Genomic DNA, 67,175 nt, shown 5'->3' on the forward strand with positions numbered 1-67,175 from the left:
CAAGTTAGTCCATGAACACTGCACTTTTTTTGGTGCAAGGTCTCGCAGGATTGCAGTGTCAGAGAGCACATTTGACCCTGCACATTTCAGCTGTGTTTCACAAGCTCCGTAATATTTCCTATGGCGAGATCAGCAAGCTCATCTCTCAACAGACGTCCTTTGCTTTTTTTGCTCCAAATTTAACTTGGAAGGCTGACTACAGACTGTTTATTTAACTTGCTGTATAGTGTCACCATCATACCAGTGACAATAAACAAATATTTTCTCTAGAATTTCTTTAGATTTGATTTATCTAATCCTGTGACATTACAACAAATAATGTGTCTTCTTTTATGAAACAGGAAGTGAGCCTGCTGCAGGCTGCGTTCATCAGATGAGCACTTTATAGCTCCCTGATTCTCTCTAATGCAAATGTGCAGCAAGATTATCCTGCCGGTTTGTGTTGGGCTGTGTTTTATGGCTGGAAACTGCTGCATTCATCTGAATGCGACACGATGAGTCACAGTCAAATCTGAGTTTGGCATCTGTTTGGTAACAGACAGGAAGGCTTTAAACCCAATTAGTGTGCTAAAAAAAATAAATAAAATAAACTCCCCACACAAAATACCACTTGGCTAAATGTTCCAGCAAGTATTAATGAGACAGAGTCTACTGGGTACGTTTATGAAGACACCAGCAGTGAGTCACTAGGACCACTAGATGCCTCCATTTGTTACCACAAGAATGTTGCTCCACAATCTGTTTTAATATGGAAAAAAACCCACTTTAATAATTTTCTTACTGTTCTTTATAAGTTCTACATTGCACTTCATTAAGCTTTCCGGGAAGTAAGCATTTTAACACCTCTGTGAGATTACATCACATTTCAGTAAAATTGCTGTGTGGTATCAATTGTGTGAGAGAGAATGAGGAAGTGATGTCAGAGTTTGATGTTTCTGCGTGGCAGCTAGTGAACCGGACAGTTCAAGGACACTGGATAAATCTTTCTTTGTATCATTAATTAGATTAGATCATAGCTTAATGGTGAAAAAAGGAAAAGGGGAATGTGAAGATGAAAGACAGAGAAGTTCATTTAGCTGACTGCAGTAGGAGAAAGGTGAGGATGTGTGGGAGAGATATATTGATGGAAAGGGGAGGACTGGGTCTGAAGTGGGTCATAAATAAGAAAGGGCAGAAAGAGAGAAAGTGTTTAAGGACACAAGGTTTAGTTTAGCAAGTCACTTGAATTTTATTGAGGAAACTGGAGAGACTGGTGTGAACCCGTTGTGACACCAGCTATAAGAGATCCTCTCTAAAGGCAACCTAGTTTGCTTTCCCCTGCAGATATGAGCCAACATCTCAGGCTTTAGTTTTTATTTCTTTGTTTTTCATCACTATTTTTTTTTTTTAACTCCTGGGTTTGTGTTACACAAATGAGTACAGGTATCCCTAATATACACAACTCTGGCTGTGAGCACAACAACCCCTTCTACTTGCTGTTCAAACCTTCTATTTGTGCCGAGCAGCCAATCAGAAGAAATTTAACTTAAATAGAGGGGGAACAGGGTGAATACTTGAATTCATCAGTACAGACATATTAGTTCAGCTGAATGTTGAGATTATACTGGTAGGAAAGGTAGCAAAGGTGATAACCTGTATGTTGTTTTCACAGCTTGTTTCTGCTGCCTCCAAGTGGCCAAAGGGAAATCAGACAAGCTTTGGTGCCTTTAAATTTTCTCTTTGCAACAATTTGTCTTGTGTACAGGAGCACATTTTAGCAGAGCGCTCTGGTGTAACATGTTAATTACTCTTTCATGTGTGACAATCTTTATCTTTTTTCCAAATAATATAATATAAACATTGTATGCAGTCTATGTTTGTTTTCCCCGTGATTTGTGTTGGTCATATAGAGGCTGTTTGTGCTGCTGGTGAGTTCAGAGAGCTCATGACAGGGAAAGGCTACCATATGGCAAGACAGGAAGGAGGGTGTGTGTGTGTGTGTGTGTGTGTGTGTGTGTGTGTGTGTGTGTGTGTGTGTGTGTGTGTGGTGTGTGTGTGTGTGAGAGAGAGGAGAGAGAGCACATCACATTGAAGAAGGAGGGATGGGAAATGACAAGAGGTTTAAGAAGACAGAGAATGATAGAGACCGGAAAAGGAGAATAGACCTGGGCGATGGTGATGATGATGATGGGGTGGGGGGTGGTTGGGGGGTGGTGACTGAGATGAGTGAGAGATGGTGGGTGGCAGAGCGTACAGCTTGGAAGCAGAGGAGGTGACAGTGGGGGGTGTTCGCTGCTCAGTGATGTGTTATGAGCCGACTTCCCCCACTACACACACAGAGACACACGTCTTTTGTCACTTAAGAAGATGTTGATTTCTTCTTTTATTGTTTCCTGGAGAGTTTTTTTCATTATTGTCGTTATTATAAACAGATTCAGCAAAGCATTTATCTCCTCGAGCTTCATGATGTCCTCCAGCCTGTCTGTTGCAATAAACCCCAATCACCCTTCAGTAGCAAAGATGATGCAAATCTTCAGAGACAAATTGGTCGCAAATGTATTTTCTCAAAGAAACAGCTCGTGTTTGTTGGTATGTTTCTGGTGTTAGATAAATTTGATGTATTTTCAGCTGCAGATTATCAACTGTTTTTTTTTAAGTAAGGTGGCTAAATGACAGATCCAGTGACCCTTTTTATTGTAACACTGAAGAAGCAATGTGGCTCAACAATGCCTGTATTTTATTTATTTATTTATTTATTACCTTTTTTGAGCTATAATCAAAGCCTAGAGTCTGTTGGCAGCATGCATTTGCTTCAGGTTTTGGCATTTTTAGTGGGGTTTGCCAACTATCATTAAAATATATATAATATATCCAGGCTTATCCTTCACCACTAAAACTTAATGGTTTACCTTGTTGAAACCTTCCTTTAGAGGTGAGCCCCCCTGATATAACTGTATTAACAGATTTATGTCCCCACAATAAGATTAATAAACACTCTCTCTCTCTCTCTCTCTCTCTTTTGCTCTAGCTCTCTCCTTAGCTCCCTCCCTCGCTCGCTCTCCCTTATTCTGGCTCTGTTGCCAAGGCTACCGTACAGCCTCTTGCTGCATATACCTAGACGAAGCTGCCGCCTGTGGATCTCTCTCTCTCTCTCCTTCAGGATACAAACAAAAGAAAACCCATCAGACTTTCATACCTCTGTCTCTCTTTCTCTCACGGACACACAAACACACACACCCCTTACATTTGCAATTTCTTGTTTTCCTAGGCTCACACGCGTCCTCTTACTCTCTGTGTCTCTCACTGTCGGTCTGTCTCCTTCTTACATGCAAACACACTCCTCCATCTCCCAGACAGAGAAGCAGTAAAGGGATTGGCGTGGTTCTTGGTGTTTGGCTCCTGGTGGTTTGGCTCACAGGGAGCAGAGCAGCAGATGGCGATGTGAAGACGGGCTCAGCCAGGTAAGAGGACTTATCCTAACCAGACTTAAGGCTGTGGTTGAGTGACTGTGACCGTTCCAGCCCTCCTCGCCTCTCCGCTGTCTCTCGCTCTTTCCCCCTGCGTGGCTGTATGACATGAGGTGAATACCAATTCCTCAGCAAAGCCCCTACGGTTTACATGGCCGCTGCGCTTTCCTGTGCTGTAAAAAGGTAGGAGATGTGTGATGTAGGAGGTGTATATGTGCGTGTTTATTCTTAGATCATTGAAACTGATCATTTGCCAACAGGTTGGTCCGTCGATGGCGCTTTTAACTGTGTATTTTCCTTCTCGTTTATCACTCAAAGCTTGATTTCCTCTGTGTTGTATCATGTCTATGTGACAATGTGGGAGTTACCAGAGAGAGATGCAACAGTCCACCTCCCCGAGTGATTCATTACTAATCCATCCAGCTCTGCACTGTGTGGTCGCTCTAGCTCACCGTAGCCATGTACGTGATATGAATGGTGTTTTGTCTTAGTATGAATGACTGCCAGAGAATGCCATTCCTGCACTGGTGTTTTGATGCAGTGCAATCATGTAACACAATCTTTTGTCACCAAGAATCCAGATTTATCTCCAGCAGCCTGTAAATCAATTTGCTATGCAGCACATTTTAATTATTCATACAGTACAGCTTTGGCTGAATTGTAAGTTTATATGTGCCTTAATGAGATTTCTCTCCAAAAATACCCATGGAGCAGCTGCGAGCGATCCTGGGAGTGTATGTAAACAATAGAGCTGATTGATTATCTGTCTTTGTGATATACAAGAAAAGGCTGCAGGTTTGCTGGGCATTTCATTTTAAGGTCATTGCTGGCTTATGTGTGTATTAATATCAAGATTTTCTGTGTGTGTATGGGAGATAAAGGTTGATGAGGCTGGTCTTGGCCCTCGTGACTTTATCTCATGTTTCCATCTCATCATCACTTTCAGTAAGAGCTTCCTCTTACCTCGTCTCTCTGCCATATGAGCACTTCAGCAACACACTTGATACTCGCCCTTTATTCACTTTGATTCTCCTGGAAACAGGTTGTTTTTTAAATAACAGACTAAAGAAGCAGATTTGGACTTATTGTTTTTCCACACAGAGACGCTGGGAGCATCAGGAATATCCATTAAAGCGCACGCCAGCTGTCACCACTTTAATTCCCCCTGTTCCCGAGAGTAGGAAAAAGCTATACACAGCTGGCAGCCCCCTTCTCATTTCTGGTCCTCGAGCCCTTCTGGGACAGAGGCAATAGTCATTTTGTACGGCCCACTTTTAGACTCCATTGGATGGTGGGTTCTTGAATGGATGCAGATCAATGGAAACAGTATGCGCATACTCTATTTGAAGACTGAGGGGGTGGTGTTTGTAAGACCCAAGGACAGTACACCTTCAACGAGGAATGAGGCTCAATCCGTCATCAGGTTTGACCTATTTGCTTTAAATTCACTCGGCCTGAGCTCAATCCTCAGCTAAATGATTCTGATCTTTTTGGATTTGTAATAAAATCTTTAATTTTCATTGTAAGCTCCTGAACTATCTGTGTTAATATATTCTATAGAAGCATCATACATCAGTTGAAACAAAGCTTTCTTTTTGAGAAATTTGCAAACATACCAGATATGACTGTGAAATGCAGATAAAATCATGCACAAAACAGCTGGAATGGGAACAGTAAATTGCTCTGGGTTGATGTTTTTGTTTGTGTTAAATGATTATAGTGTAAATGAAAAGCTTATCATAAACTTTCAGATTTTTTTTATTCTATTATGAATAAATTCTATCTTCAGAACTGTAATTAAATATACCTTTACATGTACATGCAACATGTTTGGAAACAGAATGCAATATAATATAGCTGACCAGATATATATTTTTTATTCATCAGTTTAACTGAATCCGGAGTTGCAGCGAGTATTTTAATTCTCATCTGCAGACTACGCAAACATCAATATTTAAATTCATGTCTTTTTCTGCAACGTTAGAAACATTAAAAAGGGAAGGAACAGAAATTGTACAATAATCTGGAAGTAATGAGAAACTTCTGATGTATTTAGCGTGTACAATTCACCAATGTTGGAGTAATGAGTAATGAATGAGTAGGAGAAGAGGACTCGTGACCTCAGGATTTCTGAGATCCCAGCGACTGCTTGGGTTAAATATATCAGACAGTTTGCCAAACAAGCGCTGAGACAAAGCAAGTAGCAGAAAAACAGAAATATTTACCTCAAAGAATAAAAGCAAAGAGAGGCCGATTTTTTTTTCTTAGGGCAAACGTGAATGTTGTCACTGCTCTCCCAGTGCAGATGTGTGTTTGTGTTTTTCATTTTTCATGCGGGGTATCTGACAAAAGTCTGTGTATATGTGCGCGCACACACACACACACACGCTACAGTATGCTGGTTGCCACAGTTACCAAAACGCCAACCTCACTGCGTCATTGCTTCAGACAACCTTCACACAAAAAAAGAGTTGCTCTTCCTTCCATTCATCCCTTCATCCACTCTTCTACCTGTCCACCTATTGTTGAAAAATGGAACACATTGAAGCGCTCTTATACAACACAATCCATGCCTGTGTGTGTGTGTGTGTGTGTGTGTACTTAACATACGTGTGTACGTTGCATGTATGCACATTGCCATGGCTACAAGCCGGTCTAACTGGCGTCATCACTTCAAAACCACCTTCACAGCAAGCAAAGAGAGAAAGAAACGGACTCAAAGTGAACACACACACACACTAAGCTCCTGCTACTGGTGTGGTCTCATATTCCGCTGAGCACACCCCATTCGTTCAACAGGGTCCAGTGGCACATAAGGAGAGAGGGGGAGATGGTAGAGAGGAGAGGAGGGCAGAGAAGGCTCGACTTCATCATGCATACTGATTCGACTGGAGCAATCTGAATGTATTTCTGAGGGTGTCTGCTTAGTCTGGCTTGAATCATCCCTGCCTCTTCGGGATGCAGAGAGAGGCAGGGAAAGAAAGAGTGGGGAAGAAATATTGACAGTTTACTGTGTCACCTTACATCACTATCCTCCCCTCATGAGCGCACAGCTGGGAGTCTACAAGGGTGCTACTCTGATCCATCATTAGAGAAAGCTGAATTATTAACCCTCTCTCAGTGTCTATCAATGTTACCAGTTGGATTTGTCACTCTACTGTCTATCATAGACTTTAAACTAATGGATGTATCCACCGTGTCATCGCTCATTGGTTCGTAAACTGATATTTTGATGCCCAGACTTGCATCTAGGAGGTATAGGGCTCACACCACACAGACTCGGATAAATGGCACAAACTTCTGCGATTTAATTGTATTAACAATAGTCCGAAAGGTTCACTGCTTAAGTGGTAGTGTTAACATATCATATTATCAAGTGATCGTTTAAAATGGTCACACCGTGAACCACGTATAACCATGCAGGTGACTCATAAAACTGTATTTTTTGCACCAGTTTTGTATTATTTTCTACCATCCCTGGCTATTTGAGGAAGAGACACTTTCTTACTTGTTTGTTTGTTGTTTTTTTCTGCTCCAGAGGTTGGAGAGATTTGCATGTTTAGTACATCTGCAACAGCTTTATCATTTTGCTAACCTTAACTTTGAATGTAAGCCCTGAGCTACTGTCTTGTGTCTTTTAGAATTGACTCTGCCTCACAATGGCTGACTGTGACCGGATGCCCCAGGATACAGGTTTTACCTTGATCATGTGATGTGACTCCCCTGCCAGTTCGTTGCCATCTCTCATAGGTCAGTCATTTGACTTTATTGACCTTTGATGTTAGAAAACACACAACGCATTGTCTTTGTGTTCAGATCGTGGCACGATGTGTTGCTTTTTGAGATCTTTTATCTTGCTGAAGCAGGCTCTTTAAGGGATTTCTTGATTCATCAGATCTGCCAGTAATCGGGCCTGAGTATGTTTAGTGAAACTGAACTCAGCTTTCAAAACAATGTGGTTAATTACAGTTAATTCATGATTAAACAGGAGGGGCAATCACTGTGTTACACAGGACCAGGTAGGCTTGGATAACTTTTCTCCCTTAATCAATGAAATCATCATTTAAAAACTGCATTTTGTATTTACCCTGCTTATATTTGACTCTGATAATAACATTGTTTTGATTATCTGAAACATGTGACAATATCTATATATCTATATCTATATCTATATCTATATCTATATATCTATATCTATATCTATATCTATATATATATATATATATATATATATATAAAGTGCGAGCATACAAAGAGCTTTGAATACACTGCTGACTGTCTGTGTGAGACAGTGTTGTATGTAGATATATGCTCAGGACGGATGAGAGGGATGAGAGCACTCTGTTGACAAGGTGACGGACAGGGCTGTAAACACGCTACCCCTGACTCATTTCTCCACAATGGACCCTCTCTCTCTCTCTCTCTCTGTCACACACACACACACACACAACACACACACACACACACACACACACACACACACACACACACACACACACACACACACACACACACACACACACACGATGGAGTCCAATCTAAGGGAGAGAAGAGGATCCGGAGATGAGAGCCACTCTGTGCTGCTTAGCTGTACATTTGAATAGACCTGCAGAATAAACGCAACCTTTTTGTCATATACACGCTCATTTAGAACCACACATTAGACACACGCAATGTGACAAACACAGATAGCACATACTTGAAATGAAAATCAGCATGTAGCCCCAGTGTGGCTGAAAATTATGGCCTCGACATTTTATTGTACACAAAAGCAGAAAAATCGCAAATAAGTTGCAAGTACAGAAGAACACCTGCATGTTAACATCTGTATGTTTCAAACACCAGGTACTGTAGGTGTTTCAGAGTCTAGGATCCTATCAAAGATCTCCAAAGTATAAGTAAATGTGTTGCCATTTGTCTACATTTTTAAAGGGTTAAAAACTGGAGTTTGTATTTGATGGGATGATTTTCAGATAATGGCACACATAAAACCGAACACCTAATGATAAACACGTGTAAACTAAATGCATTTAAAATCTGATTTATAACATATGAAAGGCCTTTTAACACAAAGGAACCTCGTTCAACAGGGGCATCATGACCCGTCGGCTGAGTAGCTCCACTCGTTCCCACACCGAGGACTCCATCTTCCTGAGGCCTGATGAGGATCCCGTTTGGCTAGACGAGCCCACAAAGACTGAAAAAATTGGCGACGGAGCCCTTAAAAAAGACGGGCTCCTAGAATGTAAAGATGGAACCGCTGAGGGCCAAAACCCCCAAGAGGAACTGTTTTTACGCAAGGTGTACACACTGGTGATTGAACTCCACTGCTGGGCAGCACTGTTTATCACTTCCCAAATCTTGGTATGTGTTCCAGGCTCTCTATTATCTGCTTTTAATCAGAGTAAGTTTTTAGGTCGTCTTTGGGTTTCAGCTGCAATATCCGCCTTGCAAATGACAAGTCAACACTTAAGCTTGAGGTTTTCTTTCAGCTTGACCTTTAATTTTCCACAGTGGTTTATCTTTTCATATGTATGATTGCATTTTCATATTTGCTTCAAGTGCTTCAGGCTTGGAAAATACTTTTTCTGGGGGTGGCTAGATGAGGCTAAAATTTGACACCTCTTCACCATTAATTCCCTCTTCCTGTTTCCGTCTATTGTTGACTTCATGTTTGATTCATTTAAACAGAAAAAAGGACAGGTGCAACATTACCATAAGTAAATAAAAGAGCCTCGTAAATGCAGCCACGATTACGACACTAGACTCTATGTGGACAATTTACATATTTTTTATGCCTGTGTAATGGTCCATCTTCTTTCCTTTTCTGCTCGCTTTTCACCTGAGAATGGCTGCAGTCCGATTTCCAGTGCATGAATGACTGGAGCGGTGACAATCTGCCTTCCTTCTTCTCTCCCCCCAGGGGTACTGGATATTTTTTGTGGTGGATGGAAATGGGCCACTCTCTTCCATCTACAAAGCCCTGCAGGTCATTGACTTCTACCTGGGGTTCATCTTACCCTGCCACCCTATTTTTGGAACGGATGTAAGTATCAATCCTAGATGTGGCTGACAGCTTTTAAGTCTGGGTGGAGAATAAACAGCTGTTTAACAGGATGTGAAGCACTCAACTATGTCTGACTAACTCATTCTCTCTCTGTGTTTCCCTTTATTGGCCAGTCAGTGGTGATGAGGGATGTGGTAAACACCACAGAGCACAATTGGATTGTTCATGGCACTGCAGGCATCGGCGTGGCCATCTGTGTAGTCATGGTAAAACACTGGCTGGATCCTTTATTTTAAGCTCTATTTTTAGGCAAACATTTCACAATTTTGGTCATTTCAGCATGAATTTAATGCATGATGCATGCTGAATTGGTGTTATTTGCTATAAAGATGGAAATAATAATCTTAAAAGGAAACAAGATCGATTGAATCGGTTGTTTCTTAACGTAGCGACCTGTTGTTGTGTGTTTGATTGATTTACTTATTGACTGCTTCTTTTTTGTCTTCTTTTCTATCCTTAGATCATCCACCTGGTGTGCAAGTGGAATTATGGCTCTGGCTTGTGGTCATCAGGAACTGTGTCGAGGGACATTGGTGATCGACGTCAGTCTGTGAGCCGTCAGCCCTCTTTCACCTTGTCAGAGTGGACAGATGCCCAGGAGGATCTGATAGACCTGGACCCGGTGCCCCAGACTCCAGTATTTGATATAGGTGCAGATACCAGGACGGAGGGAGATGCTGCCACCCTTACTGTCACACCAGTGGGGCTTCAGGAGAGGTTAGAAAAGAGCATCCAGCAGGTGGAAATGTTTGCATTTATGTTTGTTTTTCTTCCAGCAGGGAGACTCACACTTTATTCATTCATTTGTAATGCAGATATATGCATTTGTCTGACTGTCTGAATAAAACAGGAGAGGCTCCAATGTTTCCCTGACCTTGGACATGTGCACACCAGGCTGCACAGAGCCCTATGGCTACGGAGCCCAACTCTCTCCAAGAGACCAGTCGGCCCAGGAGTATCTCCGACAGGGAACGCACGTCCTGACCCCTGCCATGCTACACACAAGGGCCATGGACGACCAGAGCCTGCAGGCTGAGTTTTATGTGAGCGCAGCAACAGTAGCTCAGCCACCTACGTTCTCGAGATTAATATGAAATGAACAGAGACTCGCCGGAAAAGACGTACACGCACACACAGATGCAGCCACACACACCGATCGGTGCTCTGCACACGCCCGTAAGCTTTTCTACTTTCTGTTAGTGGGCGGAAGATGGAGGGATGCAAGCATTTTTTTTTCTTTTTGCATACAAAAACCCACAGAAAATTCTTGTGTCTGTTAGGAAGAAGGATGCGCGTTCAGGATCACACACACATACTAATACAGCAATGGTTGAGTGTGAGAGGCTGTGAATGACTTCGCGTGTTTAATATTATTTCCTCACCGTTTGGTTGTTATGTAGAAGGTAACTTTTGGACTTCCCCATTTCTTCACTTTCATTTGCCTTCATTGTTCTGTGTCCATTGGCAGGAAACTCCCATGAACTTTGTGGACCCTAAGGAGTACAATTACCCAGGGCTGGTGAGAAAGAATCGCTACAAAACAATTTTACCCAGTAAGTAGAGCTGCAACACAAGCTAGTGACATCAGTTACTTTAAACATAATATTGAGGTAGCAATTTTTAAAACTATTTTTATGCTGATTATCTTAAATAATTTTGCATCCTCTTTCACTTTAATGCTAAAATGTGTTTGCAAGACATCAAATTTCCAGTATTTATGTTCACAATGACACACATAAGGGAGCAACCATTATGTATCACTGAGCTGTAGGATGAGATACAGAATGAATGAATGTGTAATCAGCTCCCTTTCTCATGATAATGTCACATTGTCCACCTGCAGACACGCACAGCAGAGTGATCTTGAAGTCACAGGATGAAGATGATTTTCTTTCTACCTATATCAACGCTAATTATCTCAAAGTAAGTTCAAATGCACTCTAATGCAGCGATTTGTTATGGCTTTGATATGTAATGGTAGCAAAACAACGAGTGTGTGCATGTGCAGGGTTATGGGGGCGAGGAGCGTGCATACATTGCTACCCAGGGTCCCACTGTGAACACAGTGGGGGATTTATGGAGGATGGTGTGGCAAGAGAGGACCCCAATCATAGTGATGATCACCAACCTGGAGGAGAAGAATGAGGTAACTGTTCAAAGGATTCTTTGATAAATGTTCCTAAATATTAACCAGCTATATTATCTGCTGTGTCTATTGTTTCTTGTAGAAATGTGCTGAGTACTGGCCCGAGGACACTGTGACACACGAAGGCATCGAAATCACTGTGGTCAAGGTGACCCAGGAGGATGACTACAGTCTGAGGGTGTTTACTCTGAAGGTAACCGACAGAGAATGCATTAATATGTGAAATACAAAGGGTGAACCACAACAACACCACTTTAATGTTTTAGCTTCAAGTAATGCCAAAAAGCTGTTTGCCTCTAATGATATGCGTACATGAAAATGGAAACAACCTTATACAGAGGTGGATGGGTGGCGGGATGGGGATACAGTGGTGGATGCTCATGTTAAGCGTGGCCAAAGGTTCATTTAGGTCAACATATGTAAAACTAATCCCGGTGAGCCAAAAGCTCAGGTCTGCTCCAAATAGTCTGCTCGAGACAGATGTCAAATGGAGTGGATATCCCTAATACGGTCTCAGGCACAGGTCTGGCTGTGAGCACATAAGCCCCACCCATCTGCTGTTCACATTTCTGTTTGTAAGAGGCAGCAAATCAGAAGCAAGTTGACCTAAAGGGATGACAGAATACATACTGAGAGGGGTGCACAAAGAAATAAGTGAACGAAACAAAAATATAGAACTAGTTACAAGTTATTTTAATTTTTCTTCTGGTGCTCATACTGTCAAATATACAGTTTCAATTAAAACAAACTAAGGGTTTACAGCCAGGTTCTTAACATGTAATTAGGAACAGAAGTGTGCAAGTTAAACCCTGTCATCTGTATGCTAATGTGCTTAAAGCAGTAAAAGCTTTCATGAGCAGGTAACATCAGAAAGCCTCTGTATCATTGTCCTGAATGATGCCCTGATAAACTTTAGAATTCATTTTCCTCTCTCTTGGCCCAAAGGCGATAAGCCGTGGCAAAGTTGACAATCCTGCACGTGGCTAATTCCAAAAGATTACCCACCTTTACTTTATATGTCGTCTGTGTTAGCAGACGTCTTTCCACGTAACACCCTAAAAATGTTTAAAAGTGTGCTTTATGTTATATTCAAAGTGGAAATTTCTCTAAAGATATGTTACATTTTTGTTTTTATTCTTTCAGTCTAAGGCACTTAAATTAAATTTCATCCCTTAGGTGCCAATTTAAATTCAGATGTTAGATGTGGATCAGAACTATCTGCATGGCTACAATATCAGCCATAAATCCGTGCGTTTTAATTAGCTACTTTTACCTGCATCTGCTGATACGTATGTGCACGATTAAATGCACTGTTTACATGATGATCCCTTGATTAATGTCACAAAAACACTGCAGAAGATTATTATTTTGTGTTCCCGACTCAACAAAAACATGTTTCTAAAATTATGTGTATCAAACAGTCATATTTTATCCAGTAATTTATCACAACAGATATGGGTGTTGGAAGGTGGTTCGCTCAACGCTCCATTCATGTGTTCATGATGGGTGCTTTATTTTTAATTTGAGGTCATGGTGGCATCGGCACTTAGCAAACAAAACAAGATAATTCAGTAAATGCAGCCTGCATCCGATTGCTAAGCACCAGGGGATCATTATGTAACTGCAATGAGTTAAAAGCTTGTTGATTATTCATCTCCTCATGTTATGTTGTTTATCTATAGGATTCATAATTATTGGTAGACTGACATTCAGAAATTTGTTTATGCTCAGTACAGACCAGGACAAATAGTCTGTTTTTGTACAATCTCTTTTTTTAATGTTTGTTCTGCGTTCACTACTAAACCAAGGCAACTGTTTGGTCAAGCATGAAGAGCAACAGGTGTTCTCTGTGTGCTTGGTATAATGACATCTGTGTCACTGTCTGTGTGCATGCACCAGTGCGGGGAAGAGGAGCGCACTCTGCGGCAGTACTGGTACACTTCCTGGCCTGATCAGAAGACCCCAGACAAGGCTCCACCCCTGCTGGAGCTGGTGCAGGAAGTGGAAAGGGCCCGTGAGGAAGCCCTGCCCTCCAGTGGCCCTATAATTGTCCACTGCAGGTACAGGGCTAAAGCAACTTGTTTGTAATATTGGGCGCATGAAAGATTTCATATTTAGAAGATAAAGCCATCTTTAGTTTTATATTACAGTATCTTGTTTTGCTGTTTTTTGTTACTGCACAAATCAGTTCAGTTCCTCGATTTATGGTGCCTTCACTGAAATTGAAATTTCAGTGAATACAAAAATCCAACACATTACTTCTCCAACTTTTTCTTTACAGTGCTGGAATTGGTCGAACTGGCTGCTTCATTGCCACCTCCATCCTGTGCAAGCAGCTGAGGACTGAGGGTGTAGTTGACATCCTGAGAACCACCTGCCAGCTCCGTCTGGACAGGTGAGATATGCTTAGAGCTCTTATCTGTGCTCGTGCCTATCTTTAGTTCTGGCATAAAAGCTCAGCTGACATAGTTTGATTTAGTTCCAAAAAGAAGGTCACCAAACCTTCTTCTAAATTATCTGTCCCTCCATCCGTCTTGTGCTTATCCAATTCAGGACCGGGTCAGGGATCTTAAAATTATAGTCCATTAATTACACACTTCAAAAAACCATGCATGGTTCTGTGAGTGTTAAAGGAAATGATTACCTTTACTCACTTTTGAGTCAGAAAACAACAAGCATGGGTGCTACTAGTAATATTATTTATGTGAGGTACAATCCCAGCCGGCCATCAAGCACATTAGAACACCCACAATGAAAGCAGTCATTATTAGTGTTATTGGATACATCTGAGTTTAATAAGTCAAGATGTCATGGCTAATGTATTTCATTCATTGTTTGAAAAAATATGATAAACATTTAATTTTTTGCTGGAGCTGATAAACAAATGTTGACTTTAAACGAAATTTTTCCATTTAATTTTGTTATATAATTACTATGTGAAGTGTTAGATTTAATGGTATCTCTTTGTGTGTGTGTTTTTCAGGGGTGGCATGATACAGACGTGTGAGCAGTACCAGTTTGTGCATCACGTCCTGAGCTTGTATGAGAAGCAGCTTTCTCAAACTGCTGAGGAGTAGATGGAGCCCAACAGCCACACCTAGACCGAGACACACCACTGTACACGTAACCGCCTCAGGTGGTATGCACCACTGTACCTAACATCATCTCAATCTCACCCTTTAACAAGTTCAAACCATGTTATTCTCTTCACTCAAGGCAGGGTCACTCAAACAGCACTGAATCTGTGCTAATTGTGCGTGGTTGAGTAGAACAAATATAGAGGAGGTGTGATTTGAGATAACTCACCTGAAAATAGTAGTAACGCAGTCCCATCGATCCACATGTTCTTGATAAGTTGAAGCAGTCACACCTAAAATAATCCAAGCCAGCACTCTCGCCTTCATTTCATTTGCACTGCTAAGGTTTCCATCACACCACTGCACATTAGTCTCCGTCATCGAGGCCTTGTTTTGCACTTGGTCTAAAACAGCTTCCTCGTGTAATGATTGTACAGTTATCGAAAGGTTAGACTGGAAGTGAAGTATAATCAGATCGCCTGCAGTGGTGTGACTTACCTGTAAGGAAATGAAAGAAAGTATGTGTTGACAATAAGGGCCCTTTACAGTATAAGTGCCAGCATCGTTTAAATCTACAGAGATAATCAAATGCCAGCCTAATATTTAACTATACTGATATAAAAGTTCATATGAAATGTAAAAGTAAATGACGTCTAGCCTTTTCTCTCAATTTCAATGTAAAAAAAAAAAAAAAAATCATTACAGAAGGCCTGTCTCAACTTTTGCTGCATTCAAGAGTCACCTCATCTTCAGGTTGCATGGTGCTAAGTGTTCATTAAAGGCATGTGCAATGTTATGGAACATAGGAATGTATAACGATTAGGTTATTAACTAACTAATTAGGATTTCTGTGCAATCTACAGTATTACAGTTTTACCATGCTGCCTGTGCAGTCCTCATGGCCCATGATGTTTACAGTAAACAACTTCTGCATTAAGGCCACATAGACGTTAACTCAGAGGCGTCACAGAGCCAGGGATACTGAGGGGACAGAGGCCAGAAATAGAATCACACCATTAGAAAAATCAATGCAGGAGCTCCGGAGAATCCATTGTGCACAATCGACGTTTCCAGTGACACACACGGGAGGATGTAATGAAGAGGAAAGCAAAAAAAAAAAAAAAAAGTTGCATAAACAATACACCATAAACATAAGGATATTCTTGTAAATGTCCAATTTTCTATCATGAAGCTTGTTGCCCTCAGAGTTTCAAGTTCTGCAATGCCTCTGCTTTAAACAGTAGCTTGAACACATCTGTGAAGTAAGAAGCCCATGATTGTTGTATAGACAGGCCAGGCCTAATCTGTATGAAGCACAATAGACCAACAAAGGTTGTCTCTCCGATGTTCAGCTGTAAAAGTTCTTTTTTCTGTATTGTGTTTTGATTGTGTTGAGTTTAATGGATTGCATGTGCTGTATGGGACTCCATAGGTCCACAATCAAAGCGACGTGATTGGTTGTCCTGCTTTTTGTTGTGTAAAAGGGTTTAAGCCTATTATTATTGCTTGCTCTCGGCCAATGCTTTTGATACAGTTTGCTTTTGTGAAACCAACCAGAGATATTTTTAGAACATTTTGATACAATCCTTTCGAGTAGATGCCTTGTGTATATTTCCGTTTACACCATGATGGAATGTAGCTCATACTGTGGATCAAACCATCGGTTTATATTGCAAGATTTAACGGAACAAAATGTGACAACTACCTAAGTTACCTTACAGTACAGAAGATAAATAGATTATGTTCAGTCTTCAGTATTATTACTTTAGGTCTTTAGGCTTTGCTTTAATATGCTTTGCTTTCTGTGTACGTTTTTATCGTTTTCTTGGAGAATTTTACCTCAGACTGAGTTTTCACACAGTCCCCACTCTATTCTATCTGTGACTCGAGGCCACTCTCAGTTGACAACACGAGAAATAATCGCTATGTGTAAGGCAGCTAAAACAGTGAAGACAGTTTTCTACAAAAAGTCAAACAACTTCTATCTTGACTATCATGACGCTTCAGATCAGTGGCCCCGGACGTTATCAGAGGATGAACTTACCAGAGTGGGCTTGGACCGCTTTATAAATAAGACATCAGCCGGGAGAATATAACTGCCAAAATGACCTTTTACAGCAGCATCTGGTTGAGACAGACAAGAAAGGCTACAGCGTATTGTCAGGCATGTGACATAATCCTCTGATAATCTCCAGTCTACTTGATTGAAAAGCTTCTATTTTGAGTGTTTGTTGTCCGTGCTTACTTGGACTTCTTCTGAAGATCAAAATGGGGATGACTTAATAGCCAAACAGTCAGACGTACAACCAACCAGCAATCAGTATTCCTCTCCTCTGCTACAGTATCGCTTTAAGTTGTGACTTTTTGCATCCAAATAAAGATAGATTTTCATGAATTTGTGTTGTTGTTGTTTTAGAGTTACTCTGTCCTGATCATCTGATCAGTCTTTTTTCCACCCCCTTTGGTTTCATGCTGACAGGCTGCAATCGCACACGTTCACCGCTAGGGGTCAGTATATGCGATCTAATGACACACATTGCCAAACCTCCCTGCAGGCAACTGTTTGCTCGCTGACAGATTGTTCAAAGCAACAAAACAAAGGCTTTAATCTAACAATAGAGAGCTGATGAATTCAATGAATTCAGTGAATTTACTTGGCGGTGAATTCAAACACCAATCATCCATTCATTGCAGAATCCGGGCTAAGTGAGAATGCGATACTGTAGATCGATCAGTTTTCGTTTCTTGCACATTATTTTTAAAACACTATCTTGAAAAACATAATCAAAATTAAATCAGTGGCATCCAAATGACACTTCAGCGTCGCCTGTATCTTTCACAAAGAGAAACGGGCCCCTCAGTAGTTTGCAAGTGCAATTCAGCTTAAATCGTTTGGTCCATGACGAAGAGCAAATACGAAATAGATTTTGAAATATTAATAATAGTAATAGTCAACCATCCAGGGCTGCCAACACTGGGTGAGCCTGTTTTAGAAAATCTACTTTTACAAAATTTGGCTTTTACTTGTTATGAAGTAACACAGACACGAGTCTGAGCTGCATGCTCATATCGTTTTTCTCGGATTTAGTTTCAATTTTTTGTATTTTTTTTTGTTAAAAAGCTCTACATTTTTACCGTAGGCCTAACCACAGGAAACGAACCGAAAGAAAGAAATTCAGAAAAGTAAAATAGAATAAAAACTTACAAATAAAAAAGGTATAGTGGTTCCCTGCAAAACTGTATTAATGCTTAAGAAAATGACTTGCAATTTTTTTGCATTTAAATTCTGAGATCAGACTGCAGTGTAGTCTAAGTGAATACACGTTATTGATCCCAAAACGGGGGAAATGATTATTTCGCAGAAGCCAAAACATTAAGGATAACCTGCAGCAACATAGCGTAAATGAGGCAGAATAGCTGAACCACACCTACAACATAACGAGACAATATTGCTCAATAAGGCATAAAAGAGAAACAGAAACAGAAAGGAGCACATAAAAATAAAACGAAATTAGACATTTAAAAGGTGTTATGTGATTTGTATTTCATAATAATTATTTGAATATAATAAAATAAGGAAATAAATAAAGATTCATATTATCCCTGTTTTTTCTGTGTGTAAGGCAGTTTTAAAAAAACACACACACTCAACGTGAGTGCGTCTCCTTTAAAAAAAGAAAAAAAAAGCCGGACTGTCCCTTTAATCCGCAGATCAGATCACTGACGTCACCCTAGTCCTAAACCGTCGCCGCTGATTGGTTGGAAGTGACGTCAACCTCACAGTTTCCTTTTTTCCCGTCTCCCTCCTGAACCATGACCTCATCGCTTTAGTTCATGAAAGTGCTAAAGTGCACCTTCCGTACCTAACCACCCCCTCCTCCTCCTCACACACACACACACAATAACAGCTAACAGTTTTAGCCTTCACCTAGCCTAGTAAAGCTAATCTTGCTCTCCACGAGCCAGCTGAACGGCTGAGGAGGCCGTTTGTAGCCTATCACCGCGCGCTTTCATGCCTGGTTTGCTCCTGGCGCTGTCATCCTCTGTCAGCTGAGGTCTTTACTGTACACCCCGCAACACCGCCAAGTAAACACCGGCCAGCCCCCATGAAGACTCCGCCACTGTCCCCTCACACATGGAGGCCAGTTGAATAACACCCCGCAGACGCATGGAGCCCGAGGTGAGTGCTTGAGTGTGTTTGTCAATTAGCAAGAAAGGACATTTGTTTGTTTGAATCGGCTGCTCGCTGTCTGTGCTCGTGCCCAGCTCGCTGCTGCTGCGGCGAGCCCGTCAGCTCGCACTCCTCCCCCCCTCTTTAAGTGCGCGCCCGTCTCATAATGGGAATAAACCTCGTCCATGCTCAAGTTATCGATCGTTTTATTGGGATGCAAAAAAATCGCTGTGCCGTTTTCCTATTGTAAGGTAGGTGTATTAGGTTTCTTCCCGAATTTTCTGTTTAATGTTCGCGCTGGTTAAAGTCATCACAGCCTTCCCGATCAATGGAGAGGGCTCATTTTCGCATGCGGACATATCCACGCGTCATAACAAACCCAGGCCAGGTTTCCCACTCAAAACAACCTCTCTGTAAGTGTGGGGTATAACAATAGTTGATGCTGACTATATCCGGCGTTTTTTAAAAGCAGTGCCTGCTGTCCGCACTGGAGTCTATTCTTATTTCTAATGTAGGTCGGTTTATTGTAGTGCGCTGCGACCGCTCAGCCTCCATCATTTTTGAACGCTGGTAAACGATACACAACGTCTTGTCTGTTTTTTGTTTTTGTCTTGTGTGTGTATGTGTATGTGCGCCCCCATCTCTGATGATTTGATTTTTCAGAGCATTTCTATATGTACACATTATATTTATTTGACGATGTATTTTTGTATCAGAGATTCTCGATATTATTTACATTTACATTACCTATCATGTGGCTGTTGTAGTGGAGTCTGGGGGTAGTCCCAGCTATGTATGACCCTGCATTTTACAGCAGTCAGTGCACTGAGGGAGTATTGATGAGAGGACGCCGGAAGGCTTCATGCTTGGATGTGTTGTTTACAATATGATAGCGCTGTCCAGCTGCACCAAGAAATCGATTTTTTAAAATGACAGGACCGCTGCAACAGCATGTTACACTGGTTATTAGTCGTGGTAAACACTCAGGGTTAGGCAATCATCAACTATTAACCATTAATTGTAAGCATTGTTAAAATTTTGATGATTTAAGGTGTGCCAATAACTGTTTCTTTTTAAATTCCACAATAATAATTGATTACAGCTATAAATTAATTGTTTACTACGTTTATTGTATAGCTAAAAGCAGTGAATGCCACTGAACTCACAACAGTCATGCTTTCATTTATTTACCTGACAGAAAATTAATGATAAAGTATTTTCATAATCAAGTCGGAGGTTCTCACCGGTGAAAGTCAACTAGATATCTTTTGGTTTTGGACTGTGAGACAAAACAACAGTGCTTATAATGCTAACTGTTTTGGGCCTTTGTACAGACCAAGAGATTAATCTTTAACTGACAATACTTTTATTCATTCTGTCGTGATTTTGAATGATATGCTAATATTTTGCCTTTTAACACAATTGCAAGAACTTCTACTAAAATTCTCCACTATAAACAGGTGATCCTGTACCTGCTCATTAGAAGTGGCAATCACCAGACATCCCATCATACAATAATATCAGAATACTTGATATTCTGATATTATTGCAGTTTTTGGCATTTTGAAAGGGTAAATATATTTCAATAGCATAGATTGTGATTTCACTGCAAATTATGTCCACAAAGTTAATCCAATAAGATAAAGCAGGAAAGCACAGACACTGTCACTAAAATCTGCCATAATTGTTGCTATTAGACAGCGTCAGTGTGCTACCAATCTGTTACTGTCTACACAGACAAAAAAACACATTTAGCAGAAATTCACATTTGTGTTTAGCTACCTTCCTGTTCTATATGAATAAAACCAGAATACATCTGTTTGGCAGCCAGCTGAGTCGAGTCCACTCATGTTATGTTCATTGACAAAAGCAGCATGTTGCAATTGGTCCCAGAATGTGAAAAGAATCCAGTACAATCACAAGGCAACCACAGGTTTGTTTTGTTTCTGGCAGATACAAGGTTGTTGTCCAGCTTTTGTACTACTACTAGTGTAACTGAGCTATTAGCTAAGCCAAGTGTGTCCATTCTTGAATGCCTTTTTCAGTTGAGCAAATATGATGTAATGTTGCTTGAATTAGTGTCCGTGGCTTGATAAAAATAATACGATGCTATGCTGTATCGGTTCGTCTTTTTTTCCACTTCTGCTGCACAGTGCTTTGTTGTGGTCACCCTTTAAAGTGTAAGTGAAACACTCCAGAGAGAGAGAGACAGACAGACAGCTTACATACACATATATATGCAAACTTTGAGTTCATGAGAGGGCCTGCTGCACAGACTAAAGGGCACAAGATGCGCTGGTGATGTAATTGTTTGTGGTCTAAACAAACCAGTCGTGCCTGTCATTGTGCGAACCTTGCTCGTTTCATATCAGCCTACTCAAGGCTGTGGCCGCAGGTGACGTTATGCAGGGAGTTAATGAATAACCTGGATGGTATTACATCACCACTGGTTGCCCTCCAGTTACTCTCTTTGTGTTTGCCTCTGTCCCTGATGTCTGATAATGCCATCATGGAGCTGGCCCTTCATGTTCACCCCATGGTGAAAGGCTGTGAATACACCTGCGTGTGTTGCCCATTTTATTGAGATAAAGTTACTTCCTCCGCTTGATGTTAATATGCACCAACCTTTTTTGTTATCAGTCTTTTATTGAACAGTTTCAGTAGAGTCTGTCAATGATTTGTGTTGCTGTGTTTTGCATGACAAGAGGGGAAAATGTTTGATTTGTTTGATGTTTGATTGGGAGTCTGTTAATTGTCTTTGTCTGGAGGAAGTTCATTAGATTTCAGACGTCACTGTGACCTCACAAAGCACCTTAATTATTAGAAAACACAACAAAATCCTACTAGCATAAAATGATGACGCGATGACAAGTTATATCCAATAGGTCAGTTCCACTGTGACTAGGGAGGGATGTTGATAAGATTTTCATCATTATCAATTCTGCATATTGCCCTGATTCTTTATCATTTTCCTTGTTGACGTCTAATCAATTTTCCTTGTGGAGAAATGTCGGTCAGCGCAGGATTTTTATCGTCAGCGCAGTGTGTTATTATCTAAAGTTTTCATAGTATAAACAAATGGTTGAATGGGAGGAATTACGAAAAGCTCCACTGCTTTAGCGTCATTGTTCTGCAATGTAGAAAACCACACCAGCATTGATAGGTGGAGCTCAAAGGCATATGATCATGAAGTATTTGGAACCGGTTCTCAATAGCCATCCTTAACAGTGACATCATAATGTCCTTAAAAAACACCTTTTTGGCCATCATCCAACAGCATAACTCAGAAAGAAAGATGATTTGAGTTGACATCATATTTGGCTGCATGCTGAAGTGTCTACACTCATCTTTGTGCTTACCTATTGAATTGCTTTAAAGTCATTACTTACGTGTGTCTCGCCAAATTTGCATGTGAACAGCAAGTTGACTGGTTGGTGAAGAGATACAGCTGGGCGTCAAATTTCTGGGTACCATTCATTTACAGCTAAAATTTCCAGAAATCCGAAGGATGTGTAGGGTTTATAAAAAAAAAATCCCACCTGGAGTAAAAATTTCCTCAAAGTTGACCAGTCAGACTAGTTTCTCTGCAAGTTGTCGTGGTGTAATTATTTTGTTTTGACTCCTTGGATCTGCATAACCTGGTCTGTGTGGATCTTCTGACTGTGTGACCTTGCTTTTGGGAAAGCAGTGAGATTTTTGGGCTACATTAGAGAAAACATCAGATAGAAATATATTAAAATAATTTTGGTCGGTGGCTTTTAGGCTAATTTGTGGTCATTTTCTTTTAAGTGAGTAAAATAAAAGGTGCACATACAGCTCAGGTTGGGAGAATCTATCTTGAGCTCCACTGTCTGTTTTAGCTTTATCTTGTATCAGCATCAGTGAGCATCCCATCACAATCACCCTTCTCGTGCCCCCTTATCACCCCAGCATGGGCTGTTTCCATGGCAACCAAATCTGCTCCAGGCCTGTACACAGTGTGTCTGTCTCTCTGCTTTCTCTTCTCTTTTCTTGTTTTCTTCTGTTCAGTCGGAGCATCACAGCCTAGTGCTGCTTCCTTAAGTGTGAGGAGCTTATTTTATTTATTTATTTATTTATTTATTTAATGATTCTTCCTTTTTTTTCCTGCTTGGATGTGATGTGGAGGGGCATTTTTTCTGCATGAGGAGATGGGCGATGTTTGTTATGCTGAGTAATCACGTGGATGGCTGTGTTGCTTCTTTTAATTTCTCTGCCTTTCTCATGTTTTATTGTCAATATTCTTGCTGTTTTCTCTTATTAACCTTTTATTCCAACCCCCTTTCTGTCCATAGAAGCGGGATTTTTTTGAGTTTGCCATGGGACAATTGTCAAGCGACATAAAGATGCAGAGCGCTCCGTCTCTGACTACCACACATGTAAACCTGCACACTCATCCCCTCCCCATCTCTGTTCACTGCACAAAAGCAAGAAAGAGAGTGATAGAGAAGGAAAGAGAGATTCAGAGAGGAAAAAGTGTGAGACTGGGTGGGTGGGAGAGCAGTCGCCATTAGACATATGCAGCATCAGATGCTGTGCTCAGCAGCGGCAGGGACACAGAGAAAGACAGCAAAAGATTCACATCCCTCGAAGCTGTGTTGTTAGCTGCACGACCGAAGGGCTTCCTGCCAGATAAGGTACGGTATAACAGGTGATGGGGCAGGTTGTAATGTGGCAGCGGATGTTTTTTGTACAGGGGCAAACTGGTATTGCAGCAAAGCTTTCTGCAGAGTAGATATCCGGATGCTTATAATGTGAAGTTATGTCAGCATGCTAGTTACACATAAACTGGGATTCACTTTTTCAGTTAAAGAAAAGATCAGCTAAGCTTAGGTGGACTGTGCTCATTTGTTTGTGCTGTTTTATATGTTGTGCAAGCCAGTGGGCGTTTTGCCTTCAACCTTCATTGACTATCTAAATTTTTATCTATGTCAATGCTTGCCGGTATCTACGTTCTGATTCAGCAGCAGTTTGTTGTTTAACAGTGCAAGCAGTTGCTACTGTCTCTCTAGACTCTCTTTCATGTTCTTGTGCTGCTCCTCTTGCATCAGGCGTGTTGCCAGGCAGCGAAAGCATGTGTACATCGGCTGCATGTTCAGTTCATCCAGCAGACTACAAGTCAGTAGGAGACGAGCTGTAGGCTGTAGTGAAGCACTACTCAACCTCCATGTCATATGTTTGATGTGGCCGTCTGCATGTGAGATTTGATTTTTCACCCACATTCTCCTTCATCTGTTTCTTCCCTGCTCCACAATCATCCCCTCTCCCTCACCTTGAGCTGGCTAAGTTGCTAGGCTGGAGAGATCCTGGCTGAATAACACCCTTCGTTACCTCCACACAGCTCTCCTTTCTCGCTCTACTCCCTCCCTCTGTGGCGCTGCCAGACCACAGGTGAAAAGTTGCAGGACACAAGTGATTAGATACATTTCCTCCCCAGTTTAACCCCCTCTCTCACTTTCTCACCAGTGTTGTTAACTGTTTTTCTTTTCTGCCCATCCTCTCAAGAGGAACATAGCCTTATCATCGTTTTTGTTTTGGCTACTGCACCTCTGTCACTCACACTCTTCCTTTTCAGCCGAGGTTTAAACCTCCATTTACGCTTTGGGGTAAGCGAGAAGAGGCCCATTCATTTTTAATGACACCACGTGCCTGTAGATGAATAAAACAACATGGCTGCATTCACATTCTGACCTTTTACTTGTCGCATGACACCTGGTTGACCAATGAAATGGACCTCAAACTACGCTGGGTTTTTTTTCATTTGCATGTTGACTTAATTAAATGGCACAGTGGTTTTGTAATGTGCAGTCTAGCACGCGCACACATGCTGTTTCTCACAACCCCAATAAACGACTGATCGTGTGTGTGTGTGTGTGTGTGTGTCCCATGTTAAAGGTAAAAGGGCTGTGGTGAATGTGAGCACGGAGGAGATCAGAGTGATTAGAAGTGACGGATAGACGGAGGCAGTTCATCAAGTTTGTGGATGGTTAATTTGAAACACACATACAAACACACACGCACAGGATGTCACACAGGCCTTCTGCCTGTGTCCAGACCTGCTCTTTGAATTCCCCTGGCTTAATTTATCGCACGCTCTCAGTTTCCTGTTTCACGAGCTACTGCACAAGAGACCCTCGGTCAACAACCACCAGCCTTCACACAGTTACACAGGCACTCACACTTGTCGAATTTAAGTCTTTGTCTTCGGATGTGTGATATTCCTTCAGATCCCAGGACTGCTAAATCTCGTTGGATGATCCGGTCAGCTTTTAAGTCTTTAAATAACTTTTGTATTCATCTTTATAGCACTGTGGTTATTTTAAAATGCCAGGTGCTAAATATCTGCTAATAAAAGATAATGCAAAAGATCAAAAGTACGTGTGAATTCTTGTGCTAGAGTCAGGATTGGAAAAGTGTGTGAAATGGATCCGTTGTTGTGACTTTGCAGCAGTTGAGTTTGAAGGGCTTTATTTGTTGCCATGGAGTGATTGAGTGAAGCTTAGACCAACATGTGCCCTTTATGATCACATGTTTGTCGCGTTCTTACATTTCTCCATGAATGCTTTGCTTACTTAATTCTCTTTCCTTTTTTTTTTTTTTTTGTCGCTTCTTCTTTTAGGCACCATGGATCTCCCAGCGTCTGCTCCAGTGGTAGCCCTTCTCCACTGACCCTTATCTCCTCCTTCCTCCACCTCTCTCATCTACCCCTCATTCTTCATACCCCACTACCCCTCACCCCCACGTCTTTGACCCTAGCTTACCACTCAGCCCGTCTTACATCATGGCAGGGGAGAAAGGGCCCAACAAGAAGAGCGCCATGGACATCAAGCGCCTGGCGAGCCTCATCCAGAGAGGGACAGGCCGCTTGCTGGTGATTGACAGCAGGACGTTTTCTGAGTACAATGCGTCACACGTACAAGGCGCGGTCAACGTTTGCTGCTCAAAGCTGGTGAAGAGGCGGCTGCAGCAGGACAAAGTGTCTGTCACTGAGCTGCTTCAACCCAATGGCAAAGTGAAGGTGAGTTAAAGCTCAATTAAGGCTACCTGACAGCTGATGCTTTTTGGGTGGTAGAATGTGATTAGAGAGCCATTCACTTAAGTGCCAAGCTGACATTATGCCAAGCTCCTACCTTGCTGATAACGGTGAGACACTTGATTCCTACCTGCTTCATAATCTACTCTTAAAACCTCTTAAAATGGTCATTTGTATGTTTTTACACTTCTCACAAATAAATAAGACAAAGCATGCTAACTGCTGAGATTTAGAGGTGCCAGTAAGTGGAGTTTGTCACTTTTGCTCGGAGCCAAACTAGCCGTTTCCCCTGTGTGCAGTCTTTGTGCCAAGCCAAATTTAAGATGCTGGTAGTTTTACAATTACGAAACTCATATTGATCTCATATTGAAGAACATGAGTGGTATTCATATTCTTATTGAACTTGATCAAAATAAAAATTTGAGTATTTCAAAAAATGGTTCGCGTTTTTATATTTAGTGCTTTCTGTGCTTCATAAATTCCCTCAACCCACAGACTGAAATAACTCCTTTAAACAACTGATTGACTTGTCCCAAGCAAACCTTGGTGATTTACAAATTTTTGTTTGTTCGTCTGCTCACATTTAGTAGTATAGCAGCTCTGCTTGTAGCATGTATTCATTATGCAGTAGGTGCAGTGGAGTGATATAGGAGGACTTTCTTTGAGCCTGGGGTCTCAGATTCAGGTTCCCTTGTCAGCACGCTGTCACACCGTTGAAGTGCCGTCATGCAAGATGCTGACTTTACGCCAGCTGTATGAGATTATTACCAACAGTCTGACCTGCGTTTCACTGTAGTTCCAAACTAGCCTCCTCTGTGTTAGCCAAGCACATCAGTGGATGCTATATTTGGTGGGCAGGCACGCATACTGTATGTTTGTTGCTTATCAGTGGCCCTGAAATCGGATCCTTCTGGTTTCCATGACTTCTCCTCTGAATATGACAGCCTTCTTTCCATGGCCTGTCCAGCCGCGGCATGCTGACTCCTGTATTTTTAGTCTCTGTGTGAAACTGAAGGATCTCTGAGGGGGGGGGGGAGGAGGGTTGTGTTTTGTGTGCGGTATGTGCTTTTTGTGCTGTCATGTTTGCGCATGCATTCATCAGCTAACAGTTTTACTTGACTGAATACAGAAAGCAAAAAAGCTGTAGAGGACATGGGAGATGATTTTCTGCCTCCTGGCTTCAAATGTTATTTTTAGATATTTAACTTTTTAGTTACACCCAGTGCAATAAAACAATGATTCACAGCAACCCATGACACTTGCCAGGTGAGTGAAATTTTTTTTTTAGGCGTGACTCAGAATGGCAGTTCACACTTCTTTTTTGTTGTTCTACTTCCTGGTTGCCAGGAGGCGGTCTGGTTGTCTGGCCTGCCACTCATCTTATTCTGTTGAGCCTATTTATAAGAGTGATTTATGACCAGCTTCCATTTTATGCCATTGTGTGTCAGCCCCAAACTGGCTGACATGTATTTACCTGCTTGGTACATCTTTCATAATTAAAAAAAATCACTTCCCAAAAAAAGGCAAATATTTAGACTTTATTACTTTATTGCTCTGTTTACTCCTGCTGGGTTACACTTTAACATTTGTAGATGACAGACAGCGTCTACATGGTAAAATGAACTTCAGTTCCACTAATAGCACCTGGGATATTTAACCGAGTCCCTATATACCTGCTGTTTTTCCCTGGCTCTAATGCTTTAATGCGAGTCGACCCCACATGCCTTCCTTTTCACCTAACATGAACCATTATCAGCCAGAAGATTCTGTATCTGAATACTTGTATTATTCCAACCAAAAGATCCAGTTTTGTTCCGATAATGGTTTTATTTTAGCCGAGATCTTACACACCCAAAAATAAAATCTTTTGAACACTAGAGATGTAGACAACAAAGAGAAAGCGATGGATTTAAATTAGCTGCTGCTGGAGAAATGTTTATTTGAGGCTTTGGATCACTGTCAGAGTTTCAGTTTCATTACTTGCCCTGAGTGCAGCGCGCTAGAGCGTGTTTCTGTGCTCCGTCTCTGGGTTCATCTCTGTGTGGGGCTCTGTGCTTGGCAGATCTCACACTGTGGCACCCCACAGAGCCATGCTTCCTCCTGATTTCGCTCACTTTCATTCTCGTGACAGCTCTGTCTGTCTGTTTTGCAACCATAGCCTGCAGCTGCTCGCAACCACCTCGATTCTTATTAGTTTATTCCAGTTCTCCTCTCACTGTCTAGTGTTGTCCCATGCCTGCTTTGTTATTATCCATTCCCCACCCCCAGTAAAGAGGATAAGGCTTGCGATTAATGCTAGGCTGGATAAAGCTGGAACTAGCCGGGTTAGAGAGGAGGGCCTGACGGACCCAGACTCTTTTGTTATTGGCTAAGCATGACATCATCCCTTTTGTGTGGCCACTGGCAGGCCGCGGGCTGGGCACGTGCAGATTGGTTGTGTGGTGTTTAAGCCAGCTCCCGACTGACCCCCCCATACACACACACACACACACCATCGTCTGTACCCCCCACATGGCTCTGAGCATCTCCAGGAGCTGTCTCAGCCAGCCAAAACGCCAAAGGACACCATTGTGGCTCTTTGTATGGGAAGTGAATGCAGGAAGCAGGAGAGCAGCATTGACAGTATTCATGGATGGGCTGTTGCCTCCGCCTCCTCCCCAGCTGCCTCTCGCCTCGCATCCCATTGAGAACTAATAGCCTGCGTCCCCCAAGGCGCTGCACTCACCCTCTTTCATCGAAGCTCCCAATGCTTCAGTTAACTGAGCTGAATGAACAGAACAGCAGCAAACAAAATGGTGTCCTCTTTCTTCTGCCTTTCACGTTCCATCCCTTCATAGCTCCTTTTATTAATGCTCTCTATTAATGTAGGTGTAGAGAACTGGACACAGTAGGCTAGATGATGGACGACCTCTGCTGGGAGAGCGCAGGCTTAGTCGGAAATGGGGCTTCCTCATGCCTTTTCCGACAGGCTAGAGGGCAGGCGGCTGGTTTCTTGGCTTAAGCCTGGCTAATCCCTGCTGCTGTGACGGGGACAGCCGGCCAGGCAGGCCTGACAGATGGACCAGAGGTTTTCACTACCAGTAACCAGCCTGGGGAAGCACCCTTCCTCTTCTATATAGACATGGACCCCACGCTTTTGTTAAACGAAATAGCATGCCTGCATATAGATACGTTACACTTATGAGCTGTCAAATCTGTTAATGTGGCAGAACTTAAATATTTATAACCACAAGTAGGTTTCCAGATGAAAATCTAGCTGATTTTTGCATTTTTGATGTAAACTGAAGAAACCAGCTGTATCAGCACACTGACCAAGATGTAGTGCATCAAGTTTAAGACAGATGTGACGGAGTGAACTTGTAAAATTTAGGATTTCTGCTTGCAAAATAGAATAATGCTGAAATCAATATAGCACAAATAGATAACCAAAAAAAGAAAATTGATAAATATATTGAGCAATTCCCCAGTACTGGACTCTGTAATGGGTATTAACTGATTGGTTGAGACATTTAATCAAGATCAAGAGAGGGGGAAAAAGTGTTTTGGAAAGTCGAATGACAACAAGTGAAACCCTTAACAGTCACTTTCAGCTTTCTAAATGCTGCTGATTTCCTTTTGTGATTTCTGCACTATTAGTCAGACTAAACAGGCAATTTGAAGAAATTATGCAAACAAATTTAAACATATTTCTCCAATTTCACTGTATAATCAAAAAACAATAAATAACTGAATAATTGTTAGCTGCAGCCGTACCAATGTGATGCCTTTATGGAAACATTCATTTTACACCTGAAAATATTCTCCAGCTGTTGTGATACCAACATTTTAGACATGATAATGAACAATAGGCTGATTCTTTTTGTTTGGTATAATGGGCATGCAGCAATAAAGCCAAGAAAGGCTGTAATCTTGTCTGTGATCTTAATTGGTGATATCGGCTGAGTGCCCTGCCAAACAGAGAGAGATAACATGTGACTAATGGATTTATGCAATGTAGAAGATCTCCATCAATTCCACTGATGACACACCATATGTTGTGTTTATCCTCCATGTCAAGGGTTAGGAGGCGGCTGTAATGATGCATGATAGGGAACCCCATATGGAAAGACAATTTAAAAAATAAATCTCATTAGCTACAGTTGCAAGAATTCATCTTTTTGTATTTCTCTTATAGAATCAGAATCAGAAAGGGTTTATTGCCAAATGTTGAGCAGGTTTACAACATTAGGAAATTGCTGCGGTGCTTCAGTGCAAACATACTGTCATAAAAATATAAAAATAAGAATAAGAATTAAAAGTGCTAAGTGGATAGATATATACATGATATATACATGAGTGCAGGTGGTGATCAGTGCAAACATGGAATGATGCAGTGAACACAGCGTAGGGTCATGTGTTAGTGGTGGGAACAGTCATACGGTTATTGTTCATGTGTCCAACAGCAGAGGGGAAGAAACTGTTCTTATGGCGAGAGGTTCTGGTGCAAATGGACCGGAGCCTCCTGCCTGAGGGGAGCAGGTCAAACAGACTGTGTCCAGGGTGAGAAGGGTCAGCTGAGATCCGAGCTGCACGCCGCAGTGTCCTGGAGGTGTACAGGTCCTGCAGAGATGGGAGTCTGCAGCCAATCACCTTCTCAGCAGAGCGCACAACACGCTGCAGTCTCTGTTTGTCCCTGATAGTGGCTCCAGCGTACCACACGGTGATGGAGGAGGTGAGGATGGACTCGATGATTGCAGTGTAGAACTGCATCATCGTCCGTGTTGGCAGGTTGAATTTCTTCAGCTGCCTCAGGAAGTACATCCTCTGCTGGGCTTTCTTGATGACGGAGGTGATGGTGGGCTCCCACTTCAGGTCCTGGGTGATGGTGGTACCCAGGAAGCGGAATGAGTCCACAGAGGTGATGGGGGTGTCAGTCAGGATGATGGGGGGAGTGGGGCTGTGTGCTTCCTGAAGTCCACAATAATCTCCACTGTCTTCTGGGCATTCTTATAGCATTTTGTATTAAAATGGTGACTTTCCCATTTTTCTCTTACAGCATGTTTACTTTAATCATGCTTAATTCAGTGTTGCATGAAAAAAGTTACACTTTCATGAGTAAATCAAATGTGCATCTAAAGAGGAAATAGTTATTTACTTTGTTATGATCAAAAAGTGTTTGTCATCTAGTGTCTGACACAGACTGTGTTTTACCATCAAGGACATCACACGTGTTTCATGTGTCATCTCCCATGATTGGACTCTGAGAACATAGATGATGAATTTCTGTGTTGGTTATTTCCCAGGTGACCCAGATGGGAAAAATGGGAAATTTCCGTGTGTTTCATTCACATTTATCTGAGTTTAAACAGAAATGCTAAAGCCAGCAGTGGTGTTTCTACAGAGATGGATAATGTCATATGTTTGCTTTGATGAGGTCATGCACTGAGTCATTGTTTGCTTTTAAGATCCCACTGTTTAACATAGACACACATGTCATAATCTGTATATAGTTTCAGATCTAATCACAAAGTAAAACTAACAATTACAGAAAATATAATATATGTATATTTCTTTACTCTAGTGTGAGTTCATGGGAGAGGATTTTGGGATACAAAACATGGCTTCATTATATAAAGAATTGGGAGGATGATGAGGTGTTACCACATAAAGAGAATGAATGCTTTCTTTACAGACAAAAATGAAGTCTGTGTACTGAGACAGACAAACTTTTATGTAAAAGCATAAAAATTCACTTGTATATAAATGTGTGTCTGTGTGCTAAAGGATCCCTGATATTCACCAACATGTAGGTGTGACCACACCAGATCAGGTGACCACATCTCAGAAATCATCAGGGATGACCTCACACTGCACATGCACAGAGCCATCAGGAGCTTTCACCACCATGCCACATACCCACATCCCAGTCAGATTCACTTTCATTCAGGTGTAAAGTTTTACTTTAAAGGATGTTTCACAGTTATTCCCCATACTAAGGCTAGAATCTAAATTATCTATGAACCCAGGTTGAACCATATTATATACCTCTTTCCACATCTTATGAGCACAGTTGGTCGTGTCTCACACACACATATCACACCTACTGAAGCATACATGGAGGTGGCAGCTGCCAGTTTCAGTCAATGACATCATCATCCCCAGGGTGGTAGCTTGACAGTCGCGAGAGGTGTAGTTTGCACCTGTGAGCCGGGGTCTTAAACAGACTTATTGAATACTTAAAAGGGGACACTAGAGTACATGCAATATACCGTGTATACTGTTGAAAGTTTGGTCTAGTTGGTGCCACATCGGCATAGAAATAATGTTAGAAATGTACCCAGAAACCAACTGAAATAATAGGCGTATGGGTGGTACGTACTTAATTTTTTTCTGGTGAATCAGTATGACAAACTCTGACTCCTGCTCACAGTGCTGTCTTTTTAAAGAGAGATTTCGTAATTGCCATTTCCTGTATCTCTTCAGCTCCTCGTTACTGAAGAATTTACTGTTAACTGAAGATGGCTCGTACCACACTCCTCTTGTTTTGTGTGGGTCCTCCCAGAGTGGACACCGTGAGGGGACCCAGACTGTGCTTCAGGAATGTGGGTCCATTTTTAGATTTGTGTCACAGACCAGTACACACACACATACTCCCACTCAGCACTGACCTTGTCACTGGTCAGCAGCAAGACAGGGGTCAGAGGGAAGTTGTATGTCACTTTTTTGCACAAACTTTTACCGTAAAGCAGGAGAGCGTTTCCCTTATTTCATAGATATCTTCTGTTGCCAAGCTACCCATCAGTTATCTTTCATTATGTGTGTGTGTGTATACAAACTGTTCCTTCAGAGGAGCATTGACACCAAGTCCATGCCCTAACTTGCAGCCTTGTCTCCAACCTCGTTTTTCTTCCACTCCTTACATATTTTATAACAGGGTCAGTTAGAAGTGTACAGGGACTTCTGACTCTCTTGCCCAATCCCTTCATTTTTTTTCTCTTTCAGGGTCAAATGTTATCCTTTTTCTAGCTCTGTGTATCTCATTTAATAGAGTTTCATCTTTTATGCATCTTGCCTCTCATGTTTGTTGTTTATTCTCTGCTGTGACGCCGGTCTCCAGCTCCTTTAGAGAGACCTGGGTGCAGCAGGATTGTAGCATTTGGTGTGCTAGTGCTACCTTCTGTCCCTCCATCCCTCTCTTGCTTTATATCTAATCCTCCCTCAAGTTTCCGTCTGATCCCCCTTCTTGGCATTCCTTTCCCTGGCTTCCTCTTCTGTTCCTTCATCCCTTGTTTTTCCTCTCTGCTAGTGGCATTCCTTGTTTACCTGCAGTGTGCATGCGTCAGAGAGCCTGGGCCAGTACTGTAATAGTAGTGATGCTGTAGCACTGCAGAGGGATGAGGGATCTGTACTACTGCTGCAGTCTGACAGCAAGTCCCAGCCCTGGGTCGTTGACCTCCAACACTGCAGCAACCTCCATGTGTTTCACATACTTAGCCAGATGGGTAGTTTTTAGCATCTGGTGTAATATTCTTCTATCTGTTATGCCATTTATACTTTCTAACAAATCTAGACATTTCTTTTCGTCTTATAAGGGAATAAGGTGAGATCTAATTTATCAAAAAATAGTCATCAAAATGGCATTTAACTGTCACTTAATTTTATCATTTGCAGCAAATTTATAGATTTTTTCCTATATTGTGGTAGTACCACCAAACCTGTGAAAATAAAATGTAATGCAATTGCAGTGTCTGTGGTTGTTTGAGAAAAGCATTTAATTATGATGTTTTCTATGTAATGCATGAACACAGTAGTTTCACAGACAGCGACAGTATTTCCTTTATGAGATTCATTCCATGTTTTCACATTAGAAAGTAAACCTTTTAGACTGCGCAGCTGATAAACAACACCAAAGTGTGCATTGAGCGGTGTGTTTATATTTGTGTTAACGCACGTTTGTACGGTTAAAGGCCTGTAATCCTCAGGCACTGAGATCAGACTCCCAAATTAGATCTGATCCCATTAGGATTATTAGCCAAAATATCCAGGGTTAGTTAGGATGAAGGATGCAGGGAATTTAAAACAAAGACAAAGAGACGCAGGGCAAATAACAAATTGTGCATTGTGGCCAGTTTAATGCTAAAACAGGAAATCATAGAAATGGTGCACTTTAATTGCGGTTAAATTAATGCTAATCACCTCTGGGCTCTTTCTTTTTTTGATCTTAATCTGGTTGATATTTTGTACGTGAGTGTATACTGGGCCAGATGGCCTCACAGCTGCATTGCACACAAACCATGATCTTATTATTTTTGCAGCGTATTTTAGCAACAGTTGTTTATTGCAACCACTTTAGGTGATATAGATAAGAAGTCTAAATATCGCAATGCTAATAAATAGAATAAAAAGAAACCAGGGTGTTTGCAATTTTCTGATGGTCTGTGTTGCAGATTATTTATGAAGCTGTTAACAGTAGGCTGCTTGTCGCTATAAGATGTTAACCAGCACTATTTGTCAGTGTCTTTTTTGCAATCCCATAATATAGGTCTGGTTACTTCCTTCACATTGGATGAACTATTTATAGAATATCACATCATGTATGTTGTTGGGGTTTTTTTTTTGCAGATATTGATGTTTGCTGCCATGTCGTGCATAAAGCTCATGTAAATTTCACTGCAGGTTCACACACATCAAGTGTAGGCTTTGCTGTAAATAACCACTTCTAAATGGTTCCCTGTCATAAGTCATTTGAGAGCTTATAATGGGTAGTCTGTTTTATAAACGAGACCTCAGGTTTTCATTCTTTTAGGTCAGTATTGGTGTTGGATGCAGGCAGGCTTAGCTAAATCAGCCTTTATTAAGCCACAGTGAGATTTTAGCATGCTTCAGAGACTGACCTTGTCCTGTCTAAATCACCTGCCTGGCAGTCTTCCAAGCCACTCTGCTACAGCTGCTCTGTAAGCAGAAACATTAGCAAACGCGCTCCAGGTGCACTGTGGAGCTGTGTATATCATGAGTTGTCATCGCCATTGTGCCTTCATGTGCACAGAGAGCAAAGAGACATTGAGGAAGTGGAAGCTAGCAGATATTCAGCGGCACTTTGCACATGAGGATGCTGTGCTTTTGTTGTTTACTGAGGTACACAAAGAATTCACGACCCGTCTTGTTTCATTGTCGCCGCTCTCCGTCTTCTGTTTCATCTCCTAAATTCCTTTTTTGTCCCCTTTTTTCTTTTTCTCAATTTTTGTCTCTATTGTTCACTGACCCGAAGTGTAGTTACCCCCACACCTCACCCCAATCCCCCTCCATCCTTTTCTCCCTGTAGCTGGCCCTCCTTCCCGCTCCCTCTCCCGTCTCCTGTCCAGTGGCGGTTCAGTGAGGTAGTGATTCATAGCTGCAGTAGGCGCTGCCTGATGGTCATGTGACCAAAGCCTGCCTGACAACATGGAGAATGAACACAGTCTGGCTAGTTTGTGTGCAGCCTCATGCACATGCTCCCTCATGCAAACACACACACGCAAAGAAATACTTTGTCGCATCAGCGCATGCTCACATCCTCTCATCTTTCTCCCAATCTGACATAAACAGCATCACTATGAAGCCACTGGATGTCCACGCCCTTCGCTATGCAGCCAGCTTTCATGATTTTATCCTCTATCACTGCAATCATCCTTCTCATATTTGTCCAAAACAAAACATTATAACTGAACAGTGCAATACCCTACCCTAATGCAATATTCATAGACCTGTGCATTATCTTATAACTATAAGCACGCGCAGTGCTTGCTGTTTACTGTTGCAGTCACAGGCATCAGTAAAAGTTTATTGTCAAAACACCCAGTGGTGTGTTTGTGAGTTCCTTTTTATTTCTTTTTTATTTTTGTTGCTTCTTCCTGGAAAATGTGAAAGCAGCACAGAGGTCAGGTGTTTGAGGAAACAGGTTTGGTCCTTGCCGCAGCTCATTTACCATCACTGCGTCATCAGAATGCCCTCTTACAATGCCTGGGTTTACTCATGAGAAAGAAAATATTCCTCAAACCCCGCCCACAAGTTTGAATACATGCCATAGATTCAAATGCTGGGGTTGTCCCAAGTCCCAAATTACCCAAGATGCCAATTAGATAGAAATTCCATTTTTTTCTAACTCCTACTTCCTTGCTGGCTTTGACACAAGATATTTTTGTTGTATAATCAATTCTCTTCTCTTCCTTGTTGTTTATCTTCTGTACAGGTTGAGCTGGGCAGGAAGCAGGAAGTGGTGGTTTATGACCAGAGTTCCAAAGAAGCAGGGCATCTGTCCAAAGATGGTTTTGTGCACATTCTCATGGGAAAGTTGGAAGGCACCTTCCACAAAGTCTCCCTTCTCACCGGTAAGACATGTGTGGTGTTGGTGGTGGTGCAAAAGAAAAGGGGAAAGAGCAGACTTTGTATATCTCAAAGCCTGTTTTCCTTTGTGTGTGTGTGTGTGTGTATGCACTGCTATTTATTGTAGCCCGAACAGGTGCACTGTTGTCGTTGCACAGTTTGATCAGCAGATGTCACTCATGAGAACAACAGGACAACAATGTAGCCCTTAGTCAGTTCCCCATTTCTTAACACTATACTAGTGTTCTGACTTCGTGGTGTAAGGTTTGCAGGTATGTGTGAGCACAGGAGGGAGAGGGGAAGTAAACTCCCCTGCACTCTTCCCCTTACCCAGCATCTCTGCAGTAACGGTGAAGCTCAACTTTCAATCCTCTGGCCTTATTTATCACAGTTATTACCCTGTCGTAGTGTCCACTAAGCACACTGAGATTTATAATTGAGCCCCACCAAGACTGTTAATAGTCGTTGAGTTAATAACATCTTGATTGTGGTGGCTGCAGCTTTTTAAGGGATGATATTACACACACACATATCCGCCCGCCGAGGCTTATGAATCTGTCCCAAATATGTCAGTGCAGAATGGGGAGTGTAATCTGCCTCAGTCAGGATTTGAAACGAGGCAGCGGAGGCATGCTGCTCTTGCAAATCTCGGCTCTTCTCTCTGCATCCCCATTCTTCTCCTCTTCCCTCCGCTGGGAGATTAGTGCTTTTTTCATGAGTCATTCACGGATGCCTAGGATTGCCTGAAAGCACACAGCCTCTACAATTTGTCACAGAAGTGTACTGAGCGCATGCTTTGGGTGGACACACCCGTGCATACAAAGTGCATACACACGACCGCGTTTGATGCCTCACACACACGAACACAAACACACACTCTCTGATTGCTGAAAAGCCGGGATTTTGTTAATACTGAAGGACCCCCTGTCAGCAGCTCCCTCCTCGTTATCAATCTCGGCTCGTTCTCGTTGTGTTTCTTCAACAGAGGAAGAAAAAGAGGAATCACACCTCTTCCATTTTTGTCCCCGCTTTTCTGCTGTTTCCACGACAACAGTGGCAGAGAATATTCTCCTGTAGGACTCAGCCAATGGCGTCCGCATTTGTTTGGGTGGTTGTAATATTGGGGTCAGTGGAGCTAGCAGCAGCGTTGTATACATAATATTTGTCTGTATTTGCAGTGCATGCATGCAGGTGGGTGGTGTTGCATGCATGTGCCTGCATGCATTATGACGTTATGTGAACGATTGCTGTGGGATCTGCTTATGTGGGGAAAAAAGCATCAGTGTGAAGGTGTTAGAGATAAGAATAGGATATGCTTGTCAGGATTTTTAAGTGTTGCTGTTAAGTTGCCTTTATTAATGTGACAATGTTTATATTATAATTGGGGATGACGGGCATTCTTGTTCATTGCGCCTGCACAGTTTGCAGCAGCAAAGTGCCTGGTGTCTAAAAGGACACTTGTCTTTTCTGTTACAAAAACCCCCCACAGTGGTACAATGTGTGATTTGTGAACAAACTGAGCCCAGAGAAAGTTCAAAGGTCAGGGGTCACGATGTGCCATCTTGGATCTCGAACTCTTCACAAAGCATGCAAGAAAACAATTTTTCGAAATGGGCCACTGGTTTGACAGAATTACTCATTTGAAGATGTCACACTTGCCTCCTAAAAACCAGTAAAAAGTTGCTCACCTGGTTTTGTGAATGACCAAAGGCCACCACACGCACTAGCCTTTCCCAGCCATTCCTCCCACTCACTCACTGCTTTCCCATCCACTCTCTGTACTTTACTGTTAAATAAAAGCCGAAGATGTCAAAAATGAAACCCACCCAAAATAAAGTAATGGATTAAATAATGAGTAAAAACGTATGCTTCTTTTTGTCCATCCTTTATTTTTTTGTCCTGTCTCCGCCTCCTCATTCTTGACTTTAATTGGCATTACTCCCGTCTCCCAAATTTAAAAAATAATCCCAGTTCACACCTCCCTCTCCGCCCACCTTATGCTTTTACACCTCCCTTCTACTGAACCTCTGATTTATGCTACTAATAATTCCCGTGGTGACCTCATATCTGACTGAGGACTTATTTTCAGCCTCACACCAGACGTACACACTACGCAGAGTGTAGCACTGGTGCAAATCCAGTGAGGGGTAATGTGGGTGGGTAAAGGAGGGAGAAATGGATTGCGAGATGAAAAGAATCCATAAATGGGATGAACAGGGTGAATTTGAGAATAATTATGAAGCTGCCTGTCTGAGGGGAGGTTGATTTTTCTACCTTAAATGTCAGTTATGCAGACGCTTGCCAGAGGGAGATTAAGGCAACATTTCTGAAAGGGATTTATGTTTTTTGCATTTTTAAACCTAATGCTTATTGACGTAAATTTCCTTTCAACTAGGGGAAATAAGACAGGAGAAGACAGGAGATGCCAGATAAGCTGCCTGAATGAAATGTTACACAATCATAATGAATGCTCTGGGAACATATTGATCCCAAAACAATCTGTGACCCCTCTCAGGTTTCCACCATTCAGTAATTGATCAACTGGAAAGCACACCATGTCGTTACATGTGGAAAACGTCATACTGGTAGCATTGTCCCAAAAGGGCAATTGTTTTTGTGAATGAAATGACTAATGCAGATTCTCACCCTGTATTAAAGAATGCATTCACGCTGGATGTAGTTGTACTTGGAGAGTGTCCTTGTGAATCCATGCAAGCACAAAGGTTAAGGTTATGCTACTTCATTGATTGCGTGAAAGTGTTTGTGAGAAACATGCCTCTCTCAGGACAGCTGTATTTTTAACACAGTGGTGATCTCACCCAGTTGGAGCTCAAGCTGATGCGTCTTGCCTTTTTCAGAGTTCTGATAGCGTGTGTGTGTGTGTGTGTGTGTGTGTGTGTGTGCAGAGGGAGAGATCATCACTTGGTTGGAGCCAGCTGCCTCCCCAGTGGCTCTAAAGTTTGTGCATTTCCCACCAATCTGCAAGCACACAGCCAAATTGGAGACAACGCTGAACACTCCCTGCTAGTGTGGGGCTAGGTGGTATGTTAGCCGATGCCAGCTGTGTCATACGTCACAGCGGCCCCGCTATAGAACTGACAGCATGAAATGTTTTGCTGCCGTGTTCTAGTTTCAGCAGTCTAATATGCAAGACAGAATAAAAAGAGAACTTTCAAAAAGGCTACTCATGAGCTGTGGATGAAAAGAGAGTTGGGTAGTGTTTTCAAGTGGAAGGGAGGTGGAGATAAAAATAACAATATGTTTTATTCATAGCACATTTTTTTCCTTTTTTTTTTCAAGTACTTTAAGTTGAGGGGGTGACAGCTACAAATTAGGAAATTAAACACATGCAAAAATAGCATTATAAAAGCACCATGACAGCATTTGGGTCATAAAGAGGAAATGAAGGTGCGGGAACATGCAGATGTATATGTCATCCGTGTAATGTGTGAGTCTACAAGAGTTTTCTAATGTGTGAGACTCCTTCTAATCTTTTCTTGCACCATCTGCCAGTGTTTTTCGTGGGATTACTAAAACGCCACACCGTTAGGTCAAAGGGAAAAAGGAGAGAAAAGGGACACCAACTGAAATGAGGTAGTGACAAGGGACATGTCTAAATAGTCTATAGTGGCAGCACTTGACTGCACTCATAGTGCAGAGGTAATCCTGAAACAGTTATGTGGCCAAAGGAAAATAAAGTTTTGCAGTGTATTAATCCTAAATTTGAAGTGTTTGCTGCCTTTTCACTCTCATATAGCTTTTTAAAAAAAATTGTACTATTTCGCTACATAGGTGAATTAAGAATATTCACTGACATGTTCAGGGCGATGATGTCAGTGAATATTTGAGTGATTTCACAGATGAACAGGCCTCGTCAGGTTTGTGCTGTTTCACATTCCGTTGAAGACACACACATCAATCAAACTGCGTTGTTTCACAATAAAATGTGACAAAATGAGTTATGCTACTCTAGTATTGCATGACAGTTTTAAGTGTCCAGTAGATGGACAGTGTTGTCCCTGATACAGAGTCCTATGAACTGCATTGAAAAGAGTTCATTTATATACTGTAGCATGTGATCTGGGGCACAGTTTTTGATTTTTTTTTTCTGTCTCCCACGCAAAAGCACACAAGAGACAAGGCAGTGACATACTGATGGGAGGTATCAGGAGATGAAAGGTGCCTCTCTCTCATTTTCTTTCACTTGCACTTTCTTTGTCATGCACATTGTAAATAATGCAGCCACATACAGGAGCTGCTGTGTTCCTCTGGGCTTTGATGACTTCAGGTTAGGGTGTTATTGCACAGACACTGGGGTACAAAGGTCAAGTAAGTTACGGCTCTTTCTCGTGTGCTGTTATACAACAGTGTGGGGAGTGTTTTTCATGTGTGTGTGTGTGTGTGTGTGCGCGTGTGTGTGTGTGTGTGCAGACATTAGAGAGAAGCTGAAGAGGTGAGGTAATCATGGGAGGCACAACCTTACAATGCAGCCGTTCAGACATTCCAATGAGCTACATAAGGAGGTCTGTTTGTGAGCATGCATGTTTTTGTGCGTGCATGAATATGTGCATATAAAGCAGAGCACGAATGAGTATGAGGCAATGTTTTGGAGTATTTGTGTGAGAAAAGACATAATAGACAAATGAGAGCAATTGAGGAGATGAGGTAATACTCCTTATTTCATCCTGAATGTGTGCGTGAGTATGCGTGTGCGTGTCAGAGCCTGTGTGGTCACAGAGCTCGCTCAGAGAGACAGGTCGCACTGCTCGGTGTTTGTGAGCCTCCACAGAAATGAAAGACTTTCTTTCCTTCTGGAGCCCAGCATGAAGTCTGCCTTTCTGAAGCTGAAGCCTGAGGTGAAGAAACTGCTACACACACAATTTACGCGGACACCTGCAGCGCGCATGTGTGTTTGAGATGCTTCAACAGATGCGGATCACCAGTTTTATGTGATCGGAAACTGCTAAAAATTTATCTGCTGTAAAAGTTTTATAGTTTTGCTTGGGGGTCTGAGTTCTGTCGGCTTCTAAAGATAAACGTGTGATGGAAAATGACGTGATCGATCAAGTTGTGTAAACAGTGTTTGAATGACATTTGCCTACTGCTTTATGCCTCCAGGTGTGTTATCATTGGTCAAAGTGCAGGTCAGAGGTTGCAGACTAATTGTGGATGTGTGTCTGAGGTCCATTTTTTTTCTCCCCACCTACAACTTTTCTCTCTTCAGCTTCTCCGTCACCCCCTTCTTTCCTGTGTATACTAACCTCCTAACCTGCCCCTTCTGCACCTCTCTGCTCCTTTCTGCCCCTCCACGTCCCCCTCCTACCTCTCAATTACGCCATGGGGAGTTCTAGCAGATCAATGATTTCATTGAGAAGGAGCCAGTGGTGCCATTAGGAGGTGAGCTCACCGTCCCCAGGGAGAACTGACACAGTATTCTCAATGACCTCGCCTTCCTCAGCAGTCCTCTTTACATCTCTCCTTCAACCCCCTTTACCTTCCCCCTTACTTCTACTTCGCTTTACCAATACCCTTCTCCTCCTCCTCCTCTTCCTCCTTCCTCTCTTCTGTTTCATGGTGCTGAGAACAGAGCTCTATTTTTAGGCCCAGACTCCTGCGGTCGTCACATCTGGCGCCAGTGGCCTCGATGCTCTCACCCTGGCCTGTAGATACACAACACATACCGGCCCCACCCCAGCCAGCACCGCGGGAGCACAAAGGTCAAAGAATAAAGGCTATAAAATATCTATGACATCACCTCCCGCCTCAGAAAAGTGTGACATAGTTTGAAAAGCCCTCTAACTGGACAGTGACATAATGCTCAGTTTTCTGCTTTGCAGGTAATGACCTTGATGAGATATTGGGCAAACCCTTAACTTGTGCACACACTTGAGAAAGCTTGCAAATACATGCACATGTGGACAGACACTCTTACACACACACATAAATATGGTAGCAAAGCCCAGAGGAGGTCAGTACCAAGTTGCATTTTATGTAACAATGTTCTGTTTCTGCCAGTGTTCTCGCCCCCTCCCCCGTCCGTCTCATTGGCCTCACATGATGAGCTTGATGTCATTTTCCCCTTCTTTCCCTTAAATTTGGGAGAACAAAAACAGGCCAGCATATGTGCATGTTTATGTGTGTGCACAGTGTGATGCACGCGCATGTGTGTGTGTGTGTGTGCGTGTGTGTGTGTTTATGTGAGCTGCTGCCAAATGTTTCCACCATGACGTGATCTCACTGCTCTGCTTGCCTCCTGCTCTTCTTCCTTTTCTCCTCCATCACCGAGTCCCTTGCACACACACACACACACACACACAGACGCACAAGAGAAACACATTGTTGTACGCATATACTTTGACATGCAAAGGAGAAGACTGAAGGTTTCTCCCAGATCCCGGTATGGGAGAGATGTGCATAAATTTCAAGTAGTGTGGATATGTCTGTGAATGAGACTCTGGTACTGATACTTAAGCTTAGAAGAATTAAAATAACTTTAATCGTGGGAAGAAATTAACATAAAGTTCACAGTGATTCAGAATAACATGTGTGGCAAAGACAAAACATGACTGTAAAAAATAACCATTAAGGGTTTAAATTAGGGTTTTGTTTACACATGCAGAATTAATATTTGCTTACTTTTTTGATGTTTTACTCTTGGTAAACTTTTTGGCAAAATCCTGTGACGTTGACCTAAATACATACTTGTTTATAGTATAGGTATTTAAGCTGGTTTATGTATACAGTCTGTTCATACCTTCTGTGTCCTGCTGCATTGGAACTCTAGACTCTATCTAGAGGCCTTTTGAACGTCCCAGCCTGCCCCCGGTCATACATTCATCCAGCAGGGGATAAAAATAGTTTGTTGAAACTGTTACCTAGGCAGTGTCAACACATCGGGTCAACAGGAGCTGAAGCTGAACAGTGTGCTACCCAAAGCTCGCTTCACCCCCATCAGCACCTCATAACTCAAACCTCATCATGAGTTTGGGCCAAGTATTCGCTAGTTTGGTTGCTACACCGTCAGCTTACCGCTGAGGCGCTTACCCTGACGTCTCTGACACACATGTGGAGTGGAAATTTCCAAAGGCAGAAGAAAAGGGAAAGGAGTAGCTAACAATTATGCTAGTTTATCCTACCGAGGCCTGGACTGCATCCACCAGATTCCATTCATGCTCGGACTGCCCACTGCCGCTCCTGTCATAACGTCATTCCTTGGAACAATGGTGGATTCCTGTTTATCACTGGGCTGTCTTTGATGCACTTTATCTCTGGCATGCCACAGAGCTGCTTCCTTATTTACCTACTGAAAAGACTCCACTTTTACTGTGTGGACAAGGTCCATGTCTTTGCAGACTTGTACTTTGTTCCCTTTAAACTTATAGCACCAGATGATCTGCTTTAATATGCTGTTTGCTAATTATTCTCCAAAAAGGGTTGAGAAAGGTTCTTCTTTTCCAGACTAGTAGCAGAGGAGTAGAATAGCTGCCTGTTACAGTGCTGATACTTTAAATCCTGTGTGGTTTAACACTTTTTCTGGTATGTATACAGACTTGTAACACAGGTCGTTTTACCGTAAATACATGCTGATCACACACTGAAATGTTTGGGTTCAACCTCGAGGGCTGCTGCTGTTTCCTGATAAAAGAGGGAGATTTTCTATCTCCACAGCAACAGGCTAATTTTGGAGTTCCAGGCAAATCCAAACCTTCAGATTGAGGTATGCAGCAGTTTGTGATCATTCTCAGTCCTCCTCATATCTCCCCCTCTGCGGACACACAAAAAACTCACTTATACACACACACATACAGAGATGAAGGCTGGACAGCACTGAGAGGCCACTTCCTCTTGTGTTGTGTAACTACTTCCTGTTTCTGATAAAGTGACATCAGGGTTCCCCAGGGTAAAAGAAAAAGATGTCTAGAGAACATGTGTGCACACCAATCTTCTATATATCTATATTTTGTTGTTTTGTATTTGGACTAAAAAGTAAAAGGGAAGCTCAGAAATCCCACCAGCTTTACAGATGATTAAACGGCATGATGTAGGTGTTGGCACAGTGGTGCACGCAGAAACAGCTTGCCCAGTTCCTTCCATGGCATTACGTCATTCCCTTCCTATTGTTCTTCTGTAGCTGACGGAGTGATGTCACTGTCGCATTGTGGATGTGACACATTCACACATGCACACAGTGTCCAGGGCATGTAATGGCCGGAAAAACTAACCTTGACCTCGGGTGTTGCAGTAGCCGCTGTCACCATGTCCTCTACACCCAAATCCAGTCTGCAGGTTACACCCTGCCTTGTGACGGACCTCTGTCCAGGACGGGAATTGACTGGAAGAATGACATACTTTTTTTGTTTGTTTTCTTTTCTTTCTTTTTTTCTTTTTGTTGAATTATAAGCTGATTTGTGTTACTTTTCCATTTCTAATATGCCTCAGTATGGTCAAAGAAACCCTGGGAGTCACTAACACATTGATGAGATAATAGTAGTTTTCCTCTTAAAGAATATCACTTAATCTGAAAACACCACTCAGTGACAGGCACAGACAGGCACAGCATATAGTTTGCAGAGAGATGCCCTGGTACAGCCTGAGACTGTCTGAGTTAATTGTAAGACAGGTAGACAAGACGCTGAGCTAACAGAGGAGCAGATGGCATGGCTTCCAGCTCTGTTGCGAGGACAGTGGATCTGTCAGTCTGCCTGCTGTGCTGGTAGGAGCTAATTAACACTAAACTGATCTGAGACCTGCCTGTCTGTCTGCACGTAGCAGTGAAACAAGCCCATTAAAAACAAACAGATCTGGTGTCGGCTCCTCTCTCTCACAGTATCGCCATTATAAGACTGATACCACATGCGAGAGACAATGAGAGAGATGAGGGGTGTTATTCTATGCATTCCAGCTCAGGCCATTTGCATTTAGAATGAAATAACCATCCGTTCTACTCAAGAGAACCTGTGTAGACAAACTCACCTCTGGGGAAATCAGAGCAGGGTGAAGTGTGTGCTCTTAATGCACGCACACATTCGCGTTCTTCATGTTTTCATTACTGTATTGTCATGGACATGGTTTCTGCACATATTCAGCCTGTTTTGCACACACACATACATTATTCATCCATATAAAACCACAGAAAACAGCTGTAAGCTGTCTCGCTGTATAAAGCTAAAGTTAACATTTATTTTATATGCACTCAAAGTGAATGCACAGGCTTTATATGCACGCAAGATACACATGCAGTGGCCAGCAGCGATTCATATTGAAACTTAACAGTCCCCCTTTGTCTCCACATGCATACACAGACACACACACACACCATTCAAAACCTCAAACTGGTATTTTTAAGTAGTTCATCTGGTTTATGAAAACCCGTCTGGTCCTGAAAGCCCCCTTTGGTGTGCTTGATAGCTTACCCTTTTTAGCTTCTCCCCGTTTTGTGTGTCTGTGTGTGTTTATACTTTGTGGAAATGCTTGAGTGAGTGTCTAAAAGTAAGTCTAAACTAATTTCTTGCCAGTGAGAGAGATTTACTGGTGCAGTAACCCCCGGGTTCTGAGCTTCTCCAGGGGCTTAAGTTGTTTGGAGGGTAGGGGGGTCTGCCGAATGAGTGCTACGAGCTAGCATCCCTCGAGGCTGTGCAGATAGAGATCAGACTGCCTCATGCCCAGCCTCACACATGACCAGGTGGTGCATCAGTGCACCCCTAATCTTGTGCTTCCTTCTCTCGATTGCATCTAAGAACCACCCTTCCCTCCGATTCCCTGTTTTCACTTCCTCAACCCTTTTGATGTTATCATATGTAACGAAGACATAAAGCTTCTCTATATGTCTGAGAGACTCACAAATTTACACACTTTTCTGTTCTAAAAAGCTGAACAGAAAATTTCAGTAGTGTGTGCAGATTAATGGTGGTGCAATTATAGATGTTTGAAAAAGAGTCAAGATGAGCACACACACAATACCGGTGACATTTCTAATGTCCCCTGGCAATATGACAGCATCATTTCAGCTATCTCCCTATTGATTCAAACAGCCCCTCTTCCTCGCCAGTATCCTCCCATGACTTAATCTCCCCCTCCTCTTCTCTTCTTCAGCACTTCCCCCTCCCTCAATTGCTCCATTCCTCGATCCATCCTCCCCTCTTTCTCCCCTGGTGACTACCTCACCCCCCAGGCATGGCAGCTGTGTTCTCCTGTAGGCATTACATCACTGCAAGAGCATCCTTGTTACTGATCCCCTGACAACCAGCACTATCAACACATTTTTGCTCACACACACACACACACACACGCACATGCACACATGTGCAGTGATCATACACCTGTGCAAGAGTGCATAAACTTGTATTTACCCACACAGACACAAATAACTATTTACTCTATTCCTATCCCTGGAGCACTATTCTCTCCTTTCTCTCACCTTTGCACCAGTCATCCTTCTCTCCCGCTCTCTCTCTCTCTCACACACACAGACACACACACACATGCATTAACTGACAGTCTTCATCAGCCTAACCTGCCGTATCCAGAGGATGACGTCTCTCTTTCCTGTGATATCCTGACAGATGATCCACGGTGTAGAGTGACGCTCCTGTTGCTGCCTGTCTCAGTGGAAAAGGAGGGGGGGGGGGCTCTGACAAAATATATTAAAGAAAATATTTGTATCAGCAACTCAGTTCAAACAGAGTTTACGGGCATACGTGTGTCAGTTTATTTTTATTATGTTTTTTTTGATGAGCTGCTGGTGATAAATGTTTAAATTTGTGCTGGTGCAAAAAAAAAACCATATATTAACTTTATACTGAGTTATAAAAGAGAACAATATTGGAGTAGAGTTGACTCATTCAGCCCATTAAATAATTAGTCATTAATTATTAATTTCAAATTATTCATAATTTAAGTTTAATACATTTTCAGTGCCTAGAATGTGTTTTAGTGCTTTTATCTTGACTTCAAAAAGTTCAATATTTTAAAAGACATTTCAAAGAGTTTATTAAATAATTGTAAAGAAAGATTCAGAATATTAACGAATTTATCTTTATGTTCCTATTATGGCCACATAGGCCATCTAGTCTTTGTTATCTATGTGGTGAAAAGTAAAACTTTGTACGTGCAGTAATTACCTTTTATTCAGTAATAAAGATTTGGTTTATTGTGCAAAACCGACCAATTTCACGGCAAAAGTTAAGTTAGTCTTTTTTTTTAACTTAAGGGCAATAAACATAGACTTTTATTTAACATTTAAAGGGGTTTAGAGTTCAGACTGAACCCTGCACTATGCAGTATGTTTGCATTTATGATACATTTACAACATGTAAGCACAGAACTACAAGCTCTATAATCCTCACAACTCTCTACAGTTGTCAGGTGCAAAGGTCGTGTTTCTCCTTTCAATCAACCCAACACCACCATCTCTTGTTGAGGCATTCCCAGTCAGTTCGGACATCCCAGGGCTCCTCGTCCTTTACCCACCTTCTCCGTTTCCTTCCCATACCAACTGCTCATTATCAGTTTTGGCTGGGCTCTGTGTATGTATGTGTGTGTAAACATGCGTCGCCTTAGTAACAAGCTCTGCACCATAAAAGTATGCTCTAAATCTAAGAGAGAATCTCAGCGGAGGGGGCGAGCAAAGTGACCATCCCACCTATTTCTGTAGCTGCAGGGCACACATGTGCAGTCAATAAAGAAGGCCCGGCTGTCATTTATAGCATCTTGGCTGTAATCCTCTAATTAACACATCTACTATTCTCAGCCTTGTTACCCTGCTGAGGACCAGAGGAGGAGGAGAGGAGTATAAAGAGAGCGACAGCATGGTATTTCAGCATGGTATCAGCCAGCAGCTACTTTGTTTTGTTGCTGTCCGTTTCCACTGCTCAGAGTTTGCAGGTGTTAGAGCCTCGTGTGTTTCAAAGCTACTTTATGGCTTCGAGCCACACAGCCAGAACAACTAAGCCGAGGCGTGGATTCAAACTGAGGTGATGATCTGTGGGTTTAAAGCGTAGCGACCCCGGCTGACCACCATGGCATGCCACACCTGTTCAGATGCAAATGGGAGAACAGTGCATGAGTGTGTGTTAAAATGGTGATTGTGGGGTGACGTGTGTTTATTCATAGTTTGACACTCTCCCAAAACCAGTGTCTGCATTTTTCACAAAGCTCATCATTAGGCCCATTTCCTCTCGCGCCCTCTCTTGCAGTTGAACAGAGGATGACGTAAAGCTGTTCTCACCCATGTGTGATCATTCAGGGGTCTGCAGTGATGAGATGAGGTCAGTCAGCATGCAGCTGGCCCCCTAACTGGACATCTTGTATAAGCTTATTTGCCTTTTTCCTCTCTCTCTCTTTTTTTTGGAGCAGTGCGGTGACTTAATGTCATTGAAGTCCATCTGACCTAGTTTGAATGTAATCAGTGCACTGTGAAGTCTCAGCACGGGACAGAAGAGATAGAAAGGACGGTCAACTGGCCTAAACATAGTTGTTTCCATACATCTATTATTTTCAGCCAAAGGTTGATTGGCATAAACGTGTGCTAAAAAGACGAGAAAGCAAGTCTGTATATGCTCTGACTTATTGCAGAAACGCACAAAACACAATAGCCTCATATTAATAACTCGACAAACAGCTGTACCTGCATCGCAGTTTGCTAACACTGAGTCTCTTCCAGTAGTTTTGTGAAGTTTTTTACTGCCTCGTTTCCATAATTGGACTTGTGGCCCACGTGTTTGTCATTCCATAGTACCAGGAGTCTGTGGCCTGTCAAATGGATGGTGGCTGGCTGACCACGAGCTTGTTTGGTCTTTTCATCACCTCTAGTATTTCCTTCCTCTTTTGTCTGCTTTCATTTCTTTCTTTTTTCCATACTTCTGCTCTGCTTTTGCTTTCTTTCTTCTCGCCTGGCTACCTTCACATCCTCCAGACAAAATCGCAGTGTCCAAACACAAACATGTTAGACATGAACCAGTGCAGGAAAAGTGGTGAAGTCACATACATTCCCTCACCTTGAGAGACAAATCAGCTGTCAGCGCACCGGCACAGCCTTAATTCCCTCTCCTGCAGTAAGCGTAATGTGCTAAGAGGATGCAGTACATTTAAGGCAATCAACCTAATGTAGGTATTTAGTTTCTACTCAGTAATAGATAGTACTGCATACCTGTAGGAGTCTAATTATTGTAGATATGATATAATTATCATCAGGTAATCATCCCTAACGTCTCAAATGAATTAAATGAGAAAACAGGAAAACGGTTCATGTAAAAAAAATAAAAATAAAGCATATTTCTGTTTGTTCTGTATGACGGCATTTACAAAAACAAGTAACGCCAGTCAGTGAAAGGCTTCCAAAAGCCAAGCATTATCTCTCTCCTCTCTTTCATTGAGAACAAAGACAGTTAAATCTATAACGTAGCTGTTTGTTAACAGCGTGATAGCTGTGGTTTAGCCTCCATCCTACCCTGATAGAGGCCTGTTTTGTAGCTAGGCCCCTGAGGTGGCCGCATATTTGCTGGGTGAGTAAGGAATGTGGTTACATGCCTTAGACATTAGCTATGACGGAGCACTGGCTCCACAAGAGAGGGAGGTAGCAGAGGAGAAGGAGGGAGGGGAGGTTGGGTAGAGTCTGAGCTCACGGCAAGTGAGCTCATTCACCCCCAGAGCTCGAGGAGAGAGTGCAGCTCCGTCATCCTCTTTGCAGAGAGAGAGAGAGAGAGAGAGAGAGGAGGGAGGGAGGGAGAGGGAGGAGTGTAAGCCAGTGACTGAGCGAATGAGAGGAAAGGAGAGTGGAGCGGCACAACAATAGTGGGCTGCTCTTCTGGCTGTGGACTCACAGAGACAGAGAGAGCGCTCAGAGGAACACACAGACGCTCTGTAAACCAGCTGCAGGCAGATTACAACTGGCGTTTACATACAGGCGTTACAGGCTACTCACTTTTGTTTTGTCTCTGGCACTCTCTGTGGTCACCATTCTTCACAAAACCACAGAATTACCAAATATTGACGCAGGAGAATTTTAGGAATTTTTGTGGTCATTGCGTGGGATTTTGGCCATTTGTTGACTTGAGGAGCGTGTCCACAGACATTTTGGACTAGTTTTTGTTCTGCTGGGTCCATTTGCTGAGGGTCACCGGCTGGACAGCTGGAACAGCTAACTTGACTTGAGTGGAGTTTTGTGGACTTGGGGTTTTCAGTGGGCTCACCTTTGTCACTCTTCTGAGGAGAACAGAGTGCGTTCTGGGGGATGCCTCTGGATGTGGTGATTGCCCCAGCAGAGGACTGTTTTTGGCCAGACCTGCAGGACACAGACATGAGGCTGAAGATCAGGGTCCGCCGGATGAAGGAGGGGAGAGAGCTTCGAGGTGTGTATTCACCTGGAGGAGAAGAGATACGTGTGTCTGTGTGGGTGCAAGGTGATAAGATGCAACATGTTTGGATTGAAGTCCTGTGCGTTTGGCATACATGCAGAAGATGGAATGTGATTTATGATATGCATTGAGTTGCATGGCTATGAAATGCACGATTGCTGAATACATGCAGAAAAGGTGCGAACAAGGTGGAAAGCCACTGATAATAGTTTGTGCGCTGCAGATGAGTACACACAGTGGGCTGTCAGGTATTTACCATTTCAAGCTTTATCCGAACGAAACATAGCAGTGAAGTGAATTTTTAAGAGTTATTAGAGAGATGGGATTCTACATCAGGCTAAAAAAGAATTTATTAGGCGTAGCAAGCCAGACCTGAGAGTTGCTGTCCCATCTTTTGTTTTTGGACTTAATTTGTTTAGAGGTATAGAATAGGAAGAAAGGGGATTAAGAAGATGACATCATGAAGATGAGAAGCGATGAAGAGGGAAAAGAGGAGAGAAAAAGAGCTAGTGGGGGAGCGGATGAGAGCTGTGACCCATGGTATGACATAGTGCTCATGCTCTCTCAGCCTGTGGTCATTGAGATGTAAAATTATCACAAAGGCTCTTTCTTTCTCTCTTTCTTTTCCTCTGCTCTTGGCTTTTCTTTCTCGCTCCTGCTCACTCGCTCTCTCTGCAGAATGGTGTCTTGTGGAGATTATGTTATCAATATGTGTGCAGTGTGCACTGCAGGTGTTTAACATAACACCTTTTCACACAGAGCAATGAGGCAATGCAGAGCAATGGAAAAATCCTTTTTATACGACAATACGGCATCGTGCACGTTGCACAAAATATGTCTTTAGCTCGTCATTTGCTCAAATTAATTTGCTCGTTTTGTAGTTGAACCTTTTGGATAACAGATGTACGTCTATTTAGACGGTACACACGGGGCATTTTAGAGCACCGGCTCAAAGCAGTTATCTGCACCTGTCACTCTTCACATGTGCACATGTGCATGTACGGGTTATATCTACACAACCAGATTCTGCTGCTGTAAGTGTCAAATTCATGTACTCAGAGAAAGCTGGGATGGGTGGGGGATCACACATTTGCCATCAGCAGATGAAAATAGAATTATATGTGTCACAGGTACTGAGCACTTTAACACATCTCTGTGGAAATAGATTTGTCAATGCAGGCTAAATTATATGGTGGTTTATGGTCTTTTATTGCAGTAACACGGTGCTGCTGAAACGGCAGTTGATCAAAGTGGAATATTCCTGCTATCTGTCCAGGAAGATAAAGAGCAATGAAGTTTAACCGTCAGCTAATATGACGTAAATATCGTGCTCTCATTCGCAGCCATCATAAAGCCGATGCTGTGCATGAAAGCGATGACCTCATCCTACTATCTCATCCATGTTCTGTCAGTCTACACATTCCTGTCACAAAAACCCACACAAGCGCACACACTTTCATTGCATCGTCAGGCCCCAGCACAGCCTTTGTGGAGCTGAAGTGGGACATGTGTGCAATGATGTCATGTGAGGAGGGTGAGGTGGGGAGCGGGTACATTGAGATGCTAATGTCCCCTCATAGTGGAGGGGACAGCTGGAGGGGCACAGAGGATGGCGTCATGTCTCCCCTGATATCAGCCAAAGAGAAAAATGATGGAGGGGGAGTGGGGTAGTCGTTCAATGCCCCCCCACCCCCTGGGCCTGAAAGCTTGTCTGTGTGCATGAACACGTCTGCTTTGTGTATTGCCCCCCCTACTCCATTAACAGACAAGTAAAAGAGTAAAACGGAGGCTGAAGCACACACACACACACACACACACACAGAAAGGGGGCGAGCTTGTGTTGGCAAGGAAGTCAATTGTACGAACAGCAGTGATGTAATAGCAGAGATCCCATTAAACCATAACTTCTAGGCAGGTGTTTTGTGTGCCTCTGTTCATTCGCTTATTCCACCCTCCATTCATCTTTTAGTTTTCTGCAGCAGCACAGCTCTGAAGAGTCTGAATTTGATCTGCTTAACATACACACTTTTCACGTTAGCGAAACAATAGCCCATGCCTTCATACTGAAAGCTGGGTATTAATTTAGATGTGGGAGAGGAGAGGGACTGCTGCTCGCTGCCGGCAAACAAAGAAAGGCCTGAGTGCTCGCCTCTGACGGAGCAAGAGAGAGGAAAATAAGCAGTTGCTTAAATGATGAAGTGGGCAGAGAAAAACGGAAAAAGGAAGTCACCACTGCTGAGAGCTGCCGATGGCGACACAGTGCCCTCTTTCCCGGTTGTGGGTTTTCCTACTCCCCAAACTGCTTTTTTTTTTCTTTTTTCTTTTCTTTTCTTCTTTTAAAGAGTATGTTCAGAATTTAGTCACATCCTGCCAGAGTATGGTTTCATGATTTCAGTGTTTGAACAATAATGTGAGAAGCTCTGGTTTTTATTCCACAAAAACAAAACTGTAGGTTTAGGTTGGTATGTCTGTGGGAAATTTAACTCGTGAGTTTAATGCAGGGTGTCAGTTTCTGCTGATTATCATGAAGGTGAACTCATCTCTCCCATTTGACTTTCTGATGTCATCTTCACAGACAGCTGGGCTGGTGTGTGTCACAGGGTATTTTCAGTGACCTCAGTGTGAGTGTACAGTATGTTTATATGTGTGCTTAGATAGGAATGAACGGATGTGTCATCCTTTTCTAATGGAGAATGTGAGGCCACATCTTTTAGGTTTTTTGGTGTATGTGTGCGTAAATCAGTGTGCTCATATACCCTTGTTTCTTACCAGTATTTGGAGCAGGGTGGTGTCGGTGAGGGGAAGCAAATTGTCATCAACAACACTGCTTTTCCTTGTTGTCTTGGCAACCCTAAGTAGAGCAAGGTCAGGTGACGAGGTGGCAATAACACGCTATCTCCTGTGTGACTAATGTCCATTAGCACCAACCGTGTAAAGCTTTGACTACAAGGAAGGTGTTTGTAATTGTGTTGACGTAATGTCGCTGTAATAGCACTCGAAAAGCCAGAAGGCACACTCAGTCCTGCTTTCTTATCTCTGACTTCAGTCACCCTTTATGCCAGTAACCCCTTACTCACTCATAGGCAAACTCTAACTGGCCCAACTTTGTGCTTTTTTTTTGTGTTTATTTAACACGAGATTAGGCATGCTACACTAGTCGGGACTACAATTATCAGTTCAGTCAATTCAGAATATTTCTGTTCGTGTGTTCATTTCCCTGCACACCCACACACACACATAAACACACAGACCGTGTGGAATGTCCTGTCTTCAGTCCTTCTAACAACTCTCTAACAATGTAAGCACATACAAAAGGAAATGCTTGCTGTGTGATGTAGCTATTCCTGTTGATCCGACTGTCTCCAGGAACATACCACTCCCTCACACAGATACAGTATATGCTATATGTAGTGCAATTTTTTTTTTCCACACCAGCAGCATGGGAACTAGGAAACCAGGAAAGAAACTCTTCAGAGATCCCTTCCTCCCTCTGCTTTATCAATTATCAGTGCTGTAGCACTGCCCGTAGGCTTGCTGCAAGGGGAGAAGCTATTGAGAAACAGTCTAGTGTGAACTCCACACTCTGTCTGTTTAGTCTACGCTGAATAGGCCAAGAAAAGGTTTGATCATAGAGTTGTTGCCATAATGGCAGCAATCCCTCAGCCTCCTCTTGAAAGTTATCCGATTGCTCTTTCTGCATCAAATGCCTCTCTACACTCCACCACCCATGTGGACTGTTGATGTCATCGCTCCGCTGGTTGCCATTAATAGCTGGAAACAGGCAGGCCTTCTTCACTTTGCTCTTAAAGGAACATTGCACCCAGAATAGCACTAGGTCATCGGGATGCACCCAGCCTACTCACCGCTCAAAAGCTGTGCTGTTGTGAAATAGCACCACATACCAAAAGCTGCTATCTTCTGTGGATTTGCACAACCTTTTTATGCAGCTCTCCTGTTTGTTGGGTGCACGCACATGAAACTGTGTGCTCCACATGTGTGCGTCTGTTTGTTTGCCAGTTGTTGTTACTCGAGTAGGGCAGCTGGGTGTGTGTTACAGGGGAAGGCAGCGTCCTGCTTGCACTGTGCTGTGTGTGCTACTTGGGGATAGTGATGTCATGTCTCTCTCACTCTCACTACGTGAATGTGTATGTATGTGTGTGTGTTAAGGTGTGTGCATGCACTGCATCCAGGATTGGGTCAGGGAAGGCTGAACCTAGATTAGGCTCTAATCGTCTTTCTGGGACTCAAGGTTTCCTTGAAGCACTCCCTCTCCTCTCCACACTCCTCAGCGAGGTCAGCACCCAAAGAAGACCCCTACCTCTTTTCCTTGTCCCCCTCCCTGTAGTTGTACAACTGCAGTACTACAGACTATTAATGAGTATGGGTACTTGTGTGTGTGTGTGTGTGTGTGTGTGTGTGTGTGTGTGTGTGTGTGTGTGAATTGAGTGGAGAGTGTGTTAATGTCAGTGAGAGTGAATATTGGGATATATTGACCGCAACAGTATGAGATCATTTCTTCAGATCATATCTTCTTCGTCTTCTGTCGTGTGTGTGTGGGTGTGCGTTTGACCATGCATTAGTGTGTGTGTGCTTTTCAGCTGTCAGTGGAGATGTTACTGGGCCTCTGTCCTGGCCCTGCACCTGTGGCCTCTCTCATTCCCTCAGCCTGACGCAATGCTCTGCTACAGGACATGAGCTCATGCAGGAAACGGAGCCACACACACGCACGCATACACATATGCCAAAAGTGGAGCCGCCTGCCTCTTAAAGGGCCAGACGCGCATTCCTGGCCACCCAGCAGTTAACCTAACTCACTCACAGAAGCACAGAGAGCCCCTTTTTTTCCAGCTCCTGCTGCTCTAAAGGGACCCAGACATTGTAGCCCAGATTCACCTTTTAAAGACTACTGAGCGTCTGCTAATGATGGTGCGGTGTTCGTGATGGAAGTCTTTGCAGAGTTCCCAGTGCGTGTGTGTTCGTGTGTGTCTAAATGGAAAACCATTCATATGCCTAACCGCTTCTCTCCATCTCTTCTTTCCCTGCAGGAGGCTTTGCAGCTTTTTCCTCCTGTTACCCCGGCCTGTGTGAAGGGAAGCCCGCCACTGCTCTACCTATGAGCTTGTCCCAGCCCTGCTTGCCTGTAGCTAACGTAGGGCCTACTCGCATCCTGCCTCACCTCTATTTGGGATCACAAAAAGACGTCCTCAATAAGGTATCATTTATTTTGGATATTTTGCCAGTAAAGAATGTCTGACTTGCTCTTACTCGCAATAAAGCATGATGCTAAACCACGTACATGTCCCTCTCTGCAGGATCTGATGGCTCAGAATGGCATCACCTATGTGCTGAATGCCAGCAACACCTGCCCCAAGCCAGACTTTATCAGCGAAAGCCATTTCATGCGCATCCCAGTAAATGACAACTACTGTGAGAAATTACTTCCATGGCTGGACAAAACCAACGAATTCATAGGTAAGGGCGTGTTCTGTGTTTTGTGTTTGGCTTGAAGGACATGTGGAGATGAGGAAGTGAATTAATCTCAAATTATGCATCAAAGAATGCAGTGATATTCTTTTATGTAACCATGCACAGGTAAACTGTCTGCTTAGATGAACCCTTGTACTCTTTCAGGATATGTCTGTTTTTATTCAGTAGACACTGATTTTCTCCCGAGTCTTCCTACTAAAAAGGAGACCTGTCAGTGGTATGCAGTGTTGCATGTATTTTCATATAGTTCTATACATTCATACTTATTTGTTTCCACCTATCAACAGACAAAGCTAAGGTATCAAACTGCAGAGTCATTGTGCACTGCCTGGCTGGAATCTCACGTTCAGCAACCATCGCCATAGCATACATCATGAAGACAATGGGCCTATCATCAGATGATGCCTACAGGTACACCTGCACTTCCCACCCATTAACAGCTGAGCTAAGGTGTCAGTACCAGTAGAAAGACATCCCATTGTTGTCAGGTGGAATCTAATTCTTAGCTCCCTGCCAGCAAGCGTAGTTTATACAAAAGGCTTAGCTTTGCCCTGTCAGGACAAGTCTGGCACACTATTATGTATTGTGAATCAGTAAAAGGGCTCACACCCTTTATATAGGTCATTTATTTAATCTTAGGAATTCAGATGTGATTTATTATAAAACCATTACCGCACTTCAGAATACAATTGCTTAGTTGTGTCCTATTTTTTTCAAACTTTTTATTTTTTCTGCTGACAGATTCGTAAAGGACAGAAGACCGTCCATATCCCCCAACTTTAACTTCCTGGGTCAGTTGCTGGAGTTTGAGAAGGGCCTGCGATTACTCCAAGCTTTAACCTCCGATGACAAGAAATCTGAAAACAACACTAAGCAGAATTCAGAGGTTAACGGAGTCATCACAGGTTTCGAGATGAATGGTCATCATAGCAACTGTGACTCATCCACCACAGAGCCACGCATCCCACTGGAACCCAAGCTGTCGTCACCCACCTCTCTCCAGCAAGGCTTCAATGGCCTGCACCTCTCTGCAGAGAGGATCATGGACACTAATCGACTCAAACGCTCCTTCTCCCTAGACATTAAGTCTGTCTATTCCCCTAACAGTCCCCACTGCCCCAACCTGGCACCCACACACTCTGAAGACGTCCCCAAGCTGTGCAAGCTTGACAGCCCAGGAACAGGCATCTCCAATGGTGTCTGTTCTCAGTCTCCCGTCCTTGACAGCCCCAGCTCCTCTGATTCACCATTCCCCTCACCGGGCAGTGGGGGCAGCATAGGAGGCTTGGGATTCAGTGGAAGTGAAGGAGTCCATCGTTCTGGTTCTTCCTCATCCAGACCCAGAAGAAAAACCAAACAAAACTGCAGCAGTTCGCCGATCCACTCCCAACCACGCCAGCCTCCGCAGTCCCTCAACTTGCTGCTGGACCACAAGAGCCCCAGCCTGGAAGAAAACCTAAAGGGCTCCCTGCTCCTCTCATTACCTTCCCTGCCCACTGTGGGTTCTGGGGCTATGTGGACCAAACACAGAGACACTGTCCAAGCCACAACCCCCGTCACTCCAGTCACCCCGACTGCAGATGCTCCCTGGCACTTTGGAGCAGAGGAAGGTGGTCAGGGAGAGATGGAGCTGGGAGCAGGAGAGGTAGGGGGACAGGAATCATCGGTGAGGTTCGGTAGCAGCTCGGCGTATGTGGCATTTGGGTGTAGCGAAGGTGTGCGGTTACGAGACAAATCCCAGAGGGAGAAGCCGTCAGCACCACAGACGCAGCGAGACCTCCGAGACTCTTCGTCGTCTTCAGCAGTGACAATGTCCACCAGCTCGAGTCACAGTGGGGCTGCATCTGAAAAGCAGTTCAAGCGGCGCAGCTGTCAGATGGAGTTTGAGGAGGGCATCTCCGAGACAAGGTCCAGGGAAGAACTGGGGAAAATTGGGAAGCAGTCAAGCTTCTCTGGGAGCATGGAGATCATAGAGGTATCCTGACAGATAATGGACATCATCAGAGCTGCCCCTTGGGGGCAAAAATGGACCTAGTTAGAGGGAGCACAGGAAGAGGACATTCAAGGTGGAGCCGAGGAGTTGTTATTGGGGTTTTTTAAGCTCCCCTTACAGACAGTGTTAAAGACTCTAGTTGAGAGAAGGACAAATGCAAGCTGAGCGTTAATGTGAAAAGGTTAGCATCCGCACCTGGACAGACAGAGCCTCAGATGTGGTGCTTAGCAGACCATAACCATCCTGAACTCTTGTACAAAAATGAAGAAAAATCTTGGGGGGGGGAGGGAGGTAAAGAGGACAAATCTAGGTACTGAACTCTTTATGTTTATGAGCTCTGTCCCAGACAAAATGAAACAACCCAGGGCAAATGTTGCATCCTTAATATATAGAATTCTTCCCTTATTTTGACAGAGTTGAGACACAAACTGCTTGCCTGTGGTCAAACGTAGCGTGTTTCAGTGGGTGTATAGCTTGTGATTTGAGCCAAGCCTGATGTTCTCTCTCCCGACGCTTCACCCCGGTTTCGATAAGCCTCATAAGCTCGCACGGCTACGTTTGTCCCCCTTCCCAGTGGCTCTGCCTACTACAGGGAAAACAATAAAGGACTCCTTAACAGCACCATATCCTCACATCGCCACAGCACAAGGCAGAGAGACCCAAAGGACTTAATATTAAGGCGGTACTGCACCCTGACAATGAAGGATCCTCTGCATTTTGTTGATGAAAGACTATTTGAAGAATGGGCAGTGTTTTCCCCTCCTAAAGCACAGTGCGCCTTTCCTGACTTTGTTCCCTTGTTTCCAGTGTTAACAGCGTGATGGGACTGAGGTTTCAGGATGCTGATGAGGGTATGCGTTAATAACCCCTCAGCTCGCTATTAGACCCCCTCTGAGCCTCCTCCCACTCCTTCCAGTCACCACCTATGGTCGCCACTGAGCATGCACCTGAGAGGCTGACTACAGACAGACGAATACTATATATACAATATGAATATATATAGCAATTTTAATGGACTTCTGTTTAGTTATAGTTTTAATTTATTGTATTGGTTCATTCTGGTAATGAGAAATAATATAATGTTTTGTGGATTTATTTCTTTTTTCTTTTGTTGAATTATAATTATTATTATTATTTGCTGTATGGTATTTATGAACACACACTCAAACGAATACACACATTCAACAAATTCAAGCAAAGCAATATGTGATGTTCCTTCTTTGGGGAGAGTGATGTATGATCCTGAGATGCACTTTTCTGCTTTTCTGGTAACAATTAGTCAAATTATCTTTCGCATCCTTGCAACATGATACTCCTAAAGCCAAGTTTTGACTCTTTTTTTTTTTTTTTGTACTTAGAAGATGACACACACTCCCCTCTAATATCTTTTAAGGACAGCACTGCTGTTCTCGCTCATCTGCAGCGTGACCTCGTTGATTTCAATTGAGGGCTTAAGCGTTACCTAAAAAGACTGTTTTGTTTGTCTGTGTGAAGAGGGAGACAGAGTAGCCATGCAATCTCTGATCACTCACACACAGTGAAACATCCTCTGCCAGTTTCATGAGGGCTTGCATAACAACAGCTATATGCAAACAGACGCAATCTTTCACAAGTTTGAGATTTAAAGGCTGAGCGTCCTCCCTGAGCCAGCACATGTTTATCAGTCATCATCACAGTGCATCCACCAAAGCTGAAACCAAGACACACACACACACCTCACACTGTATGCCCTTATACTCACACATGTAAAGCCTAGCTCCCCTCCCTTACACACACACACACCCTTTTGTTCATTCTCAGGGGATCTTTCAGTGAGCCAAGCCCGACACAGGGTACACAGCTGCTGGTACATCAGCACAATGCATGTCCATAAAGCTCCTTAGCTTTTCTTTCTGTCTGTTTTTTGTTTTCTTATTTCTTATTTTCCAAAGCTTTGATTAAAAACACCAGTAACAAAATGGAAAGGAAAAAAGTGAGGATCTTCGTATCCTGAGGTGAAAGACATGAATGCTCTCCTGGTGCGAGATGGTTATTTATTTATGATGTAAATGTGTTTATTTTTCCTTTGACCCTTGATTAGCTTTACTCTTTGGCAATCTCTGACTTTTGACCTTATGCTGCTGCAACTACAGTAAGTTCAGATAGATTCCTATGTTTCCCCCGGGGCTCAAGCAACCTTTCTTTTCCTCACCTCCCTCCTTATATTTTTTTAAAAAACTGTTGTTAGAATTATTTATGACATGTAACAAGGATGATGCAGGCTGTCCCATTTGCTAAAATTATTATTATTATTATTGTTATTATTATTATTATTATTATTATTACTATGTTGTTGTGTAAATAGCAACGCATCTAAGAACACTGATGAATTTAGATGAGTTTTTAAAAGAAAATCCTGATACCTTAGGCTGCTTGATGCAAAAATACCTCAGGTTCTACTGAAAGGCTTTTCCTTCCCCTGTTCATGTTTTTGTGAAAATGAGACAAAAATACAGAAATGACAAAATACAAACTCCTCTCTGCTTCTTCTTCTTCTTCTTTGTGTGTTTACATTGTGTGCGATCAGGGCTGGGGAGGGAATTCCACCAACAGATTAACAACACATTACGACATCCAAAGATGCAGAGGCTCAGTATTGATTTTCTGTTTAACAAACTCGTCTCTGACCACACAACAGGGCTTCATTGATTTTTTTCTTCCTCTTGTTCTCCGTCAGTGCCGGTGGCACATGGTTGCATATGCTGGTAGGGTTGTGAATTATTAAATGCAAAGACTAATTTGAAGAGAACAAGAGAAAAGAGACATGTCTTAATAAGAATTAAGCAACATTTCAGGTTCCTACTTTCAAAAAAAGAAGAGTATATTACAGTGAATGAAAGTAGGGGTGTCAGATGGCTTTTTTAATTATCTAGAAAATTATTTGAGCTAGGTCTTTCAACTTTTTTTAGGGTAAATATCTGGTACTGTTGCTATATAAATGTTGACTCTCACAACGTGGCTCAAGATAACTTAGAAGGAAGGATGTCTTAAGTCCCTAAAGTATTTGGATGTCCGATCTCTGACAGCAGATTTAGCAGCTTGTACTAATCGCAGTTTTGCACGGAGGGGACATATTATTTTATTTACAGCTTTTCATATACAAAACACGTTATTTTAATGAGTCCAAATAAGGGTAATGGATTTACAGATAGTAAAGCTCAAACGTAGGACAACAATCCAAAAAAACAACCAAAACATCAAAGCAGTCCCAGGTAAAACAAAAGTTGACAAATCCAAATAACTTTGGATTTTTAATACATAGTCATATTTCCAGTTCTTAGCAAGTTTATTATGTCACTTGTCATTTAAAAAAAAGTCACGTTCTAGATTGAAAGTAAATATCTGTACCGTGCTGCCAGTAATTATATTTTTAGAAATATCCCTTGGATTAAAGCGCATCCACATATGGGTGGATTACTAGTTACAGAATAATTTAAAACATGAATTTGGTAATTCCCACTGCTGTTAATTTAGGGCAGCTGCAGCACAAACATTGGGTGATGGTCTAATAAATTTGTTAGCCACTGGTTGTACAGTATACTTTATGCACCCTCACAGCCCAGCAACAAGCTTTGTTCTGGCCAAGAAGAGAGGACGTGTGCTGAGTGTCATCTGTTGTAAGGACATCCAGCTAGCTTAGTTTAGCTTACAGACAGGAAACAGAGGGAACCAAATAGCCTGACAACACCCTCAACCACCCTCAGCACTTAAAAAAATCACAGCTAAGCATATTCCATGGTTTCATTTGAAGAATAAGGAGTAATAGATAAATAAAGGAAAAACAGGGATTTTATTAGAGCTGGACAGAGCTCGCTGTTTCTTTGTTTCCAGTTCCTAAGGTGCAGGTTGCTAGCTATGGGTTTATAAAGACATGAGAGCAGTGCCAGTCTTGTTGTCCAAGTAAGAAATAGGCGTGAATGTAAAACATTTCACACTGAAGTACAAAACAATTAACAGATATACATTGTTTAATTGCATAAATGTCTTTTTAGTTTTTCTCACCAGTAGTTAACGGATGAATTCACACCAAGGTAACGTTTAGGTGCCTCCATCAGAGATTTTTTTCACCACGTGGCGACCTAAAGCACACCTTATATGCACTCCCTGAGCCTTAACTAGAAACACTTGTGCAATCTAATGCAACCAAACAAAACAGCTGCACCACAAATTCTACTTTTACGAAACTTGTTTTCAGCTTCAGTTGACAATAAACACAAAAGTGGTGGCACAACTGCAATCTGAGCTGTAAAAAAAAAAGATTCCCTAATATTTTGTCACTGCTGTAAATGTGGAAGCCTTGAAACAGCTGTTGTGTTGGATTGCACAAGTGCTATATAAAGTGCTTGGTGAGTGTACATGTGTGTCTGAGAACAGGAAAGGGGCATGTTATGCCTCTAAAAAACATCACCCTGTTCTTCCCCGTTTTCCTGATTGACTCACTGTCTGGTTACGGCTTTGCTTCCTCTTTTTTACTCAGAGCACACACACACACACACACGACAGGTTCACAGGTCTTTTCCGGCTCGTTTCCTCCTCAGCCTCTTCCTTATCCCTCTGTTTCTTTGAGCACACGAGTAAGGGAGGCTGACTGGCAAGGGTGCGGTGTTTACCAATGATGTGATGTGTTTGAACATCGCTTACCTCTAGGGGATGAGACACTGAGATGAGGTAGTGGTGTGTTTGTGTGAGAAAGAAAAAGACAAAGAGAGGCATTTGCCCCAAGAGAATACAGTGTACACGTATGTTACAAAAAACATCCGAATCCATGGGGGGCATTCATCGAGCTCCATCGGTGGGGGTTTCACTACAAAAGCAGTTTTGGTTTCATGATGTCATGGTGGAATTCCACCTTGTGCAATCAAACAACATCTCTCCTGCAAACAAGACATCCCTCCTAAAGCCCCAGGATTTGATCTGGTCTAGCCCAAACAACTAATGGGGAAATGAGTGAGGTGAGGAGGAGCGAAGAAGATGGAACAAATCCTTTCAGCGTGTCCAAACACACAAACAACATGCAAAACCAGATGGCCCTTAGCCTTCAGCACAATGCTGCCTTAATGAGCGTGTCCAATAAGAGACAGGCAGAGGTAATGACATTACCACCATCTCCAGCTGAGTCCCTCTGCTTTTCTTCTCTGAGTGTGTCTCTCTTTTATTGCCATCATGGGAATTCCCCCTGACAAGACCACCGTGGCTATGAAATACACAGTAAAATCCCATTTACTCACTTTCATCCTACTTGCCACGCTGGTGTGCATATTTATTACTTGGATCACAACAGATAATCCCTTTACAATATGCGCCCTCTAGATGCGTATATGTGTGTGCGTTTGTTTTTCAAGGTGCCCTCAGCTCGTATTATATACGGATCTGCATCTCGGGTAACCTGCCTTGTCTACAGTCTCTTTTCTGTTCTGCTGTAGTCTGCACTTCTTTGCAGGTTTCCTGTTGCGAGTGTGCAATGTCCTGAAATAGCTTTCAGAGCAATTCCTTTTTTCGTGGTAATTTCTCTGCTGTTTCTTTATTTATTTATTTTTCATTTATATTTTAATAGCCCTGAGCGCTTCTTTACTTTGCAGATTGTTTAGTAAAACAAATATATGGGAGGGTCAAGGCCAGACAGGCAGCTGGAAAGAATGCAAATAATGTGCATGTGGATAGAAAGTGAGCGTGTGTGTGTGTGTGTCTAGGTGTCGGATAAAAGTGTGCATATGAAACTTTATTAGGTATGCCTTTGTAGCACTAGTTTGCCCTCAATTCTTAGTTCTTCGTGGCACAGACTCAACAAGGTGCTGGAAACAGTACTTAGAGATTTCGGTCCATACTGTCATCACAGCTGATGCAGATTTGTTGGCTCTACATCCATAATGCAAATCCCATTCCACCACATCCCAAAGGTGCAGGAGTTCACTGTTGAATACAGTGAACTCATTGACATGTTCAAGAAGAAGGTTTGAGATGATTTGAGCTTTTGTGACATGGTGTGTTACGCAGGAAGGAGCCGTCAGCAGGTGTCTGCACTGTGGTCATAAAGGGGCCAGTAACAATACTCAGGTAGGCTGTGATGTTTAAATGATGCTCAGTTGGTACTAAGGAGCCCAAACTAGTCAACGGGTCAAGCAAACACCACTACTAGCCTGAACAGTTGATACAAAGCTGGGTGGGTCCGTGTTTTCATATTTACACCAAATCCTGACCCTCCTATCCGAATGTTGCCACAGAGACTGACACAGAGAGAGAGAGAACTGTTCCTCACTGGATATTTTCTCCTTTTCTGACCATTCTCTGTAAAGCTTAGCAATTGTTGTGTAGTTAAATACCACTAAAGTATACCAGCCGCCTGGCACCAACAACCATACCAAGTTTAAAGCATAGATATTAGAGGTAACAAACAGTTGAATAGGTGTACCCAATAAAGTGGCTGATGAGTGTACGCATTCTTTGGATGTTAGACCGATATCTTATGCATGCATGAGATGTTTTTACACACACACACACACACACACACATATATATTTATATGAGGGCAAACCCAACCGGTTTTGTAAGTTGTGTTGATTTGTGTGGTGACACAGAAGCTCCTGGTCATGACAGAGACATAATGACTGCACAGTAAGCACCAGTGATTTTAGTCTACATCACAATTATATAAATAGTTGTGAGTCAAATTGTGTTTTTCACAATATGCAGGATATCATGTTTAAACAGTACATGACAACCCAGGACCGTTTATACTCTCTGTGACCAAAGTCAAACCACATAGCAAAGAACAATCAGAGCACTCTGGTTAGCATCTCAGGATAGGAAGTTTATGTGTAAAGCACAAACAGTGGTGCTTTTTTTGTTTTTGTTTAAATAACCACTCAAAGTAGGATATTAGTGTGAAGTAATACAGTAGAAATGGATTCCTGAAGGCTCTCGCAACTCACCACAACTTTTTCCATCTTTGGTTTTATGATGATGGGATAGAGAGCAAAGTTTGAACTCTTTAATGCAAATCTACATCATCATCAGTCATGTCCACAGACCTCTTGTGGGTCATATGGAAGGATCTACTTTGTTTTGTGCGTGCTTTTATTAATGTCTGCTCCTTGTCCCTCTATGTGTGCATAGATACGTTTTTACATGTTTTATGCAGACAGCAAATAGTAGTGACAGTTAAACATTACATCTGTGAACAATATGTGCATTAACATGTGCTGCATATGTGTTAGCATGCATGTGTGGGTGAATGATAGCGTGTGTGTCCTCCCTCTCACAGTGGCTGATGGGTACCAGACGTATGCTGAGGGGCTGCCTGGCGCCTGGTCCAGGCCTTCTATATGGAAACAGTTTGGAAGCATTACGTCAGCAATCTACGCCACTCTTTTTTCCGCTTTTCCACTCGTTCGCATCCAAAGTGGACTCACGCACGCACATATTTTCACAGAACATGCCCGCTTTCTCTTCCTCTCCTTCTTTTTTATGTGCATTTTCTTTTGCACACTTTAATCTCCGCCACATACTCATTAGGCTCTTTCCCTGCTCGAAAGTTACGTCAGCAAAGCATTCCGCACTTTTCCACGCGTCACTTAGGATGGCTGACTCCAAACAGCATTTCTTGCCCCCCTTTTTTTCCCATGGAAAACTCTTGTCCTTATATAACCCTGTAGTCTGGCAGCCTGCTCGTCCTACTATTTCTCTCTGTCTGACTCCCTCTCCCTAACCTCTCTCTCATCCCTATCCATCTCTCACGCAAGCAGGCGAAAAGTGGAGCTCTTTGGACTGGGAGGCCAGGCAGACTGTGGTAGTTCCCCTCTGGTCTATGCCAGGCCAGCAGCAGCCTTGGTACAAACATATGTGTCCAGCGTCCCTTTCTGCTGTTCCCCTCATGCAGTCTTGAGGGCAGTCATGAGCGGGCCTTCATTTCTACATGAGTTACAACTCACCACAGTGAAATGAGCTAAATAAATGAACACAGGGAGATCATTAGTTTCTTGAGCAACAGGCTGTGTGCGTCTGTGTGTGAGGCCTGTGGTGAGGAGGAATCCCTGGTTGGCTCAGAGGCTCAGCAGGCCTCAGGTAATCCAGCCTAATGCAGTTAGTGTTGTCATGGCCACCTGTGTATTACAGCCTGCAGCGTTACAGCAAGACAAGAGGGGGTGTCTAGACAGGCAAATCACTGGAAAAAGAAAGGCTGTGAGGACACGCCGCGCTGTCTGGAGCTTTTGATATGAATAAGAGTAAAAGTGCTTACAGAAATGGGTCATGGTAACAATCATGCATCCACCTGGGTGATTTTCATAGGCTACAGAGACAGGTTCAATATAATTTGCATCTACAGTGGAGCTGGAGTGTGGTTGAGTGATGAGGGGCTTGCATATATGCGCACACAGCAGCAGCAGAAAGCAGACACTCGGCCTTGATTACTCATTCAGGTGTTGTGTAACTGACTGCTGCCACCTACTGTTGGCTGCTAGTCAACCTCAGCAGCTCCACTTTTGTCCCCTGACAGGAAGGTGAGAGGCGATCAATATTTTTGTTCCACTAGTGAAGCCAGCAGCAGATTGAATCTACATCAGCCCGTTGGGCCTCAGGTTTCCCACAGTTTCTGCTTTCTGAAATGAAACGAGAATGAGAGAGGGAAAGTCTAACTTCATTTCCTCTCCATACATACCACGTGTGTGAGCAAAGCAACTCTTCATCACCGTAAATGAGCATGTGTATGTATGCTCAATGTGCTGACTGAAGCAGCTGGTGCTGCTGACATCTGTCTCTGTCTTTCAGTAGAACAAACTGCAACTCTCTCTCTCTTTCACCACATCAGCCCCATCAGCACTCTGCCCTGCTCCAAACCCCATCAGCATGTCAACACACACACACACACACACACACACACACACAAACACACACACACACACACACACACACACACACACACACACACACACACACACACACAAACAGATACACACACAGGCTAGTCAGCAGCACACAGCGTGTATCCCATATCTCAGCATCCGC

The 67,175-nt window shown here is 42.8% G+C and overlaps 2 protein-coding genes across 7 annotated transcripts; both read left to right on the forward strand.

Annotated features, from left to right (window-relative positions):
- Positions 1-3,061: 3,061 nt before the first annotated feature.
- Positions 3,062-15,866, forward strand: LOC102307520 (protein tyrosine phosphatase non-receptor type 5). 3 transcript variants are annotated; one of them, XM_005947382.2, is made up of 14 exons: positions 3,062-3,440; positions 7,088-7,196; positions 8,537-8,810; positions 9,370-9,492; positions 9,627-9,719; positions 9,974-10,230; positions 10,364-10,556; positions 10,982-11,066; positions 11,357-11,436; positions 11,522-11,659; positions 11,742-11,852; positions 13,559-13,719; positions 13,941-14,054; positions 14,643-15,866. In XM_005947382.2, the coding sequence occupies exons 3-14, from the start codon at positions 8,544-8,546 to the stop codon at positions 14,734-14,736; spliced, it is 1,716 nt and encodes a 571-aa protein (XP_005947444.1). In that variant the 5' UTR covers positions 3,062-3,440; positions 7,088-7,196; positions 8,537-8,543; the 3' UTR covers positions 14,737-15,866. The 3 variants fall into 3 exon arrangements, with proteins under 3 accessions (XP_005947444.1, XP_005947445.1, XP_042070103.1); XM_005947383.3 differs by lacking the exon at positions 3,062-3,440 and adding an exon at positions 3,456-3,629; XM_042214169.1 differs by lacking the exon at positions 3,062-3,440 and adding an exon at positions 3,644-4,869.
- A 2,666-nt stretch (positions 15,867-18,532) lies between these two features.
- On the forward strand, positions 18,533-60,645 carry dusp8a (dual specificity phosphatase 8a). 4 transcript variants are annotated; one of them, XM_014329252.2, is made up of 7 exons: positions 18,533-23,562; positions 25,545-25,943; positions 36,166-36,304; positions 55,699-55,865; positions 55,966-56,125; positions 56,428-56,551; positions 56,882-60,645. In XM_014329252.2, exons 2-7 carry the CDS (start codon positions 25,707-25,709, stop codon positions 58,122-58,124), a joined length of 2,070 nt encoding a protein of 689 aa, XP_014184738.1. In that variant the 5' UTR covers positions 18,533-23,562; positions 25,545-25,706; the 3' UTR covers positions 58,125-60,645. The 4 variants fall into 4 exon arrangements, with proteins under 4 accessions (XP_014184738.1, XP_005947448.1, XP_005947447.1 ...); XM_005947386.3 differs by having other exon boundaries at positions 18,533-19,158; XM_005947385.3 differs by having other exon boundaries at positions 18,533-18,916.
- The last annotated feature ends 6,530 nt before the right edge of the window (positions 60,646-67,175 follow it).

This window comes from Haplochromis burtoni, unplaced genomic scaffold (genome assembly GCF_018398535.1).
Source record: "Haplochromis burtoni strain Fernald_Lab_line unplaced genomic scaffold, NCSU_Asbu1 Contig_526, whole genome shotgun sequence".
NCBI classification, from domain to species: Eukaryota; Metazoa; Chordata; class Actinopteri; order Cichliformes; family Cichlidae; genus Haplochromis; species Haplochromis burtoni.

Coding starts and splice junctions, on each gene's coding strand:
- LOC102307520 (XM_005947382.2), top strand. CDS start 8,544: ATGACCCGTCGGCTGAGTAGCTCCACTCGTTCCCACACCGAGGACTCC. Junction 9,493..9,626: donor ACCCTATTTTTGGAACGGAT/GTAAGTATCAAT, acceptor TTTATTGGCCAG/TCAGTGGTGATGAGGGATGT. Junction 11,437..11,521: donor TCAACGCTAATTATCTCAAA/GTAAGTTCAAAT, acceptor GTGCATGTGCAG/GGTTATGGGGGCGAGGAGCG.
- dusp8a (XM_014329252.2), top strand. CDS start 25,707: ATGGCAGGGGAGAAAGGGCCCAACAAGAAGAGCGCCATGGACATCAAG. Junction 25,944..36,165: donor AACCCAATGGCAAAGTGAAG/GTGAGTTAAAGC, acceptor TCTTCTGTACAG/GTTGAGCTGGGCAGGAAGCA. Junction 55,866..55,965: donor AAAAAGACGTCCTCAATAAG/GTATCATTTATT, acceptor CCCTCTCTGCAG/GATCTGATGGCTCAGAATGG.